Below are 72,089 nucleotides of genomic sequence, written 5' to 3'. Positions count from 1 at the left end.
AACGGTAAGAAAAAAAAAGTAAGAAAGCAAAGCAAGTTGCAACTATACTACCACGATGCATAAAAAGAAAATTAAGTTCTCATACTATTACACTATTAGAATAAAATATAATGCACCTTTTCAAACTTATGAATATTAACAGATATTCACTAAAAATTATATTAGTTATCCTTAATATACACAAATCTACTATGTAGTATGTAGGTTAATATTAAACAAGTTTTTTTTTAATATTTAAAATATTAACAATCATTTAATTATATATGATTATACTTATCATAATTATTATTTTTATTGATAAAAAATATTTTAAATGTGTGTTTTAATCAAACCCATGAAATGAAAGAAAAAAACAAATCCTCTATAAAAAAGAGTACTGCATTTTAATAAGCACTACTAAATTAAATTGAAAATCCGAATAAAAATTATTATATAAAAAAATTCAAAGCAAAATGAGTGGAGAAAAACCTCATAGAAAGAAAAAAAACCAAACCATAGACAAAAAAAATCGAGACTAATAAAATCGGGATAAAATTTCACCAAGTGAATAATTGATAAGAAACTTCAAGAGAACAAGAGGGAGGTAAGTAGATAAGTTATTTGACATCTTAAATTGTATAGAAGTGAGTAAGCAGTAACATTGCTATTTCATATGTAATTTTCAGAACACGAGATCACGTGATAAAAAATGTCAAAACCACCATCTTAGTTCAACGTTACTCATGAGCAATATTTTCACCAAGTATAAGTATGTATGACCTCCAACTCTTATTGAAAATAAATAAATAAGGGATACATTAAAAATAAATAAAAAAAAAAAACAAAGTGATTTGTGACTAAAATTGCAACTCATATAATGAAAACTAAGATTTTATACGATGACACAATTAAAATAAAATATGATATATCATTTCAATAAAAAATATTTTAATTCTGAACAACTTTTTTTGTTTTTACACATATATAATATTGAATATAACCATATCGTAAAATGCATTTAACAATGTATTTTAATCGAATGTGTGATTATACTTATCACAATTATTATTTTTAATTTATAAAAATATTTTAATTATATATTTTAATCGAACCCGTGTAACGCACGGGTTTACCCCTAGTAATTCATTAAAAGGATCATGTGAGCTTCTCCTATTCTCGTTGTAATTAACTTTATTTCCTATATTCTCTCATCTAATTATCATTCTTTCCCAAATTTCATATCTTTCTATAGATGACCTATATTCTTCTTCCAGCTATGTCCATCATCATATTTTATAAAAAGAATACTTTCATGACTCTTGTAAATTACCACGGTTTTAATTATGTAGTACTTAATCATAAGTAAAAATGTTTCGTTTTTCATTATTATGAAATACATTTGGTTGTTAAAGAACTATTTTAAGCTTATCTATTCACATGAATCAAGCATAGGTGTGAGGTTTTTGTATGATAAATCTTGAATCTGAGTTTGACACATGTAGTGCCACATTTCAGTATTCAAATGATAAAAAAGATTTAAGAAATAGATGGGTGTCAGGAAGATAAAAAAAGTTAGAAACGAGAGACTTGGGAAGAATAACTTGAGACGGGAGAGTATAAGAAATAGATTTAATTTTGTCAAAAAAAAAAAAAAGACTTAATAGATTTAATTCAAAGTGGCGCACATGATCTTTTAATGAATAATTAATGGCTTTTAGATCAAATGAAATGAACGCTTTAGATTTGGTGTTAAAGTTTGGTTTGACACTTGGTGTCAATGGATCCTAACTCACTATAGATATATTGTAGAAAATAATATCTCATCTTTTTCATGTATTAACATGATTCTTTGAGTCATGCATGTCATGTGAAAATGAATATGATATATGATAAAAATACAAAGTGATTATGAATTTTAACCATATTATTTTAATTTGTTGTTTTTTACTAATATTTTAATTTATTTTTATTAAACTTATATTACATTTATGTATATGTTATTTATCAAATGACTTTTAAAATTAAATAATCGCATAATATTTTGTAATTTTTTTTTTGAACGTATTTTGTAATATTCTATTATCTTATAAAAAATTAATTACTTATTTGTTAAGTGTTACCATTCCTTGTCTCTATTGCAATTTGAATAAAGTTTAGTCAACTGCCGGTAGGTTTCCCCTTATTTTTATAATATCCTTACCTTTAACGAATTCAACCTTTAAAAAGGCATCCTTACCCTTAACAAATTCAATGTTTAACAAGTTCTCACATGTTCTCATACCTTGTCTGATTAACCCTAAACATGCATAATTTAACTAAGTGTAAATCTTAATCCTACCCCTTCCTCGGGTACTGAATTTAATGGTCTCATGTTGGTCAGTTGAATTGACTTTAAGTTCGGGCTTATTAGTCTGTTGTCACGAGATCGGTTAATTCATATGGGTTCATTCTATAATGTGGTCAAGATTAAGAACGAAGAATTAAAGCAAGACAATTATAGAAAATAACTAAATAACAATCGAATATAAACTTGTTCGAACCAAATTACATGTCTCAAGCATTAAGGGAGTTCATCTACTCGACCTAACCTAAAAAAATAAATTACAAAGACAATAAAAGAAAAGAACCTTAGTGCCCTTGGAGTTCTTTAGCCTTTCTTGCCTCCTCCTTAGAGTTCTCATAACTCTCTTTGAATATTGGAATAACTCTCAATATTTCTGAATGAATAATTGTGAAGGAGTAGAGCTCTATTTATAGTTTTTCAGCTGGATTTGAGTTTTTTTCTGCGCTCCATCGTATCCATCGTAGCCACAATGACGTTCAGAATCGTCTCATCGTGGCCACGATGGATCATATCGTGGTACGATGAAGATTTGATTTAGATTTTCTTGTTTCCTTTGACCGCCTTCATTGTGTTGTGATGTATCTCATCGTGGGTACGATGATGCGCGCATTTTCTTCATTTTTTGCCCTTTTTTATGCTTTTTCAACTTTTCTTGTTTCTTGGCCAAGTAACTTTATTTCTCTAGCTTGCTTTTGGTCTTCAATTTCTACTAATACTAATAAAAACTACTCTAAAATAGTACTAAATAAAAACATCGTATAATTGACTGTCATCACAACCCCAAACTTAAATTGTTGCTCGTCCTCGAGTAACATGCCTGTCAAACAAAATCGTCAGTGAAACAACAAGTAACTTAGATGACATGAAATTCACAACCTTTGTTATTTGTCGGTAATGGTGCCACCGATCTCCAATGCAGCGATCATGCTCAATCAACACTTGGCCCAAAAGACTCAATATTAACAAGTACAATAGATGTCCATGAGAGTCCATAATTCAACTTTTTTTTTTCTCTCTCTCATAATTTCTCTCAATATTGAAAGGATGTCTCTCAATCAACGTGTGACATGCCATTTTACCATAGACTTGAAAAAATTCTAAGCAACTAATCAAAGTTAAAACAAATACGCATTAAAAGAGGTTTTTATGGGTTGTATCGTGGCTTAGGTAAACACCTACACTAAAGGTTGTCCGAGCTTAGACGACGATGAGCTTCGAACCTTGACAACGGATAGCGCCCGGGCACACGTGCTCATCCTAAACTCACACCAAAGGCACATCCTAGCTCTGAGACGAGCAAAGGAGCTGCCCGACGAGGACCACTCTCAAAACGAGCTCCATCGTCGTCGTGTCATGGCTTAACATCTAGCTCGCGATGGGAGGTTCAAGCCGCAGAGGCAGGCACACCGACGTGCGCGCGTCTGCGTTAGCCCAGAAACAACTCTAGGCGCTTAGGCAGTTCCCTAAACTGTTTAAGTTAACTCCGAGGACACCCTCCTCGAAGAAACCCGCTGGAAGGAAAAACTAGCGAATGAGGAAAATTGGTTAAAGTCGAGCAAACATACATAAATCTATTCAAATCCAAAAATTCGTTAAGTTATAAACCTATTGGTGAAGGAAAAAGTCGTTTTATTATTCATTTATAGAAATTCATGGTTTAGAGGTAGAGAGAATCATAATACTAAGATATAAGATCCATACTCGAATATTTTTACTAATAGCGTTCATCACAAGATTCTATTAGCTGAAAATCATATAAGCAAACAATCATGAGATTTTATTTCTAACTAGTATAAATAAACATGAACAACAGAACAAATGCAGCACTAGAGCCTAATTGTTCCGTTATTATTTTGATGTTGCACCTTCAAAATACTCCGCCGGTCTTTAATATAAGAGAAACTTTACTTTTAGATTTATTAAAAATCTAATGTATCTAGTCAATAATATGAACTCTTCCAATTCTCAGATAAATTGGAAACTTGGCAGTTTTGTAGCCATGATCTTCACCCCAAGCAACCTTAAATTTCTCAACAACATCCTCACTAAGAAGCTCAACACCTTTTTCCTTTGCTGTCTGATAAGCTGACCATGATCTTACATAAGTTAACAAACCATCAAAACTCATCAATGTTTCTGTAACAAACTCAAATGGTCCGGTATGATCAACTCCATCCACAACCTCAAATGGGAAATCAATGCTTCTATAATTTTCCTCGACCAATTTACGCGCTGAATCCCAATAAGGCTTTGAATCAGTATAATAGAATTGATCAAAGACAACATCTACTTCATTGCTAATTCTTGGCAAAAAATAACACCAAGCAGCAATGACTCCATGTGGTTTTTTGAGTACATATTTAACTTGTTCATAGAAATTTGGGAGGTTGAACCAATGAAGGCCTTGAGCAATAGTCACTAGGTCTATGGTTCCTTGTGGTGTTACAATTTGTTCAACCTCAGGAATGGACATTGTTGAAGGAGTGTGTTTGTATTGCACATTGGGGAGCTTTGTTGCAAATTCAAGTTGTTTCTCACTAACATCTGTGGCTATGACATTCTTGTATAGTGCAGCTAACTGAAATCATGAATTGGTTTATGTTAAGAGTTACAAAGGTAATTTTGTGATAAAAAATTGTATTTTATGTGTAGAATTTGACAAATTAAGAACTAAAAAGCATTCCTCGTAACTATGAAGAAGCTACCTAGCATACCCATCTAAATCCATTCTGTCCATCCATTTTACCACCCTAATAAGCTAACTAGTTCATAAAAAAATGGTTATAAGTTGGTAAAATATGCGATAAGTTTGTGAGAAAAACATGTTACCGAATATTTTGGTAACATTTTATTTTTCTCACAAGCTTATATGGTGTTTTTACCAAATTATTATAGCACATTTTGGTAAGTTATTTTAAACAATGTTTGAGCCTATTGCTGTTTATCACTTTTTCTTAAATTTGCAAATTATTTTCAAATGTGCTGCGGGTTTGGGTAGAAAAAATCCGAACCCAATGGGTGTGGGCGTGGGTGTTGTTTTGCCACCCGAATAGCCTTTGGGTTTGGGTTTGGGTGATGATTTCGGGTGTGGGTTTGGTAAGTGTCAAACCCGCACCCATGGGCGCCCGTTGCCATCCCTACTTTTTCTCTCAATTATACTCTATTATTTTAAGGGTCATACTAACTGGTGCCCCGGAGTATTGGTTAAGAAAACAAAAAAAAAGAAAGTTTTGAATAGAAAATAACACATTTTAAACTTTTGAGGAGTTGACTGCACAAACTCCAATGTCAAATTACTATTTTTGCTCCCTTAACCAGTGTCCGGGGACACTGTTTAGCATTTTTCTTATTCTAATTGATTTTTTTTCTTAAATATATCAATCAAAAATACATTTTAATTATATTTATGAGCTAATTCAACTATTAATTGATCAACCACTGCAAATTGAATTGACTATCAATATCTAATATAAATTCATCCACTATTCAAAATTTTATCGAACAGAGCCTTAATTTCTTTCATAATGATTGGGTAATAAAATACTACAATAATTGAAAGAGAAAAAACTAGTATTAAAAGAACATGAATAATAGCATAAAATATATTGAAACTATTGGAACCTGTAATATATTCCAAGATTTTTTTAAGATAAGTTAAGATGATGATAAATTGATAATACAATGAAGGGATAAAATTAACTTGAGGGAGGAAAGACTAACAGATTTGGCGGCTTGGCCACTTCCAGTAGCAACATCCCAAACGAGATTATGAGAGGGAGTTTTTGAAGCTATGAATTGAAAGAGTTGTGGTGGATAACTTGGTCTTGCATCTGCGTATTCCTTTCCCTGTTTCACAAAAAGTTCTGCCATCTCTCTCTTTGATGATTTCTCTAATCACCACGCTGCACTGCACTATTTATAAATCTAATACTATCGGATGAATTCGATTTTATTTTTTCTATTCAATAATTGACTTGACATTTCAGTTCAGTTTGGGTGGACAATACCAATTTCGATTTCGTTTCAATTATTCTCTTTTTTCAGGTTACATTACATCCTTTGTTTGGTCCCTCCACAATAAAATGGAGGTCGGCATCAGTCGATTTCGATTGGTTACGGGTTAAAAATGGTCAAATCGGACTCGTGAGCTTATCTCAGTCGGGGGCGTCTCCGAGTTTTTGAAGGCTGTGTGCAAAATATAAAAGTGGTCCTTTTAATAAAAAAAACGTAAATTTTTTTATAAAAAAAAAACCATCATTGATTTAAATTGCAAATAACATAAAATATAATCATTCTTGTAATTAACATAAAAAAGATTCATAGTATAACAATAGGGGCGTCTCCAAAAATTTGAAGACCACGTGAGATTATTAAAAATAGGCCATAACAAAAGAAACAATGCAAAATTAGCTATAAAGCGTCTAAAAAACAAGACAATCTCTATTACACGTCTTTTCATTTGATAAAACTATAGTATAACAATTAGCTATAAAGCGTCTAAAAAATTTATTCACAATAGAAAAATCTCTTTTAGGACATTTTCTAACTAATAAATCAATCATTTTAGCATAAAAAGAATCTCAAGTATTTGAACTCCACAAAATCTCATTTACTAATACTACTACCCTATAAAAAAAATTTAGAGGCCCCTATTTTTCTGAGGCCTTATGCCGTCGCACATGTCGCACACCCCGAAAAGACCCCTCTGATCTCAGTTGATAGGACATTATATTATATATATGTTGGGGTTGGAGTACGAATCACAATCATCTCATTTATCCACATTAAGGTGGAATTTTTAGTATGTACCAAATAAAAAAAAAGGTGGAATTTTTAGTCACAAAACTATTTGACAAAAAAATAATTTGGTCAAATCGATAATAATTGTACTTATTTAATTTGAACTCAAGTTTGACTCTCTAAGGGTTCGTTTGGTTGATTGGAAAAAAATAAGAAAGAAATAAAATTACGGAAACTAATTAATGAACTTGGGGCACTAGTTAAACATGTTAATTATTAAAAATGAAATTTCATCTTAGAACATGTGCATTCAATACCTTAAAAATGTAAAAAAGTTATATTTTCAATATTAATTTTGTTTTTTACTATTTTATTTTTTAGTATGTTTAACAAGTATCTCAACTTAAATAAATTGATCCTCACTAAAAGTAGAAAATCTCTCGTAGCAAACACTAGACTCATAGCCTTTGGCTAGATAAACTGTGGTTCAACCACCATAATATGATCAACTGTCTTAATGATCTAAATTGCATTAACCGCCCAATATTCCTTATGTGGAAAACTAAATGATCATCAAGATCCAAGCATAAACAATTTTTAAGTTCTTGTTCACTTTTAGTCCTAAACATAATCCTAATTATTGATTATAATATGTTAAAAACACGCTTAATAGTTAGAAATCATTATCGTACAAGTTAGGGATCAATTAGGCCTTAAAAATAGAGTTTTTCTTAGTTTAGCACTCCACCAATCGATTCACACAGGATCAGAGAAGAGTTGTCAATCGATTCGCAGATTCATTTTTTCACAAAACAATTGCATCAATCGATTCACTACATGGGTCAATCGATTGACAAATTGGTGCTACAAATTGATTCACAAGCTCACCCATCAATTGGTGTGATGCAGAAGTGAGTTCACAAATGGAGAAAACCAACTAATGGTCGAGTAAAGTGTAATATTGATGCCTCGTTCTCATCCAACCTTAATAGAGTAGGCATTGGTATCTGTATACTAGTGTGATGACAAAGTATGATCAACATATACCAATTTGTGATGTTTGGGTCGGAGAAACACCTGGTTTGCTACCAGCTCTCGATTGGGTCCATAATTTGAATCTTAGACCGATTGATTTTGAGTTAGACTCGAAGTTAGTCGTGGATAGTTTTCACTCACATAAGGTGGATGTTACCGAATTTGGCGTAATTATTGCTAATTGTAAAAGTTTGTTCTCTTCTTTTTATTTTAACTCTAGTGTTGAGTTTATTAGGCGATAATCAAATGATGTTGGTCATAGCTTAACTAAGGGGGCCATAATTGTAGCTAGTCCTCAATTCTTGATTGATATACCAAATTGTATTGAACACTTGTTGATTAATAAAATGAAATAGTTAACATTGTAATTTTTTTTGACATAATAGTTATCAAGTGTGCACCAACCAAATATATAATAGAATAACCATTATATCATATATTCTACATATTTTATTTTATATTTTTTCTCGAAATAAATCATTAAAGTTTTAAAACATACATAACAAGTCTTTACAAATTATGTCAAAAAAAAAAAAGCTTTACAAATTATAGTTCCAAATGCGACTATGTATGTAAGGTTTCCAACGACGCCATCCACCTCGTATTTCGAATCAAGTTCGAGAGTAAGTAATCGTTTGACTCAATTTTTTTTAGAACTTATATAAATTAGATTTTATGCAATTTTATAAGTTTACATTAGTGAAAATTATAATTTTATAAGCTATTTTATCGTAAAATACCTTGACAAACTTATAATAATATAATATAAAAATTGTATAAACTATTTAGATAAGCTCTAAAAAAGCCGGACCAAACGAGCCCTAACTCTTTGAATACACTTAACTCACTTAATCAATGATGTATTTTATTCTATTTTTAATGTTCAAGTACCATAAGTTTACTAAAAAAAGTGCCATAAGTTTCTCCTCGCATTTTCTAAGCAAAACAAAGCTTTAACATGTTGAATATGTTGATGATTTTTTATTTCTGCAATTGCCATAGGGACAAATTTAATGTATCGAAAGTTTTCTGGATGTTATCGAATTTTTATTTTTTTGGTTTTACTTTAAGCAATTCACAATCACACATCACACGTGTCTTTCCTCAATGAGTCAGTTTCAGCACATACTATTCACATGCCGACGATGAGTCATACAACCTTCTAGCCATTGATTGATCCACTTGTTCTCTTAACAGATGATCTTATTAATATATCATACTCCCTTCGGTTCTAAATATAGGAGAAAATTTACTTTTTAAATTCATTGAAAATATAATGTATTTAGTTCATAAAATGAGCCAGATACATTATATTTTCAATAATCTAAAACATAAATTTCTTTTATATTTAGGACTGGAGGAAGTATTATGTTGGTAAAATATAGTACTTCCCCTTCTAAATAGTAAATACAGAGAAAATTTATTTTTTTATTAATTGAAAATGTATTAAGTTCATATTATGAATTTATTTATTTATTTATTTATTTTTATAAAATTATGAAATTATTTTTTAGTTTTATAGAATAATTGATAATTTGTTCCATGAATTGAACTCATTTGATAAGAGACGTCGTATAATATACAATATACGTAGAGATTGAAGTTCGAATTCTAGACATCAAATTATCCTTTTTAAAGGTAGAATTTTCGGTCAGTAAAATATCTGATAAATTTTTTTTTTTTGAAGCAAATAATTAGATTCATTAATCATTCAAAAATCTAAAAATTAATTTATACAATGAATTAATTCAAGAAAATTTAGTTGGATGACAAAGATTAATCATCTAATGACTAATGGTGAAACTTTCTACCAATATAATGATAAAAAAAATCTAAAAATTAAACTTTGAATAAACAAACACTTATTATAAATAAAACAAAAGAAAAGAAAACTTCATCACGGAGCGGCAACTTCACTACTTCACCCAACAGACTGAAACACCAGCCTACCACCATTTCTGAATCAAAATATGGAAATCATCCCAATCCCCACCGATTCCTACACTCTCGGCTTCGTCGGCGCCGGTAAAATGGCCGAAAGCATTGCTAAAGGCGCAATCCGCTCCGGCGTCTTACCTCCTTCCCGCATCCGAACCGCCGCTCACTCCAACCTCTCTCGCCGAGACGCCTTCGAGTCCATCGGCGTAACCGTCCTTTCTTCAAACGAAGACGTATTCACTCTCTCTCAACTGTTTCACTCTTCGTTTTTCTTTTATCATTTTCTGATTAATTAATTCTTTTATCATTTTCTGATTAATTAATTCTTTATAGGTTGTTCGTGAAAGTAATGTCGTCGTTTTCTCGGTTAAACCTCAATTAGGTATTTCTTTGGTTTCAGTTTCGTTTGAGAACGAAACGTCGTCGTTTTATTGATGAGCTTTGTTGTTGTTGCAGTGAAAGACGTTGTGTTGAAATTGAAGACGCTTCTTACTAAGAACAAGCTTTTGGTTTCTGTTGCTGCTGGAATCAAGTTGAAAGATCTTCAGGTAACGGTGTATTCAATCATTTTTCTCCTTCATTTCTGCATCTAGTATATGAATTATTATTGAGTAAAATAATTATATAAATTGTTATTATTAATGATAATAACCATGGTAAGCTGTTTATACAAATTATCTGTAAGCTATTTGTGGAAAATTAGCTGAAAACAATTTATCAAAATATCATAAACTATTTTTGTAAGCTTTTCCATGCATCTACACAAGTGTTTATATGATAAAATAAGTTTAATTTAACTTCTAAACACCTTAATGTGTAATTTGGTTGCTTAAAGTGGTAATTTTGGTCAATTTGTATTCTGTTCTTGCTTAAAGGTGTCTGTATAAGTATAACCAAATTAGTTATTGAATATCTCAAATTTTTTGCAGATGTATTCTTTCAATAAGTGTTATTTGCGTGACTTTTATTATTAGATGAGTATGAATTTGTGAAGTCAGGGAGAATGTGTTTGTGAAAAAGTTAATATGTTTGAGGGTTAATTATGCATACAAACACTTGTTTCTACCAAAGTAATATAAATTGCCAACTGGAGGAAATGAATTATTTATCAACTGATATTTGTGTTCTTGTCAATAAAAACAATAGTTAATGGAAAATTGCTTTTTACACGCAGCTTAATATTGGGAAATTTATAAAACCGAACAAAGGTTTCTACTTTCTTGGTTTCTAAAAGCTAAATGAGTTAATGAATCGGTGGTGATATACTCCCTTCAACTGTAACTCATTTTTCGAACAGTGCAGATTGTTTGCATACTTCACAAGTTTGTGCACGTAGCTTTTGTCTTCGTGAACTTATTTCCTTTTCTTTAGCCTTACAGATTTAGTTAGGTTACATATTTTAATTGAATTAGTTGTTTCATAAAATGTAGGAATGGGCTGGCCACGAAAGATTTATAAGGGTAATGCCTAATACACCTGCTGCAGTTGGTGAGGCGGCGTCAGGTATTACCAAATTTTATTGCACTTAAAGAACATATTGTGTTTTCTTCTTCGGATACTTTCTTTATGCAGAGAGTTGAGACGGTGTGTTGTGTTATTTATTTCGGATTACTTGGTTCCCTAGTTTATGTTCTGAATTCTAAATTGTCAGTTATACTGTAATTCATATTATTGCTTTGTGTTCAAGAGTTTTTCTTGAAAAGTTCGGTGGTGGGAAACTAAAAGTGCAGATGGAATTGTTCATTGTAACTTTTTTGTTTAATCTTCAAAATACAAAAACCGTTTAACCAACAAAGACAAATATGATAAAATTTGTTTTCTTTTCCCCCTTGTTTGCCACTGTTCCTGTTTGCTATCTAGTTCATTCTTGACAGTTCACCTTTGGCATCAGTGGTTGTCTGATAGAAGACTTATTTAATTCTAAGGTAATCTAATGTCTAATGTGTTATGGAGTCTATCCCTGCATTTAGAAATAGATTGTGTTTGATATTTTTGGGAATACTATTATCAATAATTTTTTTTCTATGTATGACAACCTCAGAATTTTTTAAAATTGTATTTAGTTATATAAAATAAAATTTTAGAAAGAGGTTGAATGTGATAAAAGTGGATGTTATAGTTGGTTAGATTTTAAAATGGCTTTGCTTCCCTATGGAAATATATGATTCCACCCTTCATGATGGGAAAGTTAAAAAGAGAAAAATGAACAAAATATATTCCTGGTCCTGGGGATCCATCATACCCAGAATACTATATTTTTAAACCTTGAACCAAACATGTAAATGTTACATTCCCAATCTCACTTTCCTAGGAATAGATTTGCATACGTTGAAACAAACCCACTCTGAGATTTGGGTTTGATGAATGGAGCTTTTTCATACTTCAGAAGTTACTCTTGATTTGTTGACAATTGTCTGGGATAGACAGTGGTTTTGGTCTTCACTTTTATGAAAGGTGAAATGTTGTATTTGAGAGATGTAAATTTGTAGAAGTTTGATCTTGTAGTCTCGCCTTTTTTTTTTTTCTTCCTTTCTTTTGGATCCCCATATTACATGGGTAAATAATCTCAATTGTGAAGATAGCCTTTTTTCATAAACCACAAGATCAAGAGTGTTTTCTCTTATGCATTATGATAATGATAATTCTGTATACCGTGTTTTTCTAGAATACAATTCTTACCAGTTTACATAGTTAAAAATTACAAAGTTGCATGAATAAATTAACTTACGCCAAACTATGACAGTTATGAGCTTGGGGGGAGCTGCAACAGAAGAAGATGCAAATCTTATAACCCAATTATTTGGGTCAATTGGCAAAATATGGAAAGCTGATGATAAGTATTTTGATGCAATAACTGGCCTGAGGTATGTAAATCTTATTTTATAAAACGATAGAATAATATTTGGGTACTATGTCAAAATCCACAACAAATTTCATTTTATCTTTGATGGACGAAAATTCTAAGGTGTTGTAACTGTACAAGAACATAGGAGATGGAGGAGTTTGAGTCTAGTTTTGTCATGGCCATACAATTCTTATTCCTTTTACTCCCCCCCCCCCCCCCTTTTTTTTTTTTTTACAATTCTTATTTTTAGCTGTTCACATTTGAGAGACCTGATTAATAACATATTGGCGTTAAAAAGAAAAAATTGAGAGAATAAAAGAAGAGTGTCTGGGACCTGAAAATGTTCTGTTGGGTGATGATTGTCTTTTTTCTCTGTTTTGGTCATGTGTGAATTGGACTCAGGCCTACCTCTACCCAATTCTGCATTATTCTTGAAAACTCCCAAGTCAAAACACTTGTATTTACTAAAAAATGTTCTATTTTTGTGAATTGTTCAGTGGCAGTGGTCCTGCTTATATATATTTAGCAATAGAGGCTCTGGCTGATGGAGGAGTAGCAGCTGGTCTACCACGTGATCTTGCATTAAGTCTAGCTTCTCAGACTGTAAGTGAAGTGAAATACTATCCTTTTGACCATTTAACTGTGTTTAAAATTTGGGCATGCTTGCTTTGGACTTTTCTTATACTCTTATCCATTTTGTCAAAATCCCAGATTTAATGAATGAATAATTGAGATGCATTCAATAAAGATGTTGCAAATTGTCTTCTTTTTTTTTAACATTTTGAAGATTAAAATTATTTCAATATGGATGATATTCCCAGTTTGCCGAAGTGGTTATGCAAGCTGTAAAAGGAATCTAAACACAGTCTAGTTAATGAACTCATACCTGGAGATAGGCATATAGTAGTACTCAAGAAGTCCAATCAATAAAAAGATAAGGTTACTGTTAATGAAATTGCTGCTGCTTGAATATTATGTTGTAGGGGCTAAACATCTGCCCATCTTACCTATATTGGAACAGTTTTGGTCCTATATATAATTGTTCTCTAGACTAATGTGTGTGTGTTTTCCAGGTATTGGGAGCAGCATCAATGGCCACCCAAAGTGGGAAGCATCCAGGACAGCTCAAGGATGACGTTACTTCTCCCGGTGGGACCACTATTGCAGGTGTTCATGAATTGGAAAAAGCAGGTTTCCGTGGAACACTGATGAATGCTGTTGTTGCTGCTGCTAAACGCAGCCGAGAGCTTTCCTGAATCTATAGATGAGGATCTTATAATTTCTAATCGGAAATTTTATTTCAGTAGAATTTTCTGCTTATAGTATGTCGAATTAGGGTTATTCTTTGAGATGAGTAAAACTTGCGAGAATGTTTAGTCATAGCAACATTCTTCTTTTATAAATGCTACTAGTTATGGACGAGTTTGGCCAATTAGTACAGAATAACAGCCGGGTCCGCTAACATTATGGATGCGGACGTATGCCAGGGGTTGATGTTTCTTTATAGAAGATGATTAGTAAAGCATAAGAACTTGGCCATTAGAGTTGCATCCCCATGTGCATGCAATTATGTATTTTATTTCTAATCCTTCAAAGCTTATTGTATCCAAATCAGATATCATACTCTTAAATGTTTTGAAAGGGAGGTAAAATGGTGCAACATTAGCCATGAAGTTAATTTGCAATATGCTTCAAATTTTGGTGTTTTAGTTTGTTTATTCTGAGGTAAAAATAGTTTGTTTACCAAAACCATTCCATACACAAATACATATCAACCTTAGACCTTACCTTACAAAATTAAGGCCAGTGATTCAATTTTTTAAACACAACTAGCTTAAGTTCATTTTCCTAAGAATATAAGCATTTATAACTTAATTTCCAAAAAAAGAAACATTTATAACTTGGTGTGGGTTTGGAACTGCAATGGAACCGGATTCGGAGGCACTCTGTTGCAGAATCTAAGACTTAGAGAGTTGCGAAATGTGGTGGAATTCTTGTAAAATAAATTTTATTTCATGTAGAATATGGGGAAATTATGTAATTTATAGTTTGTCTGCTTGGCATAACAAGAAAATCATATAATGATAATCATAAAAAAATTGAAGGCTACTTTTTGAATTACCAATTAGCTTGAGGAAGGGGTTAGGACTTAAGGTGAAACTTAAATTGTATGACAGAGAGCTGTATATCACAATTTTCTGTGCAATCTCAAATTCAGGCATCAAACTAAATGGAAAATTTGAAAGAAAGTTGATTAACCAGCATGATCAACATTTGGAACACAAATCCTAGAATCAAACTGAATCTCGGTAATCCCACATTGAATTGAAGAACATTTCATTGATCACACTATTATAGTTCATGGAACCATTTTTAGAAATACAAATAAATTGTAATTTATCAGTGTTATTAACAGATTTCCCCCAAAGTTCCGTCAAAAAAAATAAATAAACAGATTTCCCCCAAAGCACTCTCTAAATGCAGCAGAAGAGTGAGTCAAAAAAAAAAAAATGCAGCAGAAGAGTGAGATTCTTTGTACATAGCAAATAGTGACTGGTATGTTTGATATTGCTACTTTTGCCACAAGAGGGAATCACCGCGAGGCGCGAGCAAAGGAATAAACAGGGATTAAAACCAATGCAATATACTTTATGGAAATCTATAATATCAGAAGTAAACTACAGGTGGAGCGCATACAAGTGGAAGCGCGCATAACATATGTAGCATACAACAGATTATTAGACAGTAATCTTATTCTTTATCTTTTATCAAGTTGTTGACCATATTTACCAAAGGAAGAGTTCCCTTTGCCATAATCTCTAGCCTAGATGTATTTGAGGCATAAGAAAATAGAGATAATCCAAAAGTAAACAGCTCAGGAAGATACAGTCTTGATGATAAGAATCCATGCCAATAATAAGGTTCCAGATTAAAAAACGCATTGAAAAATCTTCTTGTGCCAGGTAAATCAAGCTTGAGTAAGACGTCCATACCAAAACAGAAGAACTCCCTTTGTCGCCTTCTTTCGATCGGCCATAAGTCTTTCCATACTTGTGCAGATATTTCGTCTCCTAAAAGGCCTCTATCAGAACCAAGATACTGAACAATAGCATTAGCAACAATAGGAGCTGCAGCTAGGGTTCTTGCTACCATATACCCGGTAGAAGGATGCACCATCCCAGCTGTACCACCGATTCCAACAACTCTCTGAGGGAGAACCGGGAGAGGGCCACCCATTGGAATGACACACTGTTCATCTTCTTCAATGCTTTTCACATTGATACCCAAGTGTTTCAACCTAGCAACCATTCTATCTTGTATATCATCCATCCGTAACCCAGGGCGAGCAACAAGCGAGGTTTCTTCGAGAAATATCTTTGTGGATGAAAAGGGCATTGCATATAGAAAAGTAGGTATTTTACTATTTCTCTCCTTGAGCTTCATATCATTGTCTAGATGTGAATCTCTCCAGTCCATAAAAAGCATTTTATCAACATCAAACGGATGTTCATCAACCTCAGCCAAAATCCCATACGCAACTTGGTAACCCGGATTATACGGTTTATCATACTGGACCAGACATTTTGAAAAGCCAGTAGCATCAAGAACCACAGTAGCCTGAACCGTGACACCATCATTACAAATCAACAACGATTTCGATTCCTCGTGAATAACCTTGATAACTTTAGCTTGATGAAACTTCACACCATTTGATATGCATTTTTGTAGCATCTTTGACTTCAAAAGCTTCCTATTAACCCTACCATAAGGTCTATCAAGATCCTTTTTCGTTTTATCGTCGATGTAAACAACAGCACCAGACCAAGTTTTATCAAGGCAATCAAGTAAATCCATTGCCTCAAATTCATCCACCCAAACACCATAATTATTAGGCCAAATCAATCTAGGGTTCGGATCAATAGCGCAAACAGAAAGCCCTGCTTCGGAAACTTGCTGTGCTACTGCAAGCCCTGCAGGACCACCTCCCACAACTGCAAGATCCACAACAGTTCCCTTTGATGAATCATACAAAGGAAGTTCAAAATCCAAATTCTCTTTCTTAAATTCAGGAACAAGCTCCAAAAGGGCACTGCTACTAGCCCTCAAAACTGGTTTTTTCTTTGAACCAAATCTAAGTTCATGGTTTTGAAACTTATAGGAAAGTGAATAATTGCTCAATTTTTCTGAATAACCATGAAGTGGGTGCAAAAATTGAAGCTTGTTTGGTGTTTTGAGTAAAGTATCCATTTTTATCATATGATATTATAAATCCCTTAAATTTCTTAATGAAAAATTCAAAAGGGACTCAAAATACCATCTGGGTCACACTAAATAACATGCATCAAGAAGAATATTCCTAAAAAATGTCAAATTTGTATAGTTTATTGCACAAACTTGATGTAGCAATAAAGTGGAACCGATATAATCAGATTAATGAATAATTTTTGAAGTAGAATTTATGGCTTACCGTGGAGCAGGGAAAGAGGAGAAAACGAAGCATTGCAATGAGTTGCATATAGACATAGCCATAAGGGGTAATGGTAGAGCTCGTGTGGCCACTAGACACCACATGTCAACGACAATTTGAAGTGGATCATCTTTTATTTATTTATTTATTTATTTTAGATTTATAAAAACAAAATTGCAAATTGTTGGTGCGTCAAAAATAATATCCACCGTGCTTAAAAAAAAAAAAATATCCACCGTATTTTTATTTTTGTGTTTTCGGGAAAATAAAATCGGTAATTTGGATTGTCAAAAAAAAAAGAAAAAAAAAAGTAAATTGGAGTTTATTGAGTTTAGCTTAGTTGATAAGAACATTGCATTATATATACAAGGTGATCGGAGTTCGAATCTCGATCATCTCATTTATCCACCTTAAAGGTGAAATTTCTATACACTAAACTACTTGATCCATTTTTTTATATTTTTTTTTGGTAATTTGGAGTTGGATCAAGGCAAGTAAAATCTATTAATAATAATAAATGGGTGAAATGCCAAATATTTTATGAAATTGCAAGACTCGTCAAATATCTTCTAAAATTTAAAAATTGTCAAATAAACCATTGAATTTGCAAGACGTCTATCAAATACCATCTGTTTTGTTTACTCTCTATGTTGTGATATGATCGCTAACTGCATACGCGACACTTGTTAACGTGACGCCTCGTCACATGCAGTAATTAATCATGATACAATTCACATGGGGTAATTGACTAAAATTTGCAAAAGTATGGGATTAATTGACTGAAATTTAAATTTGCATACGCGACACTTGTTAACGCGATGTCTCGTCACATAGAGTAATTAATCATGATACACGTCACATGATATATAGAGGGAAAAGGAGAGGAACAATAATTGCAAATTATTCTTGGGGGGAGATAAAGAGAGACAACAAGGAAATCGAGAAACAGAGAGAGATAAGGGAGAGGGAAAATAGTTGTAGCACCAATAAAAATCACAGCAACAACAACCGTGATGATCTGTTCAATATAAGAGATAAAGATTTATCATAATTACAGAATTTTCAAATGTTTATTAAATTCAAAGATTGATTTGAAAATTTTACAAGATTGTTGTTGTTGCTAAAATTATTCTCTCTCTTTCCGTCTCTATAACTCTCCCCCCTCCCTCTCTTTAACCCCCTTTCTCTAACTCTCTAAACACACACACAACACACACACACCCCTCTCCTTTTAATCAATTATATATCTCCCTTTAATGTGTATTATGAATCTTGATCAATTATTTCCTGTGACATGGTGTCACGTTGACATGTCCACATATACAATTAACAACAATGTCATCACAACAGACAGGGTAGACAAAACATGTGAGTATTTAATAGACGTCTTGCAAATTCAGGAATGTATTTAACAATTTTCAAATTTTAAAAGGGATATTTGACGAATCTTGCAATTTTACGGGTGTCTATTTTATTGTAATTTATATGGGGTCTTTATTATATATATTTTTTAATTTATATAAACTATATTTTTACTCATATATATTAATAAATAACATATTATTCTAGTAATTTATACGAGGTGTACTATATAAATAGTATTTTTTTTGCCAAATATATAGTGTTTATTGTATGACGAACTCACGTTAACACATCAAACTTATAAAATTATGTGATTTTCCAACTCTTTTTGTCGTATTAAAATATTATTTAAATTTAACACAATTATGACATACTTCCTCCAATTTTTTGAAATTGTCCATATCAATTATCCATTTAATCGGTGGACCGGTCTAACTTTTAAAATATTAAATTATTATTATTAACTTCTGTTTTTATTTTGAGTTTATTCTAAATTTATACTAACTTATATGCCAAAATATGTAAATATATACTACTATAAATTAATCTTAAATTTTTTACATTCAATTTTTATTTAAATTTTATAGTTATTTCATTTCCCTACATACACTAGTTAAATAAAAAATGAATAGAAAAAGTTTGTAACTGGAATTTGTTACATTGATATTTTTTATTTTATTTTCTTTTTATATGGGATACATTGGAATTGAGTTCAGGATCAATTTTTCAAAGAACATGCACAGACAACCTCCAACACCCGTAGTTAGTTTCAAAAAAATGCCCGCATGTTCCGTCTTCCGCTTGAAATAATAACCCTATAATTGATTTGGCCATTAATTGCCTTAAGAATTCACACCAACTATGTCTATAAATACCACCCTCTAACTCAATACTATCACTTACTCAGCCTTCACACCTATTCTTCACATAGTTCTTCAACTTTTTTTCTTCTTTTCTTTAGCTCTTTCCTCTTTATCTTTTCCTTATTTTTAATTTTAATTGTTCAATCTATTATATTTCATTTCATTTCTATTGTTCAATCTATCATGTACCAATTGTTCAATCTATTTTTAATTTTAATTGTTCAATCTATTATGTACCAATGGTGGCTTACCAAGGATCAACACGCTCTGAGACCACGTGCTGAGAAAGTGAACGGGAGAAAATGCTCTGCCAGATTGTGAGGATCCATCGAAAACACGCCAATCCAAGACCTAATTGACGACCAAACAAAGCCAAAGGTACTACAGGAAACGGACAAGTGTTGAGCTGATTCCATCTTTTCGCAACCGGCAACACAAGACTGAACATCTGGAGTGATAAATATTCTTCACAAGATATTAAAAAGTAATAAGTTCATAGAAACAATTTATGATAAAATTAAATTAAACAATATTATAAAAAAAATGAGCTCTTCCTTTTCTCTATCTTTCCCAAAACTCATGAAAAATGAGTTCTCTCTCTAGCAAGCTTATATAGCGCCCCCCTCTCCTTTGTGCCAAGGCCCATTGGGCCAAAACCCAATAACTCGGCCCAACTAAAGCTCACGGACACTAACTCTCACAAATGAGATTTAACTCGCTCATTAACTAATTAAACACTTAAATAGCAAATAATAAAAATCGGGTCGTTACACCATCAACTCCATGCAACGAACGACATCAAGCATGCATTAACGACACTTTCGAGCCAAATAATCTAGAGTCAAAACATAATGGCTGACGAGGATATCACTACAGTCCGAATCAATCACAAGAATTTTGAGACATATAATAAGACAACACCAACACAAAACCTGCAAAGATATTATTATAATCATTATACTCATTATACTCTATTACACATTACTTTTACATTTTATTTCTACTATTTATATAAGACGCATATTTTTACTCATATTAATAAGGTTGTCTATCTTTTAATAATTTCTACGAGACCTATATTTATGTCCATGTATTAATATGAGGACCTAATAATTTTTTTTTTATTTCCATGAAACCTACTAAAGATACATGATTCAACATGCATTCTTATACTTGAATTAAAACCAAAATAAATTTATCTTACATAAAAATATATAACCAATTTAACTTACTAATAATACTATCCTATAATTTTTTTTGAAGCCCTCATTTTTATGAGGCCTTATGCCATTGCCCATGTTGAACATGGGCTTGGGCCAACCCTGACCTTGACCATCATGTCCATGCTCACCAGAGTAGTAGTTTTGTTTCATCATGTGTGCTAGTGGCGGCGGTAGTGGTGGGAGGGTCATGGGTTGTGGTGCCAGTATGCCTTTGGCATCCCTTGATCCACAACCATGCCACCACCTCGTGCTTGTTCAAAAGGAACACCTGCTGCATTTTAGGACCGGAGATAATTTCCTTGAAAATTTGGGCCATTCGGGACACCTTGAGGGAAACCCATTAATGAATTTGGGTCCCCAACTATATCAGAAGCTGAGTCCTGCCTAAGCATATTATCATAAGGAGCAGCATAAAATGCATGGCTGGGAACGGTCTTGCGGTAAGGGTGATAACCAAATGGCGCGGGTGGGTTCAACATTGGGTTTGAGTGTGGGGGGGGACATTGGCAGGTCGTGCAGGGTGCATTATTGGATACTCGGGAAGAAAACCACAAAAAATAGCTAAAAAGTTCAATTAGCTAACTATGCAATAGAATAATTTGTACTTCAATTTGTAACATTTTATCAAGTTAATTAATTTGTTCACTTTTATTGTATGTTTGTGAGTGAGAAGTGAAGTGTAAGATTGAGGGATAAAAATATAAAGGTTTGTAAAGTTAATATGGGATTAAGGACATTATGATAAAAATATTAATGAAATTTTGGGTGTAAGTAGATTTTATTTTATTTTTTGACGAGAACAAACTTATTTCATTTATAATAAGTACATGTTAAAAATGACGAAAAAATATTGATAAATGGAACTGATCAAGTAATATTAATAAGTTTAGAGCTTCATATTAAATAAAATTACATTCATATGCATTTAGGTAGTAATTATTTCACAATACATTTTGAAGATTTAAATAGCATACATGAAAATTTTAGAGATGGAAAACTATAGTGAACCATGGCCTTATTGAGGTAAACCAAACTTTGACAACACAAACTTGAAGAATGTATATCTATAACCCATTAATTAGTCATGCTTAGTTTGTGAGAATCTTTAGAGGTTGGAAACCATGACAAATACTTGCTTTCCATACTTTTTCATAATTGAGTATAGTGTCACCACACTCATGTTCATTCCATCCTTCTAAAGCATGAATTATTCCAGCAATACGCCATGCACTCATAACTCTTCTTGGAAGCCAATTCTGTTATAGATAAATACAATTAATCATGTATAGAATTGTATATACTGCAATTTCCTAAAACACACACTGCTTGTAAAACTTCTTATAAGGGTTAATTAATAGAACTTTTGTCCTATGTCATATGAGCAAAATTTGGTTTACTCGCTGTAATTTTTTTTTTATTTTGCAATTCTATCTATGTAATTTGAAGATTCTTTATTAGTCCCTCATGACATTTGATTTAGTAAAATGATGATGTGTCACGTTGACTTGGCATTTGACTATGTAAAAATAATGATTTGGCACATTGAGTTGGACTTTTTTCAAAAAAAAAAAAAAAAGATGAATTTTCATTTTTCTCAATTCAAAACCCATAATTTATTAGCTAAAAAACAGAGCTATAAAAAAATTTCAAAACCAAAAACTTATCTTCTTCGAAAATTCAAAACCCTTCTTATAACTATCTATTATATTTTAAAAAAGTTTAGATGCAAAATGTGATAAATATTTGGATAATATAGTTGAAATCATTTTACAATACTTATATAAAAGTCTTTTTGATATATACATATAATATTGAAGGCTATTTAAAACTATGTTATATGTCCCCGTGAGTTTAACTCAGTTGACATAAACATCGCACTATATGAGTAAGAGTCAGGGTTCGAACCTCAGACACTTCACCTATTAATCTTTAAATATTTAAGATGATGTTTTTAGCCAATAAACTATTTGACAAAAAAAAATGCTATATACACACCTCGCAAGAGTGCGAATTCACGAATGTAGTAGGAGTGATCATTGCTGGTGTATAGTGGTAGAAACAACATTCTCTCATTTTCTTTGGAGGGAAGTGTGAAAATGGAATGAATAATGATCCTTTTGATGCTTGCATTTGTTCATATTCATCCCATTCATCTCCAACTAACCATATCTGTTATTACAAAATGAAGTAATTATGTTAATGTTGATTCATCATTTAAAGGTTTTCATGTATACCCTATATTTAATTACTCTTAATTCAATTAACTTAGTAATTTTTAATATTCTCTCTCATAATAAATAAGAGCATAAGTGAAATTAAATATTTTAAACATTTGAAAATTGGTCAAAGTTAAGTTTCTTATAAAAATGACCAATTTTTTTTCCTAAAGTGTTCTTTATAAAAAGGACCGAAGGAAGTATATGATTATTTAGACAATTTCATATCTAAAAAATACTGAAAAAATGTTTTTTAATTCAATACAAAATAGAAAAACCTTCATAAATACTATTGAATCAACCTTTGGAATATTGATTGGTGAAAGAGCCAACTTTCCTTTTATGACGACCCTTTGTTCAAGCTCTTTAAATTCGTCCTTATATAATACAACCACCTGCTTGTAATTTATCAAAGTATCAGAATATATTTTTTTGGAGCAAATTATTGGAAACTTAACACATGTAATATATTTAAAAAAAAAGTTAAACTCCTTTCCATATATAAGCTTAACCTTAAATATTTCAAAGACATTAGTCAATTGTCACACGCGAGCGCTCACACACACGCGATTAAATATAGATAGATAGCGCGTTCACGTACCTGTATGTTTTTCTTGCATAAAGCATTAGCAATGACAAACGCAGTCTTATTAAACTTGCCTCGAAGAAGCACTTGATTTGTCCCTTTAGGAATGTTGTTCAACACAATAGCTGCAGCTAGGCTAGTGCCATCTACAACTTTTATCTTTAGTTGTGGGAATCTTCGAATATAAAGTTTAAAATGTGAACTAAGTTGTTGCTTCTGCTTACATCAAAGGTTATCCAAATAAAAAAAAATATTATTCAAAAAAATGATTAATTTTATTTATAAGGATCAAAGTAATTAATAAATTAATAAAAGAAGTGCATGTAAAATTACCTGATTTAAAAGTCCTAGACTAATCACCTTTGCTCCATTTAACTCAGCCTCCATAATTGTCTCTTCAATCAAGTTGTTCATTGTTTGGTTTTGTCTTTTTGAAAAATACTACAAATTAGTAAGAAATCAAACATGTGTTACGTACGTTGGTAATCACTAAATCATTTTAAATCTTAAGTCACAGATGAGAAAGAAATTAAAAAAAACATACTTGTGTATTAAATCTTGGTATAAGCCAACACTGTAACTTGAGATCATGAAATGTGTTGCTTTCTAAAACAAAAGCACTTCTACTAATCCATGTCATTAGCATATAGAACATTGTAAAGGGCCACATTAAATTGAGGTACCATTTAGATGTTTGAGGGTTGGAGGCTAAGGAAGAAAAGCCTAAGCGCAATTGGTAGATTGAATCAAGTGTGGTTAATTGTGTTAAGTGAACCACATCCGGTGACTCTTTTGGTCTTTTCAACGAGGCTTCATATGTAGTATTAGTAGATTTATCTACGGTACCAAAAATGTAGTCATAAATAGGCATGAAGAGTGAGTAGTTGGACCTAAATTTGGTGTGATGCAATGAGTGAGACCTGTGGAAATATATACGGAGAAAATAAATCGGTGAGCACTTTGGTACATATTTTATTTAGATAGGTATCGATATACTGTTCTTGTGGATAATTCGGATAGGTTCATAAATATCATTTAATATTAAAAAATTAATAAACACTATTAATGAACCTATCAAAATTGTCTACATCAACAAATATACCGGTATATATTCAAATAAAGTGTGTAACGAAGGATTTACCAAATAAATTAGCATAGAGTTTGATATTGTATAGAAATTATGAATTTCATTAGCAATAGTAACATATTGTGAACTTACGATGGTGTGTATGAGAGATACTTCAACAGGGGAAAGAAGGACAAAAGTTTCTTGGGAAAAAACTCAAAGTTGCAATGACCCATGTTGTTCATAAAATCAATGTAAAATATATAGCCATATAGTGCAGCAACAGAAGATTTGTGGATGAACAATGTTGTCAACATTGGAATAGCAAAAAGTGTAAAATATGCCAAGTGCTCAGCAAATGGGTGTGCAACAGCTGTCAACAAAACAAAAGAATTAGTGTTATTTTGACCCAAAATGGACTCTCAAATTTTTAATAGTTAATGCAATTTTTTTAATTATCTAATTTAGTAGTTAGAAATTTCACCCTTAAGATGAATAAGTAGGATGAACAGAGTTTGAACCCGACCTCTGCATATATAATGCAATTTCTCTGCCAACAGAGCTAAGCTCACGAGATATTAGTTAATATATACAAGTTAAATACAGTACATGATTAATTACGTCTGTTAGATAACAATGTGACACAACAACTCATGTGACATAACATATATGTCCTCGTGAACTTAACTCAGTTGGTAGTAACATCGTATTATATATGTATGGTCCGAAGTTCCCACTTATTCATTTTAATAGTGAAATTTTTATCCACTAAACTACTTAACTAAAAAATAATAATGTATATATAAAGAATAATTTGAAATTTATTTTTGGTTCTTTTTATAAATAAATTAAATGAAGGATAAAAGTTCATACAAGTGATAGGCTCAGTAACAATTGAAGAATGATGATGAGAATGATAACGAGAGTACAAATAATGATGATGAAGTGCTCTATGTAGCCAATAGTATAAGAACTCCACTGGTCCAGCATGTAATATTGTTGTAAGAATCACACCATCTATTCTCCACCATGGTAAGTTAGCAGCTATAGGAAATATTGTGTATCCTATATAATATAGGAGTGCGGTAAACAAAATTTGGTCATCCCTGCATATATATTATAAAAACAAAATATTAATTTGATTAATTATTTAACATAAATAATTATTTATTTTATTTTTTTCATCTAAATAGTCATAGAGCTATAAAAATTATTAGATTATATATATATTAATTAGTTAGTAAATCAGTGTCATCTAAAGTGAACAACTCACTAAAGTTAGTAAAATGAGTAATATCTAAATTTGATTAATATCAATGATTAAAATTATATACACAATAATTTAGAGATTAATTTTTAGAAAGAAAAATTAAAAAAACATAAAGCTATATTTTGTGTTTGTTTACTATATGATAAAAACGTATTTTAGAAAAACTATCATAATAATAAAGTTTTTGTGAAGAAAGACAAACATTTAAGGTGCATTTGATAAGTACTTGACAGAATAGTACAACACATGACAAAACAACACAAAACAAACTTTTATGATAGTGAACAATTTTTTGTCTTATACGATGTTTGGTGAACAAAATGATATTTTGGTATTTTAAATAACTTATACTTGGGACAAAAAGTTGTGATGTGATTTAGTGAGAGACAAAAATTTCTGTATTTATCATGTCTCTTGCCTCTCAGTTTGTGCAATCCCTGAAATAGTTTTATAATCAAACACAGTACAATTGAAGTTGTCATGTCCAGTCACTTATTTTTTAGCAGATCAAACACACTAATTATAAGAAAAAGCTACTTTGTAGCGCATGAGCACTAGTTAAAGAACCAAATCTAGTAAAAAAAGTTAGAACTTGCATAGTAACCTTTTAAAAATATAATAAAAAATAGGGAGCTGCTAACTTAGACCCAGTTGGGTCTAAGTTAGCAAGGTGCACCTTTTCAGTTGGACAAAAATACCCATTCTTTTTAATTAATTAACCAAATTACCATCAATGGACGCGGATCCAGTGTCGCGCGCGTACCGCAGGACCATGGTTACAAACCGTTGATTTCCATCAGACAGCCAAGATCTGATCTCATCAAGACTGTCTGATCAATCGGACAGCCCAGATCATCCGAATCCATCGGATTCCAGCGCGTGCACCACACTGGATTACACCCTGGAGAGAGAAGAATCTACTTTTTAAAAGCAGGACACGTATCGCTGTCTGATCGGCTGGGCGTGATTTTTTTCCATTTAATACTTTGAACTCAATTATTTCGTTGTAAATTAAATTTTTTTTTTTTATACCAAAATTCATAATTTTTTTTCTCTACAAATAGAGACTTGGTTCGTTTGATTTGGACACAGAAAAAAAAACCCAATTTTTCACTACCTTAATCTCATTTTTCACTACCTTACATCAACTCACTGAAACCATTCTACCAGCAAAATGGTTTCATATTACAACTCTCTGAAACCATTGTACCAGATAAATGGTTTCAGAAGCAAACACAATTAATAAATTACTCACTGAAACCATTCTACCAGTAAAATGGTTTCAGAATACAACTATGTGCAACCATTCTACAAGCTAAATGGTTTCAGAAGCAAATAACTAATAATCAACTTACTGAAACCATTCTACCAGCAAAATGGTTTCAGATTACAACTCTCTGAAACCATTGTACCAGATAAATGGTTTCAGAAGCAAACACAATTAATAAATTACTCATTGAAACCATTCTACCAGTAAAATGGTTTCAGAATACAACTATGTGCAACCATTCTACCAGTAAAATGGTTTCAGAAGCAAACACTAGTTTTTAATTACCGTTTTATCTCATTTAATTAACTAAAAATAGTTTCAGGTCTCCAAAAATTTCATAAAATATACCAAAAGTTCCAGAATATTATCTACTATTTTCCTGGTATAATGGTTTCAGTGAGTTGGTTGAGTGATGCGTGTTAAATTACAACACACAAGTAACGTATTTAGTAGACAAAAAATGAGATTAAGGTAGTGAAAAATTGCATTTTTTTTTCGGTGTCCAAATCAAACGAACCAAGTCTCTATTTGTAGAAAAAAATAATTATGAATTTTGGTATAAAAAAAAAATAAAAAATTAATTTACAACGAAATAATTGAGTTCAAAGTATTAAATGAACAAAAATCACGTCCAGCCAACCATTGTGTGACACGTGTCCTACTTTTAAAAAGCAAATTTTTCTCTCTCCAGGGTGTAATCCAGTGTCGCGCATGCGCTGGAATCTGATGGATCAGGATGATCTGGGCTGTCGGATTGATCAGACAGTCTTGATGAGATCAGATCTTGGCTGTCTGATGGAAATCAACGGTCTGTAACCATGGTCCTTCGGTACGCGCGCGACACTAGATCCGCGTCCATTGATGGGTATTTTGGTTAATTAATTAAAAAGAATGGGTATTTTGGTCCAATTGAAAAGGTGCACCTTGCTAACTTAGACCTAACTAGGGTCTAAGTTAGAAAACCCCTAAAAAATAATATTTTTAATACAAAATTTGCTTAATTAAATAAGTGTATATACTACTAGTATGATCTAACATTTAAATGACAAATTAAAATATAGGAATTAACCAATTGATTTCTCTGTCGACTTGTTGGAAATTGAGGTCTTTGTCAACAATTTTGCCTTTGCCCTTAGCTGTTTGGTAGCGTGAGATAGAAATCCAAATTTGGTTGTGTAACATTCTCACCAATATAAATGGAAATATGAGATAGTAAACTGGGTCTCTTTCAACCCATATGAATGAGTATATGCTATGTGCAATCCACGGGCTTAGAATCATGAACTTAATTAATGTCCATAAGCAGCAAGATACATAGAAGACAAAGACAAGAATAATATGTTAATTAGTGAATATGACAATATCAAGACACATTATTGTTAAGACAAAGACATGGAATAATATGTTAGTCAATATGACAACATCAAAACATTATTAAATCCTAATAATATCTATTTTAAATATAAAATATATTTAAATTTAAAATCTTCAAAAAATATTTAAGCATTATTCCCAACAATTTGTTCAGAATATACAATCCAAACGCATTGCATATATTAAGAAATAATGATGAGGACTTTTTATACATGTAGAAATATAAAAAATATTTGTGCATACACAAGTGACCAAAATTAATTAAAAGAGAAATAAATTTAATCACACTATTTAGTTACACACAAATGAATAATTTTACTTATTTGTATATGTGTCCAAATATTTTTTATTTGAGGTTATTCGCAGGTAAGTATTTCTCAAGGAAAATAAGAAGATCCAAATCATATTTTATCCATAGTGTTTAGTGATGTTTTTGCTAAAAGGTATATATTATTTGAGCAAAAAAAACGACAATGTGATTCGACAATGCGACATGTGTATATATATTTCATTTTTTTTTACACTACACATATTTCAAACACCTTATGTAAAGATCGTTCGTTATAGATGTTTTTTTTTTTTACATTTGTAGATAGTAATTAAGAAATAACACCTACAACACCATGATACCATAGATAAGTTTTGTTCTTTTAACTAAAAATTAATTAAGGTTGGAAATTAAGGGTGGAGGAGGATGAGGGTAAGGATCAAGAATGAGAAAATATACAACATATCATTTTTAGAAAGAAGAGATATGGTTGGAAATGAGAGTTAAGTACTAAAAGAACCTTGAAGCTCCCAAGAGGTTTCCAAGGCCAATTTGTAAGGATGCCAGGTTTGGAAGCCATATTATATATGAATTTGTGATGATCAATGATATCGTATAGCATATGCATGAAAAGCTATTTATATAGCTAGCTAGTGCTTGAATTTCTAAATTAATTGGTTCACCTAAGGTAATATATTGAGAGTGACATTCATAAATATGGACCTAATATTTGTTAATATTGCATGTGCTTGAGTGTGACTATACCATGTAACTCGGTAGATATTTTTTTGTTGTATTTACCTCACTGGATAGTTACTGCACTGGGTACGGTTAAGTATCTTTCATTTTTTTTACGCATTTTCATTTTATTTAATCGATGGATAAATTGATTTAATTTTTATTTTTAGTCTTCACAAAAAAATACAAAATTTTAATATAACATCCACAAAAATTCATAATTTTAATACTAATTAACATTAGGTATATTCGTTCAGTTGAATAATTGAGTACCTATGAAATATAATCTTGTTGAAAAGGGTATAATTTATTTTTATACGGTCATGTTTGGCCCTACTTTTTTTCTACTTTTTTTTTTCTTTTTCTTAAAAGTAGTAAACAAGTAAAAAATTGTGTTTGACCAAACTTCTTCTTATTTTCCACTTCTTTACTTTATTTCTCTAATTCTTTTAAGGAGAAATAGGGTCAGCTACAATTTTCTACTTCTCTATTTCTTTTAAGGAGAAGTAGAAAAATAGAAAAGAAGTAGGGTCAAACGGGGCCTAATACTTGTGTGAGGGTTGGATGACAGTATTCGATTAATTGGGTATGATCAGTGCTTTTGGAAATAATGTGTATTTTTATAAACAATTTTTTTTTAACAGCGAATATATTATTAACGAGGTCTCTGCACAAGACGAACAAAGAGCGGTAAAAAAGTAACTACATAACAAGGCGCCGTATATATGATTTTTATAAGCAAATTATCAAATTGTATTACAAAAATGAGTATAAGGAGCATTTTTTAAATTGCGATTGCGATCGTGGATGCGGTAATGGATGTAATTATTGCGTTTGAATTTCACAAATTATATACAATGATGTGACTATGTCACTACACTATTTATCCACTATTAAAGAGTCTTAGTTTATTCCATAAGCACCGATTCTAATGTACTTAAAATATACGGTTTAAATATTGTTAAAAGTAACAATAGTTTTTATTAGATTTGATGCAAATTAGGATTTGAGGTTCATAAATTTTATTTTTTTGGTGAGAAAATTTGAACGAACATGACTAAAATCATCTGATGCGACCATACACATGAATAAAAATCACACCGTAATTGCGATGTGATGCGATTATGAATGAGATTACCCTATCAGCGCAATACTACAACCGCAATTACTAATACAGTCATATGCTGAATTCAGACTGTTTTGTTTTTGAAATAGTTTGAATACTCCTATTTATAGTTTTAAATTACGAACTATATCAGCACAATACTGCGACCACAATTACTGATACAATCCGTAATTTAAAACTATAAATAGGAGTATTCAAACTCTTTCAAAGACAAAAGAATCTGGTGGATTCAGCATCATAGCAAAAGTACTCTATTCACGTTGAATGATGAGTTGCAAAACTCATACCAAATTCGAATAAAAACAAATGAATATACTAAGGCCCCTCCCCACCTATAGCTAAGACAATCGACCATACAGGACATGGGAGTTATGTGGTTACTCGTGTCGACAATTTTGTGGTTTGAGTCCGAATGGTAGGGTACTGCATGAGATGAGTAATTCTATTTATAGTTTTTTTGTTTTTAATCAAAATTCTATTTATAGTTGTGTTTCCTCTGTTTGGTTTGGAGTAATGTCATATTTCTAACACCAGCATTGAAATGCCAAACTATGTTGAAAGCATGCATAAGTCATTTCTTTGTTACATAAAAAAAAAAGGTCATTTTTTTTTGCGTTGGCTCAGATATTTTTATCCCTACAAAAATTTCTATTTTGTTTTTAAAATCTTTAATGGACAAAATTTTGGCATTTTCTAAACATGAACTTATATATGTTTAACATAATATATAAAGATAATATAGACATATCTTTAACATAAAAAATTATAATATTAACATTAAAATGAACATAAATTAGTAATTAGGGACTAAAAATAGAACAAGAAAATTTTTATGGATGAAAACATGTAATTTTTTTTATATGGACAAAAACTGCAAAACATTTAAGCCACTAGGTTTGATCTAGTGATGAGGGGTTTCGATAGTATGTTAGAGGTTCTGGGTTCGATTCTCAGCTCCATTGTAAACAAAAAAAAGAAACTGCAAAATTCGCTAATTTTATAAGAACAAAAAACATATTTTACTCTTTTAATTTTGACTAAATTTGTCTCCTTATATTCATTTTCATTTTTAATTTTGACTAAATTGTATGTTCGTCTCCTTACATTTATTTTAGTTTTTAATATGATTCTCTAGGTTTAAAATGTTTTCAGTTGGTTTTTATGTTAACAACAATATAATAAATTAGTCATTTTAGTCAAATTTATATTTAAATAGTTGAGACTAACAAGTCGTACATATAAATAACTTAGGGGTACTACATGAAAGTTTCATACAGAATTAGTATTAATGTAAGAGACTGACTTAAAATTTTTAAATCATAAAAGACCAAATTAAAACTTACGTACATGATCAAACATTAATTTCTATTCTTTATGCATTTTATGTCTGAATAATTTCTTAATATATTATTATGTGCATGGCTTTTATGAGATTTTAGTGGTCCAGGAACAAACTTATAATTTGGGTCAAACTTATAATTTGGGCCCTAACTCATAACTAGTATAAAAAATTTGAATTTAAAAAAGGAGTTGATTTTTTTTTTTTTTATTTAGTATTCAAATACTCATAGAAAACGATTCCATTTCCAAGAGCATTTTTTATATGCAAATTTACTATTTTTTTTTTTGTAAAAAAATAAATAAATTTACTAATAATTGTGTCTACATCATTATGTTATATCATATCTTTCTGAATACATAAAATTTATAGATCATTTAACATTCCTATGTCATTAACGATCTCAAGTAGTTTGTCAACACTTTTAATAAGAGGGAGAGGGAGGGAGAGAGAGAGAGAGAGAGAGAGAGAGAGAGGGAGGGAGGGAGGGAGAGAGAGAGAAAGAAAATAAAGAACCAAGATCTGGCTAAATACTTAGGAGAAAAGAATCAAAGAAAAGAGAGAAAAAAGAAAAGAAAAAAAAGCGTAACAGATGTAGGAAGAGAAAAGATAGAGCGGTTGTGCAAGTATGTTATGTAAGAGGAGTAATGAAATTTCAATTTTAGGGTTATAACTTTTATTTGGGCTTTTGGGTCAACAAAACTAGGTAAATTAATAGCCCAAAGTATTATAAAAAGGCTACTATTCTTTTTAACCAAATAAAAAAAAAAAGTATATTTGACATACAATTTTTTTTGGTAAGATATACAATTATTATTTATTCATTTAAAACCTATAAACATAATTTATTTATATCTGACATTCTTTATATAAATATTTTTTTTGGTACATTAAATTTATTTATTATTATTATTAGTGGCATATATGTCCTTGTTTTATAGATGAATTTATGACATTCTTTTTATGAAATTTTCAAATTTTTTATATTTTTTTGAAGACGGATTTATCCGATTCAACCGGTTTAATAACTATATAGTTTTATCATAGAGACTGGTTCATTCCACCGGTTTAATCCGGTTTGTCATGCGGTTTGACCCGTGACCCAGTGGTTCGACCAATGAACCAGTGACCCAGTGCCCTCGTCGGTTCGATGATCGGTCCGATTTTTAAAACACTGAGTGAGAGTCTTTAGAGGTTGGAAGCCATGGCGAATACTTGCTTCCCATACTTTCTCAAGGCTAAGTATAGTGTAACCACATTCATGGACTATTTATATAGCCTGGGCAAATTTCATATGTAACATAATATATAACTAGTCCAACAAAAAATCTCAATTTTGCCACTAACCCTTAAAAATATACCAATAATTTTGGTCAGATCCCGGTCAATTGCCCAGACATGCTGGGCCTTAGAGCCGCCCCTAAGTTTAACAAAATAAAGGAAGTTAACGGAAATGGTTAACGGTAGTGGCGAGTATGCCGCCGGGCATGCCTGACACGTGCCTGGGCTGCCCAATATATATATATATATATATATATATATATATATATATATATATATATATATATATATATATATATATATATATATATATATATATATATATATTTTCTTCTTTTTAATGAAAACAAAAACAGAAAAAGAAGGAAGAGATAGTACTTTGCTTCTTTGCTTTCTCGATCCCTCTCTCTCAAAATCGCTGCTCTCAATCCCTCTCTCACCCGCCGGCCGCCGCTCTCAATCCCTCTCTCACTGCTCTCAATCTCTCTCCCTCGCCTCGTCGTTCAATTTCCGCCGTAGCCGCACCACTGCTCACCGCGCCGCACCGTTCTCACTCTTTCTCCTCGTCTCGTCACAAAGGTTTTGAGGTAAGCAAACTACAAACCTAAAATCCAACATACTGCAATTAATTTTTAACAACCTAACCTTCTCAATCTAGAATCTTTGTTTGATGACTTGGTGTTGTTTTGAATTTTAAATTTATTAAGTAGTTTTGGTTGGTTCTGCAATAGGTAGTACTTTGGTATGCACAAAGAATCTCTTCTTTTTTTTTTTTGCAAACCACTTGAACTTGTAATACTGCAAAAGCAAACATATCCAATGGAGTTTCGTTTTCAATAATTAGTATTCAGTTAGTGAAAATATATTATACATCAATTTGTCTCTGTTTGTTATTTCTTAATTTTGCATAATTTAATTTCAGAGATGAGGAAGTTTTTTGTTCCTAGAGCAATTGAGAATGTGAATATTGTACAATAGGAAGCCGAACCAGAAGAACCACCACCTAATGTGGCCAATGAGGTCAATGAGTTTAATTCAAATGAGATTGTGCGTGATCCGGGTCTTAGGAAATAAATTCATGAGTATGCTCCGGATATTCAAGATCAAGTGAGGAGGGCATATATATTGAAGGGTCCAACGCAACCAATTTTGAAAAATTATCCTCAAACTCAATTTGGAAGAGAAAAATCAAAAAGAGCATTTTGTAAAACATGGTATGAGAAAAAATGGAGTATTTTAAATTTGATTTCATTTTGAAGTTAATGTTAAAGTTGTTTGGTATCACAAATGAGCTTTCAAAAATCTTGCAAAAAAAATATCTTAATATTGTGCTTGCCATGAAATTAGTTGATGATGTCAAAGCTCGGTTGACCACATTGAGAGGGAGTGGTTGTGATGATTTATTTGTTGATGTCCAAAATTTTTGTATTGCTAAAGGTATTCCGGTGCCAAGTATGGATGCAAAAATACCGGTTCGGGGTCGTTCAAGGCTAGATGGGATGACTGTCACTATTCTTCATCATTACCGTGCTGAGATTTTTTATGTTGCTATTGACAAAATATGTGTGGAGATGGATCACCGCTTTAGTGAAGGAAGTAACATTGTGCTTAATTGTTTCTCATGTCTTGACCCCAAGAATTCTTTCTCCAAGTTTGATGTTGATAAGCTTGCTCGTGTTGCTGATATTTATCATGCAGACTTTTCTGATGTAGACTGTGGAACAATAAGGGAGCAACTTGAGACTTATGTAGTTCATGTGAAAAGACATGTTTCATTTTCTACTTGTGTAGATGTTCAAAGTTTGGCTATGAAGATGGCTCAAACTGATAAACATTTTGTATTTCCATTGGTCTACAAACTTATTGAGTTGACTTTGATATTATCGGTGTCGACAGCATCCGTTGAAAGAGCTTTTTCCGCAATTAAGATTATTAAGACTAAATTGCGCAACAAGATCAACAATGAGTGGTTTAATGACTTGATGATATGTTACACCGAGCGGGAGATATTCAAGTCACTTGATGACGTTGATATTATAAGAACTTTCACCGCAAAGAGGTCTCGGAGAGGGAATTTGCCTCCTAGTTTTATGTAGTGGCTATTGGTATGTTATATTTCATCCCTCTTATTTGACTTTTTCTAGTTTGTGTAGCTCTTATTTTGTTAAGTCTTAATTATGTTGGAAACATAGCTATACTCTTGCTTGTTGTTTTTTGTTAAAAAATTCCTTCCAAAATTAAATATTGAAAAATAGGGTTTAAATATTTCTATATTCGAAATTTGTGTTGATAAAATTGTCTCCAAAAATTTGCCCAGGCTCTCTAACATTCTTGGAGTCGCCACTGGTTAACGGTACATCAAGTTAAAAATATAAAGAATTTATTTGTTACCTGTAATTATAAAACTTAAAAGACTTGACAATTATTAAAAAATTTATAAAATAAAACTTAAGTGGATATATCACGATAGAAATTTACTACAAGGGATGAACCCAAAATAAAAAATGATCCTCCTTTATTGAGTGAGTAAGACGTGCAACTCCAAACCATATTTAATTTCACCAACTTAATTCAGTCTGGGTCGGAGGTGGGAAACAGTTTGGTTATTTAATTTGAGTCATTTTTGTGGAGAAACCAACAGAAGATATCCACACACAAGGGAATCACACGCCCCACAAAAAGGAAAAAAAATACAACTAATTAACATGTAACAACAAAATATTTTATCATTTAATTTTACTTCCAATTTTACAAAGAAAAAATTGTAAACCCTCTAGTATAATTTTTTAACAGAAAAAAAAACTTCCAATTTTACAAAGAAAAAATTATAAACTCTTATAATTTTTGCACAGAAAAATAATAAATTAACATTCTCGAACATACGCAACAATTTTAAACCCTTATTAATAGGACACCTAACAAGGTAAAATTTTGTAGAATAAACTATCTCTTGATATTTATAATTTATAATAATTTATACATCTTTTTTCCTCCAAGTACCAAGCTTGACACATGTTATGAACTGGGCCTGAGCCCAATTCAGAATCAAACTCAGCCCACTTAGGTGTTGACTTCGGCCCAAAAGTATGTTGGCTCAAAGCCACGCAAATCCGCTCAACGACTACATAAAATGACACTTTTGTAATGACCGACACCGAAATGATTGACATTTACATTCGATCATGACTTCTTAGTTGTTATTCTCACAACCATTAGTGATGAGAATGCCGATTTCATCCTAATTCTTTTAAGATTATGATATAAGTGAGCTACGATATACTATTTATCCACTATGTTTATATTTTTGGCTTTTGAATATCCTTAAACTTTTTTATTTTGTTTTTGTTCCTATCATTTGGCTATATTTATTAAGAGAAATGATATTTGAACAACAAAAAATTGACAACTTAACACTCTCTCATACTCTCATTATATTCTTACCATCTCCTCTTCCCCTCTCACTTTATTGTTTTTGTTACAAACGAAGAAGAAAAAAAAGAGTTGTCCCAAAAAGTTGTTAAACTTTTGGTTGTTTAAATAACATCACTCATTCATTAACATTGGATGTTAATATGCTATGAGAGTGTCAACAAGACGACTTGACTCTTCATTTTTGAGTGAAGAGATGACGTCATAAACTAAACATGAAGGTATGAAATTTAAGGAATACTATCTACTTTTTTTTTTTTCTGCAGGAATTAAAACCAAATTTCATTCATTATATAGTTACCATAAAATTTGAAAGAAAAAATATTTATAGATCACATTGATGATGTAAAAGAAACCCTGAAAATTTAAATATTATTGAAATCTTAGAATTAAAAAATTAGGGTGAACATTTTCCTTGTGATGGTGTAAAACAAACTTTGATAACTCAATTAGAAGAAATTTTTTTTAAAATAAGAAAAAAATTGAATTATAAGGAGTACTAGGTGTACTCAACCCTTACAATTCTTAAAGATACCATTAGATGCTAAAAATGCAAGTTAATGGATCTTTACACCAATTTGAAAAAACAAGAGAGGACATACTTATTATCTACCTATAAAGCAAAACCAGGAAATATAGATATATAATCTGATCCATTAAGAATCGCAAGTTAACAACTTCTCCTCTAAACATAATGTTATTAGGGGCGCACCATAAACTCCAAGTGATTGTCAACCAAATTACATAATTAACTTTTGCATATTTTTATTCTTCGCCAAAGTCAAACTAGAAGAATGTATATCAATAATGTTATATGAACCCATTACTCATGATTGATGAGTGAGAGTCTTTAGAGGTTGGAAGCCATGGCGAATACTTGCTTCCCATACTTTCTCGAGGCTAAGTATAGTATAACCACATTCATGGACATTCCATCTCTCTAAGGCATGAATTATTCCAGCAATACGCCATGCACTCATAACTCTTCTTGGAAGCCAATTCTGTCGCATACAAATTTAAAAAAGACAAATAGGAATACCATTGTTAGTCTACTAACATTTAAAATAATAATTTATGCTATAAACGCATTATTTTAAAATAGTTAAATATATTTTTCTCCTTATACAATTACCAACTTTCACTTTTACCGATCTGAATTTGGTGCTGTCCAAAAAGCACGTTATACTGCATCTTGACCGTCCGATCACGATCAAACAGCTTGGATTAAATACAGTAAAAAGTAATCACTATAGATTTGATCCGTTGGATTGTGATCAGACGATCAAGATGCAGTACAACGTGAAACTGCGTGCTTTTTGGACAGCACCAAATCCAGATCCCACTTTTTACGTCTCTATAAAAAAGCGACACTTTTTTATTCATATAAAAAAATTGCATGCAATTTTAGTAAATATTGTTAAGTATGTCAACATGTATTTTTGAATGTCATTTTTGTTAACAGGTTCAAAACATTATAAAAAGTTCATTTGCAAATTATAAACTAAAATTTTGATGTATATTGGTCTAATTTACAACATGATAATGTATATTGAAGGCTATAAAACTCTATTATTTACTAACCTCGCAAGAGTGTGAATTCATGAATGTAATAGGTGTAATCATTGATGGTGTATAATGGTAGAAGCAATCTTCTCGCATTTTCTTTGGAGGAAAATGAGAAAATGGTATGAACAATGAACTTGTTGGTGCTTTCATTTGCTCGTATTCATCCCATTCATCTCCAACTAACCATATCTGTTAATTAAAATCAAAATATTACAAAATGAAGTATTCATTGCATTTAGTCAACAATATATCGGTTATTGATTTTTTTTTTTGGACACACGGTTATTGAATATTTTTTGTGCACATATATTTAGAACAAATATTGTAGGGAACATAAAATTTGTGAATGTTTGCATCACAACAATAACATGAGGCAGAGGCACCTGTTGCCTTTAACTTTGAAAATAGAACCTTATATTAGTAACTGAAGCATAAATTCTGTATTTTTTTTTTATATATAGAAATCTGTTAGAAGTTGAAATATATTCAAGGTGTTAATTTTTTTTTTCAAATAGTATCTAAAGTTAACATATAGTATTTTTTTACAAAAATATGTATTATTTAGATATTTTCATATCTAAAATTACACTAAAAAAGTTTTTTTAACACAAATAGACAAACTTTCATAGAAATAATTGAAGCTAGCAAGTTAATTTAAAATATTGTGATGATAAGAAAATGGATCAACCTTTGGAGTATTGATTGGTGAAAGAGCCAAACTTCCTTTTGACACTATGACCCTTTGTTCAAGCTCTTTAAACTCATCCTTATATAGTACAGCTACCTGCTTGCAATACATTAAACTTTAAAAAGAATAATACACTTGTAATACATTTCGAGGATACAGATTCATTGCTGTCAAATAATATCGCAGTTTGACGTAATAATTAATCACAGACATTGATTTGAGATTGGACGGTTCAGGTTGAAAATACAATTTTTATAACTCAAAACGATCTTAAAATATGAGAAATCCAATCCCCATTTTGAGTATATATGTTTGGATCTAAAAATGATTTTTTTTTTGTTGACGGTATCTAAAAATGAAATGAAATTGAACTTTATGTTTGATTCTGTTCAAGATATTTTTTAAGTCAATTCGTACATATGGATCCGGACTGTCTGTCACCATTTCACACAGTTTCACGTGGTAGACAATCTCGACCATTGGAAAATTATGAGACGATTTTGGTTCATCCACTGCAATTTCCCAAAGTTTTGATCCATTCATATATAGACATTCGAAAACAGTTACAGTGTTAACACAATTACCGCGTATAATCTGTTTCCTCATATATATAGACATTAAAAACACACATATAGCACTCTACCTTTATATTTTTCTTGCATAAAGCATTGACAATGGCAAGCGCAACCTTGTTAAACTTGCCTCGTAAAAGCACCTCATTTGTCCCTTTAGGAATGTTGTTCATCACAATAGCAGCGGCCAAACTACTGCCATCAACAACTTTTATCTTTAATCGTGGAAATTTTCGAATATAAAATTCACAGTGTGAATTAAGCTCTTGTTTCTGCATGCATCAAAGGTTATTCCAATCATAAACATTATTTTACTTCAAATTCGATAAAAAAAAAAAAAAAACAATATAGGGGTTAATAAATTAAGGCAATACAAAATTCTTAGAAAATTCACCACATGATGTCTAGCTAGCAAATATGCAGTAATAAAAGAAAATAATTAATCCTAATGATCAAAGTGATTAATAAAAAAAAATAGAGTAAATATTTGAAATTACCTGATTTAAAAGTCCTAGACTTATCACCTTTGCTCCATTTAACTCAGCCTCTACAATTGTCTCTTCAATCAAATTGTTCAATGAAATGCTCTGCCTTTTTGAGAAATACTATAAAAGAGAAAATTAAACAGGTATTAATGTTTGTAAATAATCACTAAATCATTTTCTATAGAGTATGCAAAATCTGAAGTCGCAAATAATTTTACACATACATCTAACAAATCACATCATATATTGCCACTTTTACAGATTTGTCCGTAAAATATCTCAACAAATATCTACATGTTAAGATTTAATTGAATGAACGTGTAAAAAAGTGTTACACTGTCATTCTTTACAAATTAAATTCATAATAATAATAATAATAATAATAATAATAATAATAATAATAATAATAATACTAATAATAATATAATAATAATAATAATAATAATAATAATAATAAAACATACTTGTGCTTTAAATCTTGGTATAAGCCAACATTGTAGCTTGAGATCATTGAAGGTGTTGCTTTCTAAAACAAAGGCACGTCCACTAATCCAAGTCATAAGCATATAGCACATTGTAAAGGGCCACATTAAATTGAGGTACCATTTAGATGTTTGAGGTTTGGAAGCTAAGGAAGCAAAACCTAATCGCAATTGATAGATGGAATTAAGTGTGGTTAAATGTGTTAAGTGCACCACATCTGGTGACTCTTTTGGTCTTTTCAATGAGGCTTCATATGTAACATGTGTTGATTTATCTACCGTACCATATATGTAGTCATATATAGGCATAAAAAGTGAGTAATTACACCTGAATTTTGTGTGATGTAGTGAGTGATACCTGTGGAAATATTTCAAAGAGAAAATATATTAGCATACAGTTTAATTGTGGCCAGAAATTATGAAATTCATTAGCTATAGTAACATATTGTAGTCCCATGTGTGAGCGTAGTTCAATGGTAGGGACATTGAATGTAATATACAAAAATTGGGATTTGAATTTTGGCAATTTTACTTATTCATTTTAAAAGGTGAAATTTTAATCACTAAACTACTTGATAAAAGAAATATCGTAAACTTACGATGGTGTGTATGAGAGATACTTCAAAAGGGGAAAGGTGGACATGATTTTCTTAGAGAAGAACTCAAAGTTGCAATGACCCATGTTGTTCATGAAATCAATGTAAAAGATATAGCCATATAGTGCAACCATAGATGATCTTTTGGTTACCAATGTTGTGAACATTGGTATAGCAAAAAGTGTGAAATATGTCAAGTGCTCAGCAAATGGGTGTGCTACAGCTGTAAGAAATAAAATTAAGGTAGTTAGAATCGAGTTTTTATTTTAACTCATTTTGTTAAAGTAAAATCATAACGTAAAATTGAAATGTAAAATCGTTGAATTTATATCATATTAAAAATAATACTCCATCCGTTTCAAATTATTTGACGTTTTAAAAAAAAGAAAAAAAAAACAAGAAATTAAGAAAGTGTATTTTTGCACCTTATTTCCCTATTATACCCTTATTCAAGTTATTTTAATTCACGAATAAATTTCTTTTATAAATAAATTAAATGAAGGATAAAAGTTCATACAAGTGATAGGCTCAGTGACAATTGAAGAATGATGATGAGAATGATAACGAGAGTACAAATAATGATGATGAAGTGCTCTATGTAACCAATAGTATAAGAACTCCACTGGTCCAGCATGTAATATTGTTGTAAGAATCACACCATCTGTTCTCCACCATGGTAAGTTTGAAGCCATAGGAAATATTTTGTGTCCTATACAAAGTAAGAGTGCAGTGAACAAAATTTGATCATCCCTGTAAATGTCACACAATCAAAATCTTAATAATTAGATTAAATCATTAATATAAATTAAGATATAATTTTCATCAAATTATCAATTAATTGGATTATGCCATATAAAGTGAACAACTCATGGGCAATTTTTTACGTTGATAAATAAATCAATATTTGATATTATATGTAACAAATCATAGATAGTTAAAATAATATTTCTATCTATGGTCTCTCTAATTTGGAACTAATTTGGTTTTAGTGATCTTACAACATTTTTTTTTTTTGTGATCGGATCTTCTCCTTCCCTACTTTTCTTTTTTGTGTTAACCTTTGATTTTCAGGAGAAGGGTGTCCGATAATTTAGAGTACGGTTGTGAAGTAAGTAAAGTCTGACCACAAAAAAATTCACAAGGAATTAATCGAACTCGGGTTATCCTGAACAATTTGACCTAAAGGGAGCTCATTAACCATTGGAAAAGGATCACCTCCCGTGACATTTTCACAGGAGGGAGAGTCCGGTGGGCTCATCCACCCTTCATTCTTTATCTTTTTCAATTTTAATATTACTTTTATTAATTTGAACGGACATGATCACACTGAACCTCTTTTTCACCGGAGAGGATCCAGTCTTTTAACCACTTGACTCGAATGTCTTGACTTAGTAACTTTTAAAAAATAATTGACCCGACAACTAATAAATTGTTTTAATTTTATCTTTTAAAATAAAAACTGCTGAGTCAAGTACTCCCTCCAGTTCTTTTTATAAGAGACACTTTACTCTTCTAGACCACATACATTAATTATTTAATGATCTTTCTAGGCTAGATTTTGAGCTTATAGCTTATAATAAAGGTTCATACGACTAAAAATATCAGTTTAGTAAACATTTTTCAAAAAGAGTTTATAGTTTATTTTTAAAAGTTATTTTAAGTAGTTTCTTAATTAGCTTATAATAGCTTACTCCCTCCAGACTCAAATATAAGTAACAAAACAAAAATATTGTTACTCTTAAATATAAGCAAAAGTCTACTGCAATCATTATGTTTAATGTCATTATTCCAATTTTACCCAAAAGAAGATGAAGTGTGTGCAATTAATTAATTTAATTTAATAAAAAGGAAGGGTAAAACTGGAATGGAATACCTTTTCAATCATTAAATACACTTTATCTACTTTTTTAAAGGAAGTTTTTTTTGCTTACATACAAGATTAGAGGGTGTCATTTTTTCTTCCAATTTTACCATGTCATCTGACTTGAAAAAAATTAAATATTAATTAAACATATCTTTTATGTAATTTCATACTTATAAGCTTTCTAATTTTACCAAATAGTACAAATTCAATCGACTAGCTTATTTGCTATAAGCTAAAAGCTAGTTTATAAACTATATAATAAAAAAAGCTTAAAAGTGAAAGAATTTCAAACATTATGCATGAAATAAAACAATAAGAAAGATTTTTTTTTTTGGTACATAGAAAGATAATTTATTTATTTTGAGAAATAAAGAGAAATATTGAAAATTTAGGAATTTACCAATCGGTCTCTCTGTCAACTTGTTCAAATTCAAGGCCTTTGTCAACAATTCTTCCTTTGCCTATTCCAGTTTGGTAACGTGAGACAGAAATCCAAATTTGATTGTGTAACATCCTGATTAATATAAAAGGGAATATGATATGGTACGCTGGGTCCCTTTCACCCCATATGAAAGTGTATATGCTATGCCCAATCCATGGACTTAGAATCACGAACTTAATTAGGTCCACATATATAGAAGACAAAGACAGAGAAAAATACTATGTTAGCCTTAGCCAATATCAAAACATTAAATGTTTCAAAAATAAATGCTAAATATAGTATAAAGTACTACACAATAATATAATTACATATAAAAAAAAATATAAAATGGACGACATATATGTGAGAAAAAAAAATTCCCAAGAAAATTGAGACGTTCAAAGTAATATTAATTATATATTTTCAATTGTGTAGTCTAATTAAAAATATAAAATGGATAACTTAAAATTCAACATCTTTCACTTTACAATAGCAATGATAAATCTTTCACATTGATGTATTTACAAGGAGAAAAAAATTATGGGAGTTGAATCCGCTCTTTTTTTTTTTCTCTTCTTTTCTTTCTCATATGCTAGTTGCTATAGAGAGATGGACAAAAAAAATAATTTTGATAAACCTTAGATATGAAAAATAAAATTGAGTAAATAATTATTTGTTGTGTCTATCTCAATCCTAAGTAACACAAGCAAGAAAAGGAGAGATAATATTGACCAAAAAAAAAAGGGAGAAAGTATTGTTTGTAAATTAAATGAGACTAAAGTATAAGAACCTTGGAGCTCCCAAGAGGTTTCCATGGCCAGTTTGTAAGGATGCCTGGTTTGGAAGCCATATTATGATTTGTGATGATGATATATCGTATGAAAAGCTATTTATTTATAAGCTGGTGCTAGAATTGGCAAATTAATGTTCACCTATAAGTGCTTTATAAAAAACAAAAATTGTCAGCAAAATTCATACACTAACGGACACTAAGTTGCACATGTGAGACAAGTGGATTCCTATTTAAATACTAATTTGAATAAAACATAACACTATACTCCCTAAATATAAAACTTTGTTGTAAATTATAGAAATTAAGAAATATGTTTTGCTTCTGATGAATTTCGAAATATTAGGATCTTCTACTCTTGAGGATTAACACACACAAAAAAGAAATATTGATAATTAGTATTTTTTTTGTTTAACATTTAGGTTAGAATATAAGTTTATTTTTTTCAACATAAATATACTTATATATATAGTAGAAAAATATGTAACAGTTGAAAAAAAAATCTTATAAAAAGGCGGACAAAAAAAAAATGAAGATGTCTATTTTTCATATAGCCCCTTGATTGAGGAGTGATCACTTTGCAACCTAGAGGTATTTGGTTCGAAACATAAAAAATGAAGGTAATATATTCTATATTTAGGGATAGAGGTAAGTAGATGTTAAATGAGTAAATCACCATTTTCAATCTTGAAATTGTAAATGTATTAGAAATTAGGAATTTAAACTTAAGAAATATAAAATTGCTCCCATAAATTGTATCTGACACCAAATGATATCTATCTCAAATAGCTTTGTTAAAGGGTGGCATTTAGAATGCACAAATTGTTAAATTTGTGCATGGATGCACAACTTTATAAGTTCATTTTTAACCATTAGATCAAATAAGGAATATAGTTTTCCAATAGTCTATCAGCACTAGATTTTTTCTCACACCCAGTCTAATCCCATTCTTAATGAATAATCTGGACATTACTTTTAATCAATTAGTTTTTAGGAATGGGTAAATCACCGAATAAATCAGTCCGAAGAACCAAAGCAACAACGCACCACTTCTAGAGAAAAGAACAAAGAGACAATAACGGTTGCCGGTGTAAACGTCGACCTTGACTCAAATGTTGAAAAAATTCAGATCTTGGAGAATCCGAATCCAAATCCAGATCTCAAAGACGAAAACTTTGATTAGGATTAGATCTTTTTTCGCAAGAATTAGGACTATATCTGATTCCGACAACCAATTTTTTTATAAACAATCGAATTACTGTGTCACCAAGTGGTGGTTGTGTTTCTTTTTTGTTTTTACGGTGGTGGTTCTGTTATGCATTTGTTTTGGGTTGTAAACATTAAATATGCGATTAGTTGTTAATAGTTTATTTGATTTTTGTTTTTTTTTTTCTTTAACATGATTGGGTGGCGTTGCTCGTAGTGTTCACCGGTTCTATAGTATGAGGAAATAGCAACGTGATGGGAAGGAAATGGAAAGACATAAAATCTAGTGTGGGAGGAGCAAGCTTAAGTTTGATTGAAAACTATAATCCCATTCCCACAGCAAGACAGTTTTTAGGAATGGGTGTAGTTTTTTTTTTGTCAGAAACTAGTGATGGTGAGGAGGGAGAAGGTGATAGAGAATGAGGTTAGATTTAATTTGAGTGTGAGATAAAATCTAGTGTTGATAGACTATAATAAAATTGTGTTCCTTATTAGATCTAATGGTCAAAAATGAACTTATAAAGTTGTGCATCCATGCACAAATTTAACAATTTGTGCATTCTAAATGCCACCTTGTTAAAGGGGTATTGTTGTGCCTATGTTTGGATTGGTGGTACAAAATGGAATGGAGCGGAATGAAACATAATGGAATGGAGTGGAACGGAGCGGAATGAAGTAAAGATATTATTCCATTGTTTGGATATATTATATAAATATTCATTCCATTGCATACACCCCAATTTGGAGGGGAAAGAAAATTAGAAGATTGGATGGTATGGAATGGAATGAGTTTCATTGTGTTCCATTCCACTCCATTCATTTTTTGCAAATCCAAACAATAGAACTTAGTTAGTTATCACTTCATTTCATTCCATTCCATCCTTTACCACCAATCCAAACATAGCCACTGTGAATTGTACAAGTTATGCCACACCGCACAAAACTAAATGCAAGTTTCATAAGAACCGGTGAAATATTTTTATGCGTGTAGAGTACATATATGCAAATTGGTTTTAAGGTTCCGATTATACAACAAATTCTTAGAAAAATGTCTTTTATATATTGGGACAGAGAAAATATTTTTAGAAAATATATTACACAAAGTTTCAATACTTTCATATCTTATTTAGTTCTTTAACTAATGTTCGGGAACACGAGTTAATATTTTCTTTTAATATTTCGTATATTTGTGGTCTAAAATTGTAAGACACTTAAAATTTCAAGATTCAAAATACTAGTGGTTTAAACAAGTTCGATAAAAGAAATATTATATATCAATTTTATCTCTAAATAGTCTAGTGATTAAAATTTTCACATTTTCATATGAATAAATGGGTGTATCAAAGATTGAATCACTAATCCTATATATTATATGTAATACTAATCCTATATATTATATGTAATGGGTCATGCTAAACAGTGTCCCTGGGCACTAGTTAAGCATATTAAAAAAGGAAACAAATGATAAAGTTAATGATGAGAGAGAATAACTTTTCACATCATTAAAACATTGAATGCACAATTTACGAGATAAAACTTCTATATTTGTATCCTTAACTAGTGCCCCGGGGACACTGTTTAGCATTTTCCATATGTAATATACCTATCTATCTATTGAGTTATGCTTACAAATACATTATTTATTAATTTAACTATGATAGAAACATTTTATTATTTTTGGAATAAAAAGGGGAAACCTAAGAAGAAAAACATGCATGTTTAACAGCGTGTGTGCTTTTATGGTGGTTGAAATGGTATAGTAAGTAGTTGAGTTGAGTGAATGATAAGACTTACATTGAGTTGAGTGAATGATAATTAAGATTTACAGTTTTAAGAAATTAACTGTGGAGAACAGTTTGCTGTACATATCATTCAATGCTTATTTATTGGTCTGGATTCAAGTTGTAGGATTAGTAAAGGTGAGAATAGGCTAGGTTGAGCTAGACTTTGTTAAACTTGAGTTTGGCCTGTTAAAAATTTGAAAGTCTGAGTTTGGCCTGTGGCCTTTTGAAAGCCTAATGTGGTCTGTTAGTCTGTTTAAAAGTCTATTTCACATGAATAAATTTAAATAAATAAATAATTTATTTTTAAATATAATTATGAACTTGTTTCAAAAAGAAATATATATGCTTATGAACTAATAAATCAATTTCTTTTTGATATTTTATAGACTTTGACTATATATGTCATCATATATTAATTCTAGTTTATAATAATACATTTATATACGTGAAAAACTAATGTCGATTAATAAACTTAAACTACTAAAAAGGTTAATGAATTTATAATTTAGTCAAAGTACAAATTTTAATATATAAATAAGAGGAATGTTAACTTGTGCCCTTAAGGCACATGTTAAGGAAGCAAAAATAGAAATTATTAAATGCTAATTTGTGCATTTTGACTTTTGAAACATTAAATTTCTTGTATCATTAAATGATGAATTTCTATTTTGGTATATCTTAACATGTGCCCTAAGGGCACGTGTTAACAAGACCCTATAAATAATAATAGTAGTAAACATAATATTCACTTTAATTTAAATAGGCCGGCCTAATAGGCTAAAAGACATTTTTAATAACCTGCAGTCTGGCCTATATAACTAAATAGACTTATAAAAAAACTTTGGTCTGCTCTATTTAAAGAATTAAGTTGATCTGATTTGAACCTATGTAGACTAGGCTTTAAAGTCCGACAGGCCGGCCTCGCCTATTCCCGAATTAGTAGAGTCCATGATAAGACTTCAATTTTCTTGTCAAAAAAAAAAAGACTTCAATTTACATTATCATAGGTGAAAGAATCAATAATTTTATGGATTAAGTGTCAAACTATCAATAGTAATTTAGATAATTTAATGTAAATTTTTTAATATTATCGTGTCTTAGGTTATCGAATTCAAGTATCACTAATGACTAATACGTAGAAGTGTATGAATTATTGTTTGTTGGTGCAACAGCATTATATTTTGGGGTGATTGTGTTAATATATCTTTTTTAATAAACTAAATTATTTATTTTTCTTGGTTTTGGTTTATGGACCGATTAGAAAGTAATGTTAATTTAGATTTCTTTGATTGGTGTAACAATCATTTAAATTGTTTTCAATGCATCTAAGTTGAATTCCTCTGAATTGTAAAGGTTGAGTATCCCTTGTACTCGTTATTAAAAAAATGAATAAATTCGTATGCTATTTCATTTTTACCCTAATTTCAGATTTTTGTCCAATTTTTTAAGACCAACTCTACTAAGCTCAAAACGGAGTGTTTTTGAAGCTTTTTCTTTTCCGCTTATGAATAACAAAATGTTTTCACGGACATGGTGAAACAATTCAGCGAATTCTTGTTTTATGGGTTTTAATTTTTACAAATTTAAGAACTTATTTTTATGATTTGCTGAAATAATTTACTTACTCCTTTCGTAATACTATATAAACAAAAATCATCTTTTTATATTTATTGCATAATCATTGTATTTGATCTATAATATAGACTAAACACATTAATTATGTAATAAATCTAAAAACGTGATTTTTGCTGATACTTCCTCCGGACACAGTTATAAGCAAAAAACACTTTTTAGATTCATTGAAAAAGTAATGTATCAAGTCTATATTGTTGACCAGATAGATTACTTTTTCAATGAATGTAAAAAGTGTTTTTTTGTTTATAATTATGTCTAGATGAAGTATAATATTAAGGAGGAAGTATGTTTTATGTTGAATCTATGTATTTATTCAAAATGAATATACTTACATAAAAACTTGAATTTGATAATTTTCACATTATTCAAAAGCTTACGTTCACACATAGCAACTTTCACTTTATTGACATTAACACAATGGTCTAGCCATTTTCTTGTAAGTGGCTTCCCTCACCTATCGGCTATTGAGTACTTCATCTGACCTTAATTATAAGTAAATTTTTATTTTTTAAATTTATTGAATAGTTAATGTATCTAGTTTATAATTAAGGTCATATACATTAATTATCCAATGAATCTAAAAAATGGAAATTTGCTTATAATTAAAGCCAGATGAAATATTTAGCGGTAGTACACTCAACACACACATATGCTATTCTGAGGTTCAACTCTCAACAAAAATACAACATTAAACTTTTTTTTTTAACACGTTAAATAATATTATTTATTTAATGTGAAACTCTTATCGATGGAAGAATATTTAAAGTTTCATCTAAAGGTCTTGCTAACAAATACCTCCAGTGTACTTTTTTACAAGGGTCTTGCTAACAAATACCTCCGGAATACGTACTCTTTAAGCATTTTATTTAAAAAAAAATTATTCCAAAAAATAAAAATATTTCAATTATCAATACGTTGATTTCACATATTTTTTATAAAAATCCAATACTATTTAAAATACTTAAAGAATACTCTGAAAGCACTCGTTAGCATTTAATTTCCACTTGAATGTTTTCATCAATGGTTTAGACGAGTCTTTTTAAACCAAATTCTACTTGAATATTTCATTAATGGAGAATGTTAACATGAGCCCTTAAGTCACATGTTAAGGAAGCAAGAATAGAAATTATTAAATGTTAATTTATGCATTTTAACTTTTTAAGCATTAAATTTCTTATAGTATTAAATATTAAATTTTTACATTGGGATATATTAACATGTGCCCTTAGAACAGCACATGTTAACAAGACCCTTCATTAATTTACTCTACAAACTCTGCTCATTTCATGCATCTCTGTCTTGTTATTTCAGTCTTAATTGTTGTACTTGCTTTGTTCATAATTGTAAATGACTTTATGGTGCTTTCTGTCTTCGTTACATTTACGTTTATTTGGCAGTGATCGGCTCTGTGCAGCTTCGGCTGCCTACCTCCCTATCCTCTCCACCCACTCATGGTTTCTCTTTAATTCAAATAGTTAAGAAAGACAAAAGTATTAAATTTTAGAGTAAAATATGTTTTTAGTCTCTGAACATTGACGGAAAAAATTTCAGGGATTAAAAAGTGTGAAAAAAATCTTCAAGTACTAAAATGAAAATTCTAAAAAACTATAGAGATCAAAAACATATTTTACTCTAAATTTTATATTGAAACAAGCAAGTATTTTTTTTTTATATTTTAAAAGTATACAGTAGTACATAAATTTAAAAAATTATTTATCATATTTAGCTTCATAACTAGTATTCTAACGACACTAGTTAACATTTTTCTTTCTAATATATGATCCTATAAATATTATAGGAATATGTATGTATGAATGAATGAATGGTTAGAGTTCTTTAATTTCCACATATTTGCACTTTGAAAAGCATTCGCGCTCTAGTTGATAACAACTTCAATATGCCTATTTATTACTATAGGCAATTTTTTAATGTAAAATAATTTAGTGGCTAGAAATTCAACATATCTATAAGGTATATAAATGGGATGTCCGTGGTTCGAACTTCGGTTCTTGACTTTTTTTATTAGTATAATTTCATTATAAAAAAATAATGTCATACTAAACAGTGTCTCTGAGACATTTATTAAACATACCAAAAATAGAAATAAAAGATAAAATTAATATTTGTAAAGTAAAATTTTATAAATATTGGTAGAGAATAACACGGTTTGATCCTGTGCAACTGCGATCGGCAGGGGATTGAAACCACTTGATGCCAGAATTGACCCGCGAACCAGATTAAACTGGTGATGAAAGCAAAAAAAAAAAGTGTTGAATGCACAAATTTCAAGATAAAATTTTCTTATTAATAAGTTTAACTAGTGTTCGAAACACTTTTTAGCATTCATTATTATTATAATTATTTTAAACTTCCATAAAATTGATTAAACCATTGACTTACACTTATATACTCCACTCAATTTCTACTTCTTGATTTTTTTAGGTCCTCCAACTCTCCAATCAAATCTTCCACACACTGTCTATCTCTTAACTTTGCACTCTTAAATTCTTTTGTAGAGTTTCCTAAGAGAGCATCACAAACCTTTTATTTTCTCTTCTTTTTGTTATTACTTCCCCTTCAATATTTAAAATTTAGATTTTTTACTTCAACAACTAATATGTATATTGCATAAATCATTAATCTTAATGAATCTAAAATTCATATAAAATGATTTTATATTTCTTTAAAAGTGAACATGAATTAATATTGATCTTATATGTGTGTGTTTAAGATCCTTATATTTATACAACCTTTCAAAATTAGTCCCAAATTTTATTATATTTTTAGTTCCCAACACTTTTAAAAAATAAATATAACTAAATATTATTTATTTTATTTTTAGTGGGTCATGCTAACTAATGCCCGAGGGAACTAGTTAAGGATACCAAAAAGAAAAAATTATACATAGAAAACAACATTTTTTACATTATTTAGAAGTTGACTACACATGTTTTAAAAATACTTTACCATATATACTTTCTTAACTAGTGCCGAGTTCCAACACTCTAATTCCTTCATATCTCCAACACCCTACTCATAAACTCATATTCTCAAACAACTCAAGACAAGTTTAAGAGTGCAACCTAAGAGTGGATGAATTAGGTTTTATGACTATTTAGTTATTTTTAGAGATGTTATGATAATTTTATTTTTCTTGAAGGTTTGTGATGAATATATGAATAAAGTGCAGAAAAATAAAGAGTGTAGGGAATTCCCTATTGGTACATCCACTCCCTTCACACCCTATGAAGGAACTCACTATGTTATAATCTTTGTTACAAGAAAATGGACACAAGAAAATTATAGTGATTCCTCTATTGGTACATCCACTCCCTTCACACCTTATGAAGGAACTCACTATGTTATAATCTTTGTTACAAGCAATCTTACCCCAAGACTCCCCAACAATCTTTCTAACAAAAACTACAAAGAAGCACACCACTTCCTTGATTTCACAAGCACCAAACCTATGGTGGACTTTGAATCTCCCCGATTCAAAGAACTTTTTTCCCAAATACAACACAAAGAGAAATCACCCACTTTCTCTCAAACACACTTGTTTCCACAAACTTAGAAAACAAATAACAATACAAAGTTACAAGAATTAATGAAGAAAACTAAGTATGACCGTTATCAAATCAATATCACTTTCAAATGAATATAACTTAATGCTCATAAACTTTTTTGGATATGAAATATAATTAAGGTTTCATAAATGATGTTTGAAAGTTTAAGTGAGAAATTGATATTTTTATCTTAGTATATTGAAATGTGAAAGTTGTTATTAATTATAATGATTACAAATATATTTACCGAGGCTTTAGAAAATGTCCATGAAGCAAGATAACTCTTCAATAAATCTTATAATAAAAAGTTATGTTTAAAAATCACCATGGTTCATAAAATATGCATTATGTTCATGACATATTAAATCGGTTATTACGGACAGGAAATTTAAAAAGATCTGTTTTCAAAGTTCAAAACGTTGTACTGTTTTGAATTACAACCAGCAACAGATCCTTTTAAATCGGTTCAACATAATAAGCGATTTAAAAATCGGAGACAACATTTCTTAAAATCAACTTTTTATATTTTTAAAAGTTCACTTCATATGGACTTTTATATTTAACTTAAAAACTTATTTGTAATTAATTTTAAAATAATTTCTGAGCATTCTAAGTTATATATTTATTAAAAATGATAAATCAAAGATAAAGACCATACTTACAAATAATTTAAATACTAAGTCTAATACTTGGTTTTCATTTTGCTTTCTCATCTTGAGCTTCAAAAAACTTTCTTCTTTTAATGTGAGTTTGTTATCATCAAAACTCAGTCAAATTCAAAAGGAAATCTTCTTCACAAAAGCTACATACTCCCCCCGGCCTCTCATATATAAGGAAAAAAATAGTTTTTTTAGATTCATTGGAAAATGAATGTATTTAGTCTAAAATATAGACTAAATACATCACTTTTTCAATGAATCTTAAAAAACTACTTTTACTTATATATGAGGCCGGAGAGAGTAGATCGAAATGTATAAAACACCACTGCACAAAGAAAAACACAGAAACCAACTAATTAAAACACCAACACACTAGGCATACAAACAAGAGTTTAGGATTCTTTCCATTTATTCACTCCATTACTATTGTTTTGAAGAATTTAAAAAAAGTCTCATGAACATAGCTCAGTTGGTAGCCTGATAGAAACATTGCATGTAAATCCTAATATATAGGATCAGGGTCTCACTTATTAACTTTAAAAAATAAAATTTTAATTACTATACTATTTAAAAAATAATAATTTAAAAAAGAAATATCTCTTATATTCTAAGCTTGTTCTGCCAAGCTAGCCCTAAACCTATTTTTTTCCCGCTCTTATTAATGCAACTTTATATTAAAAAAATACAAATTTGTCAAACATGGGAATCTAACCCACCACCCTTGCTTACAACAAAGTCTTTTAACCACTAAAGCATCTGCTTCGATTGTGATTAAATTTATGAACCTCATCTCTTAACTCTCTTAACCACTAGACCTAATAAGAAATTACTATTAAAAATAAAGATTAATAATATATATAGTAACGTTACTATAAGAGATACTATTTGTATTAGAATATATAGATAGATTAATAATATATAGTAACGTTACACGTTGATATATATACTATTAGAATAGATGAGAAATCATAAAAGTTATTTTTTTTAACCGGATATATTAATTCTTACTATATATTGTTAATTCTTATTATCTCTTATATTCTATGTTTGTTCCGAAATGCTAACCATAAACCTAATTCTTTTCTCTCTCTTTTTAGAGCAGATTTATATTAAAAAAAAAATACAAATTTGTCTAACATGAGAATCAAACCTGCCTCCCTTGCATACAAGTCTTTCAACCACTAAAACATGTTCTTCAACGGTGATTAACGTTAGGAATCTCATCTCTTAACCCACGCATGACATAAATTTATTTCACATCATTATCATTTTTTCTCTCTTTTATTGAGTGATCCACATTCTTAATTTTGCTATCAATTAACTTTAATCAATGCGTATCAATTAATGTTTGGTTGCTAATTTTTTTTTATTTGCGTCTATAATAAGCCAACCCACATTATTAATTTATGCGTGTAAATCAACGTTTGGCTGCTAAAAAAAAATTGTTTTGCGCCTATAATAAGCATAATTTTTGCATCGCACATGTTGGAAAATTTTACATTAGAAAATTCTTAGTTTTGTAATTTTTTTATAATATTTTTTTCAACCGGTTACCTAATTTTCAACCCTAATTTTTTGGGACGCCTTTCATTTTTCACATTAAACTAAATAAATTTTCACTAGAAACTTCCACTATTTAATTCAATTCCAAATATTTCAAATATACAATTCCAAAATAAATTTAAAAAGATACGAATAAAACTTTCAATGTAATCTATAAAAAAGTATTTCGTAATATAACATAATTTCGGTTGTATGAATTTTATTCAAGTATTTTTTATTATTACATATTACAACTGATTAGAGCCGTATTCATGAGTGCCATACTTCAAATGCCACAATTTTCTGCATGACTTGATGTCCACCAATTCGCTATAGTCAACAATGATAAAGGAATTAAATAAGGAACTCGACTAATTGTTCACCAAATTAAAGCACACATAATAAAGGCCAAACATCTGTCTAAATAATCTCCCGTTAAAATAAAATAAATTATCATAATAACGGGATATGTTTTAGTCAAAAAAATAACGTGATATGTTGGCACCAATTTTGGAAAATAAAATAACACCTCAGCTATAATCAAATGAATACCAAATTCAAGATTTGAATTTCACAGAGAATAATGATTTTAAGGAAATTAACAGACAAAAGTGAATAAAATATTGTCCGATCTGTCCATCTTTTCCTCCTATACTTAATGAAGTCAACGCTGCTACCACCCAGCTGTTACAACCACATTATGCAATAGTATCGACACTTCTGATTAAAAACATATTATATAATCGACATTTGTCTTGTGACACCGACACGCATAATTTAATTACATTGAAGTTGATTATTTTTATAAAATTAATATTAGTCTCGATGTATCAATGTGTCATATGGTCTCATTGTATGTGTTGGTGCTTCATACTCTGCCACCGCCGCCCAGATGTAATCTCACTCCACCTGATCTCTCCTCTACATGGTGCGATCTCTTCTCTTTGCCGACTCTCGGATTTCTAGGGGATTTGGTAATTCATAATTCTATAGCGAGGTAAGTAAAATTTAGTAAAAAATTATTTTTTCCAAGAAACGAACTCAGTTCTTTTGAAAGATTCATTTGAAAGAGAGTTCATTAACCACTTGAATCTAATTATTTTGTAATGTTTTCCATTCTCCCGTTTCTTATATTTATTTCTTTTGTTTTGCATTTTCATCTATTTTTTTCCTTCTATATTTCCTTCTTTATATGCTCTATTTCTTTCTCCAGTTTTTACTCTTTTATTTTTTATATTACCATTTTCAGCTCTACTTATACATATTTTAGTGTTCATCCATTTTGTGTATCAGATTTATTTTTAAACTTAGTTTTCTGTTTAAATTTCTGCTTTGTTTATATGCATATTCTGTTTTTTAATTTATTTTTTTGTTTATGCTATGTTCAACTTTTTGTTTTCTTCTGTTTTTTACTTTTTTCAATTCTGTTTAAATTGGTTTTAAATTATGTTGGATCTAATCTAACCCTCTCCTTTCAAAACTTCTACATCGGTCTCTCAACCATGTGTACAGGCAATTAGATAGATCTGATGATTACTAGAGGAAAGCAATAAAAGTGCTGGTAAATTTGTATAACAATAAACACCAAATCACACATATATTTTACTTTTTCCGGCTTATTTAGCACATCCCAACATTTGTTTTTTTTCTTTTTCTATCATATTGAAATTCAACTGACGCCCTCATCAGCAACTTTTAGTACTAATTTTTAAACTTACAATTTAATGATATATATATATATATATATATATATATATATATATATATATATATATATATATATATATATATATATATATATATAATTTTTTTAGTAAAAGAAAGAAGGAAATAATAAAAAAAAATATAAGCAAAGGTTGTTTTCGTTTTGTCTATTTTAACTATTGGTATTAGATTATATCCTGAGTAAGCATTCATAAACGATGTAGCATCTTTAGGGAAAATCATATTAAGATCGGTATAATCATCACACATACACCATTTTTTATTTATTTTCTTAACTAGTACAACATTGGACAACCATGTAGTATATTTGACTTCCGAAATAAAATTTGCCTCTAAGAGATCTTTTGCGGTTTTTTCAACAGCCCTTGATTTTTTGGGAGATTGCTTCCTACGACGATGAACTATAGCTTTAGCATTATAGAATCTATGGTCAATTGGTGACAGACGATCTCAAGATCGATTAGGGGCATCTCTGCAGCACTCCAAGCAAAAAGATAAGAAATTTCCTTTAATCAGGCGCAAAGTTGCATTTATACCAGTTCGGGAAGGCCGGCTCTGATCTTGACGCCTTTGGGTGTTTACTCACCAAAGCATACAATCTTAAATTCACCATCGGGGATGGGGTGATTCGGCTTTTTTTTTTCTTTCCTCTACTCTTTGAGTTCCTTCTTAATAAAGCGAGCATCCAATTTGACAGTGTCTTTGAGCTTAATGGTAGCTCTCTTGTCTTTGTGCACATTTGTTAAGGATCTTTGATTCTTAACAGCATACTCAAAACATTTGTCTGTCTTTTGTGTAGTACTTCATCTTGAGATAGATATTTGACGATACCGCGAACAATTCAACTAATGTGGGTCTCCCTATGATTCAGTTGTAGAGGGAAGGGATTGGGCTTTGATAGAATATATTGATTTTCCTTCCCCGAAGTTGACGATTAAGTCGATATATCCCCAGAGTTTGGTCGTGAATCTGTTGAAGCCTTGCAGATCAACTCCAACGTAAATGACCAAATTTTTCTCCGTGATTTTGAGTGTTTTAAAAGAGCTCGGTGCACATGACGTCGCATGAGCTTCCCTGGTTGACCAGAATTTTGTGAACATCAAAGTTTGCCGTGAAATCTCTTACTAGTAGAGGGATTTTGTAGTTCGGGGATCCTCTTGGTACTTCTTCCTTGTAGAAAGACAAAGGGAGATATCCTTTCTTTTCTTTAGAAAACAATATGTGCTGAGTCGAGCACACACTTAGTAGTTAGTAGCTCATCAAATTTTCTTTTTACGAATTCAATGGTGACTCTATTGAATCCGCATTCATTTATGATTGACTTTTGGGAAATCTTCCCATGTGCCCATATGCATAGTAAAGTGTTTCATTGAACCATCCTCGTCTTCCACGGGGGTAGAGAGGAAGCCTTCTAGTAATGAGATAACCCTAACAACAGGGGTACTGACGTTGTTCTCTTCCTCGGAAGTTAGATCTTCAATGACTTTCTTTGCCTCCATGGTTTCTATCCTCGGGTTGTCATTATTTCCCTTTAATTGTCGTAGCTACCTTCATAGGATGAAGATTTCTATTACGTCTTTTAAGTGAACACAATCTTCTGTAACGTTTCTGTGACTTCGGTGAAATCGAAAATACTGAGAAGGGTAAGTATTTTCAATTTCACCTAAGTCACAAAAGATCGTGTTCACTTAAAAGATACCATAGAAATCTTCATCCAACGAGGGTACCCACGACAATACACAGAATCAAATGACAATCCGAGGAATGAAACCAAGGAGGCAAGGTAAGACACTGAAGATCTGACCTCCGAGGAAGAAAACAACATCAATATCCTTGTTGCTATGGTCATGTCACGACCAGAAGACTTCCTCTCTACTCCATGTGGAAGACGAGCATGATTTATGAAACACTATGATGCACATATGGGCACATAGGAAGACTTCCCAATAACATCAATCATATCTAGAGGCAGATTCAATAGTGTCTTCATACGATCCGTAAAAAGGAAATACAAGGAGCTATTAAGCATGTGCTTGCCTCAGCACGTAATGTTTCTTAAGAAAAAGAAAGGATATCTCCCTTTGGCTTGCTGCAAGGAAGAAGTACTAGGAGAACCCTCAAACTATTGAATCCCTCTGCTAGTAAGAGATTTCATGGCAAACTTTGACGGTCGACGAATAATGGTCAATTGAGGAACCTCATGCGACGTCATGTACACCAAGCTCTTTAAAACACTCAAACTCGCGGAGAAAAATCTGGTTCCATATGTTCAAGCTGACCGATAAAGCTTCAACGAATCGCCGACCAACCTAGGGATATGTCAACTTAATCGTCACCTTCGTGGAAGGAAAATCGGTAAAATTTGTCAAAAGTCCAATTCCTAGTCGTTGACTACCCTTCCCTCTACAACCGAATCATAGAGAGGCCCACATTAGCTGAATTGTTCATAGTATCTTCGATTGTCCATCTCAAGATGTACTACATAAAAGACAGACAAGTCACAACTTTACATGGCAACATAGCCGCATCGAGGAAATGTTTTGAGACTGATGCTAAGAATCAAAGCTCTATACCAAATGTGGTCGAAGTCAAATGGAGTCAAAATTGAATTCTCGATTAAGCAAGAAAGAACTTAAAGATCCAAAGAAAGAAAAGAAAGAGCCACTGAGAAAAGAAATATTTCTCCTCATCCCCGATGGTGAATTTGAGAACTTACCATTTGGCGAGGACACATCCAAGAGCGTCAAGATCTGAGCTGACCTTCCCGAACTGGTCAAAATGCAACTCTATTATGCTCCTGCTTAAAGAAAATTGCTGATCTTTTTTCTTGGAGTGTTGTAGAGATGCCCGAGATCATTCCTAAGGTCGCTTGTCACCAACTGACCATATATCCTAGTGCTAAAGTTGCAGTTCAACGACATTGGAAGCAATCTCTTGAAAAAGCGGAGGCTTTCAAAAAGTTGTAAAAGATCTCATAGAGGCAAATTTCATTTCGGAAGCTAAATATACTACATTGTTGTCTAATGTTGTACTCGTTAAGAAAAATAATGGAAAATGACATATGTGTGTTGATTATATCAATCTTAATAAGGATTGCCCTAAAGTTGTTTATCTATTACCTAGCATAGATAAACTAGTAGATAATTTCATCAAGATTCAAAATATTATCATTTAGGGAAGCTTACTCAAGATACAATCAAATACCAATGACTGGAATTGACAAAACGAAAACAACTTTTATGACTAAATTCAAATTTTTTACTATAATGTAATAATGTAATTCCTTTCGGCTTAAAAAACACAGGTGCCACTTACCAATGAAATGGTGATATGCTCCAAGTGTACATAGAAGATATGACCGTTAAATTCGAACTGGAAATCGATCATACTCTCCACGTAAAGAAAGTATTTAAGCAAGCGAGGAAATACAACATGAGATTCAACCCGGAAAAATGCACATTTGGGGTATGAGCTGGAAAATTCCTAGGATTCTACTTAAGCAGAATTGAAGCTAACCCTAATAAATGTCTAGCATTTTTCGAATTGCCTACACTTGATTTGAAAAGGTCAATACAAATTGTGAACGACAAGTTAACCTTGTTATCCCGGTTTGTGGCAAAGTTTTCCCAACACGCGGAACTTCTTTTCAAACTCCTTCGAAAAGAATCAGCGTTCGAATGGACAAATGAGTGTGAAACAACACTTCAACACTTTAAATGAGCACTATCAGAACGACCCATACTATCTCGACCTAAACAAGGCGAAAAGCTACATTTATACTTGGTTGTGTCATCCGAGGCCATAAGCACCATTCTCATAAGAGAAACCAACATGACCTTCTAAATGGTGAGAAGAATGCTCAAATGGTCACTCAAATTATCTGAGTTCGACATAACCTTCAAACATTAGAAAGTGCTAAAAGGCAGGATAAACATCTTTGTATACTGAACTGGATTTACAAATATATAAATAATCAGCACCTATGATGAGGATAAACAATTATGAAATATACAATACATTTAAATAAAACAACGTACTGCAACAAGATTTAATAGGCTCAACTCAACTCAATATACAATTCATGATGTACTGGAAATCAGAAACAAGGTCTATATACCTCACTGTATCAACAACTAAGCTTTTATACAAACAGATACAATACAACCTTCAAGGAAATAACTTGTATTGCCAACATTTTTTTAATACAAATACAGTTTTTTTTTTTAATGTCTATGTATCGCCAACACTTTTATTTTACTGTCTATTAGCTACAACTATTTGACTTTTGCCTAGAGAGCTGTTTGCTATTTCTACAACAATGCCAATTTCTGATACTTACATAAATCCATATATGCGAGGCAAGCCCTTGAACCGCTTTCTCCCTTTGACCCTTAACGCTCCACGCACATTGTTGCCTTGTAAAGCAAAAACCATCACCTAAATTCATATGGTTTGCTTTTAACAAAACTCTGTGTAAGCTTGAATAAGTACATTTTGCTGTTTGTGCATAGCACTTGTCTTTAGTATAATCATATTCTAAATCTGTTATGCGAAATTGTGTACTCCCAAATTCAATTATTTCTGGTTTCCACGTATTCTCTCCCCTTTATGCTCATGGCACCTTTTTCTTCCTTTAACTGGTTGTCTTGTACAAGTAGATCCATCATCCAAGATGATTCCGCATATAAGGGTTTTGGTGAAACTCTCCTGAACATGACTCTCGACCTTTCTTTGTGGAGGCTCTTCTACATCTTGGCTAACATTTTGGTACCTATAGGCATTACCTACAATAGTTTCTAATTCTAACTTGGGTGCTCTGATTGCTTTGGCAGTGGACACCTTTATCCTCATTCCTTTGTGTTCAGCACACCTCACTCTTTTTTCAACTGGTGGCCTCTGACAAATAGAACCGTCAGCCAATATTACTCCGCAAATTTTTGCATTCTCATGAATGGCCCTACTAGTGGTATCCTGAACTATCCTAGGACGTGACCTGTTGAATTTGAACACACGGGAGAGGATATTATAGCTACCATTGTCAGCTTCATCTAATTTGTCATCTGTCAGAGGCAGTTTACTCGATTTAATTGGTATCCCCACTTTCCTCTGAGTGAAGGGAAGAAGCAATTTAGTCACATCTGAAAATGTTCTAGTGCCTGAAGCAAGTTTGTTGAGCATTTGAAGAATATCATCAGGCCGCCGTGTACCATTACTGATTGTGTTCCATGCATAATCAAATGTACTAAGCAGCTGAGCTTCTGTTCTTAGGGCATCTCCCTCGTTTTGCATCTGTTCAACAAACAGTATTGCACAAATAAAACATTTTAGTTAAAAATATTGCACTTAACTATACAAATGTGCATTTGTTCTATTCAATATTCTGTGCCAAATTTCATAAGATGCAACACTTCGCATCAACTAGATTTTGAATTCTGTCAAAGATATTTAGGTATAAGCATAACAATGAATTCTCATAATAGACTACGGGTGGGCAAGACACAAGTTGGGACAGGTTCTAGATGTCCCCAACCCTGTCCTAAATGTTGATTGCATCATTTTTTAATTTTAACCGGTCTCTAGATCTGAAGAAAGCTGATGCGTTGCGGGCCAAAGTTAGCCTGAAGGACAATTGAAATAAAATTCTAAAGTGATCATTCAATTATGACTAAAAATTATATCAGATATTTTTAGTATTTTACCATATACTCAAACTCAAACATAACTCTAACAGTAGTACTTCACTACAAGATTACTACCCAAATTACATAGATTTCAGCTTGAATATTTCATTTACAAGAGTCTCATCACAGATGGAATAGAGCTAACAATTAGGGCTGTGTTAGAGATAGGTTCAGAGTGGTTATATCCGACACTAAACCCGTCTCTAGGTTCAGTGTGGTTATGTCCGACCCATCTTGATATCAAAATTAAAAATGCAAATGAAATAACTGATATGTACTTACAGGAGCCCATCTATAAACAATTGGGAAACCTTGAGAAAATATGTCCTGAAACAATGACCTTCCGGTCTGAAGAGATGAATCATCCGATGAAGAGATATTACTCAAATGAGCTCCAGTCCTTCCATAACGCTGGAGTTTTGCTCTCACATTGTCAGCTTTACCAAGGTGACCAAATTTTATCCGATTTATCCAAAACCTTTCTATGGGTTATACCTTATACTATCATACAATAATAATATGTATATTCAAAACCTAAGATGCTGAAGCTAATTAATAGTCATCTAGCTTAACTTCTGAACCCATGTTGATATCAAAATTAAAAATGCAAATGAAATAACTGATATGTACTTACAGGAGCCCATCTATAAACAATTGGGAAGCCTTGCGAAAATATCTCCTGAAACAATGACCTTCCGGTCTGAAGAGATGAATCATCCGATGAACAGATATTACTCAAATGAGCTCCAGTCCTTCCATAACGCTGGAGTCTTGCTCTCACATTGTCAGCTTTACCAAGGTAAACCACAACTACGCGGCGAGGGTCAGTGGTAAGCTTGTAAATTTGTCTCCCCAAACCATTATGTGACACAGCTACACCAAGCTCGTACACTCCCGGACACAATTTCTGAGGAAGGTTGTGAATCCTGTATCTGGCAGATCCTTCATTTCCTTTGGAATGGTCTTCCCAATCAGAAGGACCAATAAGAATCTGAAAGCAATTTATAACATCAGTAACTAAACCAAACAAGATAACCAAATTGAACAGTTGGATGAATTAGTAAGCAATCAGTTATAGCCATTCTGTTACGGCTTCAGTTGCTTAGTTAAAAACTATACTATGGAGTATATAAACTCAGTTTCATGTAAATATAAATACTGATTGAAATGTGGTTGAATTGAAATACACATTTGAGAGATTATTGGGTAAGATTTTTCATTATTAGATCTGATGACACAAATGGAGATTTAGTATTTGCAACAGATTGATTTAATTAAAAAAGCATTAAAATCAAACACATTACACATAATTAATTAATAAGACAATAATAGAGAGATATAGAACCTTCCAGCGAGAGAAACTAGAATCATGCTTTGTTCGGTCACATTGCTCCCTCTTCAATCTATTAACGACCATTATTCAGTTAGTTTAGTTGCGCCGTCTCGGGGAAGTTAGAGATGAAACCACCGTTATTCCGATGACAGTTTCGATAAAGGACTCGAGGGAGAAGAAAGATAAGAAACAAACAACGGTTAGATCTTCATTTATTTTATTATTATTTTGAAAAAGCCAAATAAATTATTTATTTATTTTTTGAATAAATTCTTTTGTTTTTCTTTTGTTTGTTAGAATTTTTATTTTTTGACTATATTCTTTCGTTTATGTTTCGCTAATTTAAATTAAAATTAAATAATGTGATAAAAAAAGTAATTGATAAAGCTTGAATTGTTCCATATATTGTCAAAAAGAAAATATCTTGTTAAAAAAAAAAAGCTCCAATTGTTCATTGACTTCATTCATACTATCTTAAAGATAGGTGAAATCAATAGTTCAACTAGTTGAACTAATGGTTAAAAAGAGTCGGAGAATCATGGTTCAGATCTTGATTAAAAAAAAAAAAAACTAATGTGCAACTATGTAGAGTCTTTGAAAAAGTCGTAACTGCAGGTTGTGGGAAGACGTGGATGATGTTTGTTATAACTATTGTCTAACATGCAACATCATTTTCAAATCAATGGCAAAAATAGGTGGCTAAGTTGATTGAACACGAATTTTATAAAATTTACCGTTAAATTGAAATTTTATATCATATAGATCATCCATATAAAAATTAAAAATTATTTGATATGTTATCAAGACCATCAAGTTAACGAATAAGCTTGATACTTTGACCAACTTGTGCTAAGTAGGTAAAACCACCTGTCGGTAAAACGTAATGTGGATGCAGTCTTTGCCGTAAAGTGGGTATCGGAATGTGTGTAAAAGACCACAATGACGGTTTTGTTCAAGATAAAATAGTATGATATTCTCCTTTGCTCTTCGTTTGGTTATGGGGCGCTATCATAATTTTTCTCACAAACTGATTTGTCTTCTATATTTACTTCACATCATGGTCTAAAACTGGAGAAACCAAATATAGCAATGCTTGTGCAAAACCTCACAAATATCACAGAATTGTTTCTAGATAGTGTTGCAATAACTTCTAGCGGAGAGGAATGGGGTCGTGCTTTATCTTCTTTGAAGGGGCTTCATGTTTTGAGCATGACATCATGCAATCTCTCTGGACATATTGATCCTTCACTAGCTAAGCTTCATTCACTATCTGTCCTAAAATTGAGCAAAAACAAATTGTCAAAGCATAGTGTCATCTTCCTTTGCAAATATTTCTCCAATTTAACTGTCCTACAACTTAGTAGTTGTGGCTTGAATTACAACAGACCATCAATATCTTCATGGTTCTTTGCCAAATTTCCCACCATTTGCATCTCTTCAATACTTGAATCTCCGCAATACAAATTTCTTAGGACCGATTCCAAATACCATTTCCAATCTGAAGCAGTTGACTACCATTGATCTATCTTACTGCCAATTCAATGGAAAACTTCCAAGTTCAATGTCAGAACTCGGCCAACTTGTTTATCTAGACATGTCTTCCAATAACCTCACAGGTCAACTCCCTTCATTCAATGTGTCCAAGAACATCACATATCTATACCTATTTCTCAACCATTTGAGCGGGGATTTACCATCCAGCCATTACGATGGCCTTACAAAAGTTGTAAGCATCGACTTAGGGTTCAATTATTTCACTGGGACTGTGCCATCATCTCTGCTTAAGCTCCCATATTTGCTAGAACTAAAGCTTCCGTACAATTAACTCAATGGTATCTTGGGTGAGTTTGACAACACATCTTTACCTGTTTTGGAGATGCTTGACTTCACCAGTAATAATTTACATGGGCTTATTCCTTTGTCTGTCTTTACCCTTTGAACACTTCGTTTCATTAGCCTTTCTTACAACAACTTTAGTGGCACGATAAAGTTGGACGTCATACGAAGGTTAAGTAATTTAACTGTATTAGGGCAGTATAATGATCTTTTGGTTGATGTCAACTTCAAAGATCATCATGACATGTCATCCTTTCCGAAGTTGAGAATTCTACGGTTGGAGTTCTGCAAGCTATCAGGAATCCCTAGTTTCTTGAAAAACCAGTCAACAATAATCTCTCTTCGCCTATCTAACAACCAGATTGAAGGACCAATACCTAATTGGATTTGGCATCTTGATTCTCTCATGAACTTGAATCTTTCCCATAACTTTTTTACTGATTTGGAAGGGAGTTTCTCGAACTTCAGTTCTAACATTTTTGTGATTGATCTTAGCTTTAACCAATTGCAAGGCCCTATTTTTTTCATTCCAAAGTACACAAATTATTTTTTTCAGACATCGGAAACCAGCTACCTTACATACAAATCTTGTTTCTTTCAAATAATAGTTTTCAGGGAAAAATCCATGAATCTTTCTGTAAGATTCATCGGAAACCAGCTACCTTAACAAGTATCCTAATGGCAATCTTTATAATTTTCCAATAAGAAATACTAGGAATTTGGATAATTGTTTGAGTGAAGGTTTTTTTTTTTAAACGGTTTGAATGGAGAATTGAACAATGAATGGTAATTAATACAATGGCATAGGAAGGTGTAGTAGTACTCTGGAAATAGAGAAATTTATCAACAAAAAAACAAAGAGATGGTTGATATTTCAATTTCTGATAATGTATTAAAAATCTAATAGTAGTAAATAAATCACATAAAATAATCCATTCCATTTCAATTCTCTGACTTCTGAGTTATATACAACAACGTGCTGCCATTGCTTCTGAACAACCTCAAGAAGATACAAAAACAATTCCCCTGAAAATCTTAATGCACGAACAAAGCAACAAAGTTGTATTTGTGGAAGCAACCAAAGACTTTGTTGGCACTCTTTTCAGCTTCTTATCTTTTCCACTTGGCACCATTGTTCGCCTTTTATCCACCAACCACAACTCTCAGAATCATCACCATTATATTCCTTGGCAGTATCAACAACCTCTACCAAACTGTCCAAAACCTCGACTCAAACGATGTTTGGAACAATGCTAATGTTACTGCATCCCAGGAATCCCTGTGAAGCATTGTGCATGAAGCTGTTCTTGAATGTTAATGACACTGAGCCATCAAGTAAGATTTTTGTGTGTGATTCTTGTAAGACGTTTACTACTTTTAAAAACCTTGAATGCACTTGTGGAAAACCAATAAATACACAACCTCAAAATTTGGATTCTAAGGGTCAGGAGAAAGGTACTATTGTGGATGCCCAAAATGGAGTCTTTGTTAGAGAAAATGGACCAACTTTTTTGGTGTTCGACGATTTGAAGATTGTGCCAAGTTCCACTATGACTTGTACTTTTTGAAGGAATTGGGGTATTCAGACTTGACTCAGCTAGAGGAAATCACACATAACATTGGCAAGCAGGAGGTAATCGTATCTATCTCACATTGCAGATTTATTTTTTACTTGCATAGGATCTTAGGAACGTCTAAATGATGAACCTTAACATGATGATTTTATGTTGCAGTATGCTTCACCCTTTAGAATATATCAGTTAGTCCTAGGAACTCTAATTATTCACTAGGTCTTAAATTTCAAATTTGCTACACAGGTAGCTTGTGCCAAGTTTAATTGGTATACAGTGACTCTGTGAGGGCCATGAAGGCACAACATGAATTAATATTCAGAAGCTTAAGATTTTAGTTTTGACAAGCAAATGATAATAGAAGAAAGATGCTAAGAGGCACATTTAGGGGTATGAGAATTTCGACCCAATACAAGAAAAAACACCAAGAAATAGAAGAAACATGTTGTGAGGCACATTTAGGGTCCGTTTGATCCGCAAAATATAAGTACCGAACAGAATAACACAAGACAAATGTTTAAGGTATTGAACAAATTTTGTGTTGTACGATGTTTGATGGACATAAGGTTATTTTGGTATTTTAGACAACTTGTGCAGAGGACAAAAGGTTGTCCCGTGGTTTTATGGGGACAAGAATTTCAGTTTTTGTCTTATCCCTTGATCCCCAATTTCTCCAGTACCAAGAACAGTTTTAAAATCAAACACAGTGTAACAAAAGTTGTCATATCTAGTCCATATTTTTTAACAGGGATATTAATGCATTATAGGAGTATATCATGCATACTCAGAGGAAATAGGAGACATCTTGTACATTTTACTAGCTTCCATGTGAACGAAAAAACATGAAATCATTTGGGAAACGATCTTGTCTATTGTCATTTAGTAAAATTACTCTTTTTTCATCTATTTCTTTTTATCAATGTTACAGTTACCCCCTATTTTGATGTATAGATATAATTGATTACTTCCATTCTGATGTATAGATATTGAACATACTCAAGTATAGCTTGACCTCTCATGAACCGCTAACAAATGCAATTCTGAAAAGTTGCTCCTGGAACCAAGACAACCCGCCTAACCAATCTTCATCAGCAGTTAGAGTAAGGCCTTGCACTACTGACAACAATAGAACATATATTAAGGTAGAGCAAAGTAAATCTCAGAAAAAGATAATCTTCGCAGAAGCGGTGGAGAATTTCTTCATTTTTAGCTTCCTTACCATGCCATTAGGGTCCACTGTAAAGGTTTTGGTAGCTAACTCTTTTGCTGGATGTGTTGGTAATTTGTACAAGAGTGTAGAGAACTTGGTCCCCACTTCTGTGTTACTCAATCCTGGTGTAGCACCACATTTTGGTTGTCCAAACCAACACCTCAACATTCCAGATATACAACCACCACTCACGACATATTATTATGGTACTGGGCTTCCATTGCAAGTGTATAATTCTATTCTTAAATCTTATGTAAACACAGAAACAAAGATAGCGGGCGGATGTCATCAATTTTTAATGGAAAAGTCTTGACTTAACTGGATCCAAGATCCCCCAACAAGTCAAGAGAAGGTGTTGTAGGATTTGTGAAGAAAGCAGCATTATATGGTGTAGGAGATGATCTAACAGTAAAACCACTTTCTGCTAATTCTTGCCTTTCATATTTTAAAGAATCTAGCATTCCCCTTGATGATCTAGAAGTGAAGGTGATTAGCATTGGTGAAGTTGAGGTAAGGTGACTCTTATTTATTACGGAAATTTGTCTTCTTCCTTTTTTGCTGTTATCTTAACCTCTTTTATACTCTCTTTACTTGTGGAGGCTTTGAGCCTCCTTAGAGCTTCCTTGACATCAAAGTTTACCTTAACTAGTGGACTAGGAGACCTGCATTATCAATCAGCTGAAGTTCGGAGCTTTTGTTTTGAACAATAGCTAGAAGATCTTTTCTGTTGCTACTGCTTAATTGGATTGTGGTTTTTCTATTGCATAGATTATTATATACTAGCCCTGTTACTCTATAGTTTGGTCATGGTGTTTTATCTTGTTCTATATGTATCAACTGTCTCCCTGCTCTGCACTCTCATTGATCAAATTTTGTTCTTAGTAATTGAGCAGTGCTTTGAGGAATAATAGTTATAATCTTCTTTAATATTATTATTCCTTACCTTGCTGTGTTGAGATGCACTACACTGCTGTTATAACCTCTTTTGAACGTTCCAGAATAAAGAAAACTTCAAAATAGAGAAGCTGATCAATAACTATTATTCCTTTCTTCCTCAATTTTTGCTTCTACTCAATTAAAAAAACTTGGTTGGAGCGAAGCACCTTATTCTTTTGCTTACAAAACACAACAGAAAACGAATCAGGCATTTGACATTGACACTATTTAACGAAATATATGTTATATATTTCTGTTGAAAATTAATTCTCAGATCAACATAACCAGTTTTTGCACCTTATCAGAGGAAACTATATCCTCAAAAAAAAAAAAAGAAATGACATGATTTTGGCTTCTTCCAAATACACGGGTCCTTTGGCCACTATAATAAAGAGGGTATCATTTTAGGATTATCATCATCATAAATCACAATAAAAACAATGAAGATTTAGAAAACCTCCCCAAGAAAGTTAAGTTATCACAAACAAACAAATCACCAGAATCAAGTTTATATCCAGTTGTCCCAAATTCCTCATCTTGGGAAGGCCAAAAAGTCATTCCAAACTCTAGTAATATATGTTAGAGGAGTGCGAAGGTTCTGGATACACAATCAACACCATCTTGAACATGATCAAAGAATAATTATTCAGGAAAGAAATACATATGCATATAATAAAGACCAATTATATCCCAGGGATGAATCACCATTATCGGATAATCTCAGCCAAGATAGCAGGGAATAATGAATAAACAAGAATCGTGTATGCAGAGATATTAAAATCTAAATTCACATCACCAAATTAATCCCAGCAATAGTTGAAAATATATACCGCAGCCAACAAAACATGACAAGGTGATTGGGGCACTCATCTGTAATTTATCCACTTCAGACAGAAAAGTTAACAAGGTGATAAAGAAAGAAGACTTCTGTGGCACCCTGTGAACACCATATGATACATCATACATGTTCAATAAAATCACGTTGCCACAAATAGTTGTAGAAAAAGCTAAGAATAAATGAAGAGAGTTCCAAACCAAGTCCATGATCAAAAGTTCATAGTTAGGAAGAGAGCTCCACAAAGCTGTTCACTCCAAATTTATCCAGAATTTTGTAACTTTCACACTGTCAGATTGATTACAAGACAAAAACTTAAATGTATTAATGGCATAAGGAAACCCTACAACTGAACTTTTCAATACCAACATTCACCACGCCTCAATAAACTTGTCATCAAAATAGACTTGTCGAGAAGATTGCACAATAAAACTCCACGGAGAATAAATGTCTTGAAAATAATTCACAATCCAAGAAGTGTGTATGAAAATAAACTTGATTGCTTCATCATAACTGAAGTTCATTGTTTCGAAACATGCGCGTACAGTACTTTTGTGTTTACAAGCTAAAGTTTTAATACAAGAAAGCCGAAGTATATATTTTATTCGATACAAACTTTTTTTTTTTTAGGATCCACTGTACAGTCAAAATAATTCACATTGTTTTCAATTCACAATTCAACAAGAGGTGATAATCATGCATCTGCTTCACAAGAAAATGACAAAAGAAACTTAATAATAGTAGCAGATCAAGAAAAATAGCACAACAAACTTTAAGATCAACACCAACAACCAAATAAAACCTAAGATTACATAACATGAAGATCAAACCGTTAAAATATCAAAAAAAATATTTAGTACCTTTAGAATATCTTTAAAGATTAGATTTTATATTACTTATTACTATTTAATTTTTCTTCATGATTGCATCTATGTAAATAGTTATTAGTGTTTGTTATTGACAATTTACAAAACGAGAAACCATATTATTTTGTTCATATACACAAAACCATGCTGTAAAGAAGGTTGATACTTAATAGAGATCACCAAATCATAATTCTAGGCTCCACTCCATGCTATGACAAACCACACTGCAGAAAAGCATGTTCTTAATTCAATTCGGCGTCTTAAAATCAAATCCGAAAAATAAATAAAAGTAGTAAAAAAAAATTCATTGAAGAAATTTGATTTATCTATCCATGACTGTTCTCCGAAAATCAAGAAACGTGAAAAATCAACTTTTAGAATCAAGAAACAAGAATCCAAGAGGAAATCAAGAAATGCCCTTCAGATCAACAAAGCAAAGCCAGAAATCCAAACATGACGAATCAAACAAGTCTGAGCAACGGATCTTACGAACAAACAAAACTAAACTTTAGAATCAAGAATTCAGAATCATGTTCACGGTTCAATTCAATTTATCTAGAACCGTTCTCTGCAAAACGAATCATAGTCAAAGTAGAGATCGCCAAATGAAAGCATAACAACAATGAGAACATTTCACAACCAATTTGTAGATTCCGTTCCTCCAAGTGAAACAATATAAAATTTAGGGGCTACACCTACCTATACCAGATGGATGAAGTAAAGCGCCAAAGCAGCGTAAGTAAATTTAGTCCAGAATTCCTAATTCAGAGAAAAGATATACTTTAGAATCTTGAATGCTTCAGTTCTCATGTTCCTGATGCAGAAACATAAAATCACCAAGACTAGCAGGACACAACACATATAAGTAGAAACATGACAGATCCCAAGGCTGTGAATTGAACGGATAGTATGTTAACCTCAGCCTGCCACGGGCTCCACAACACAGCACATATTCATAAGAAATCAAACACCCCACAGATAACTCAAAGAAAATGCGAAAAGTAGATGCCGAGTAGAAATGACCATATTTAAGTCTTTTAACAGTGGGAAGTATAAGTATTCAACACACCCAATGTTTCATTGCAACAATTTTCCTTCTGATTTGCAAGATCTTGTGATCAATATGAAATGACACAATTTAGGCTGCCCCATTATACTGACGAGTCCTTGGAACACTGCACAAAATTGAAACATCCCCAAACATACACAGATTCTCTGGAATGATACAAACAAATAACAAATCTAGGACAAGCATCTGTAAGAAAGCATAGTATTAAGGGTATGTAAACACCCAACTGATTATAATCTCCACCATAGTCGCACATTGATATATTTATCTTTCCTGTAAATCAAGAAGCATAAACAATAAGAATTCAATACATAAACAATGATCAATAACTTATACTCGAGGCTTGACACTATAGAGACTTAATTGTTTCAACACAGAAAGCCAGATCAAAGCCTAAAAAAAAAAAAAAAA

General features: G+C 31.5%; 7 protein-coding genes and 1 pseudogene across 7 annotated transcripts; 3 read left to right on the top strand and 5 right to left on the bottom strand.

Moving 5' to 3' along the window:
* Positions 1 to 4,041: 4,041 nt before the first annotated feature.
* Positions 4,042 to 6,430, bottom strand: LOC123890539 (putative methyltransferase DDB_G0268948). Its single transcript, XM_045940177.1, has 2 exons — positions 6,044 to 6,430; positions 4,042 to 4,901 (listed from the first exon to the last, which is right to left on the bottom strand). The coding sequence occupies exons 1-2, from the start codon at positions 6,191 to 6,193 to the stop codon at positions 4,260 to 4,262; spliced, it is 792 nt and encodes a 263-aa protein (XP_045796133.1). The 5' UTR covers positions 6,194 to 6,430; the 3' UTR covers positions 4,042 to 4,259.
* A 3,509-nt stretch (positions 6,431 to 9,939) lies between these two features.
* Positions 9,940 to 14,554, top strand: LOC123890668 (pyrroline-5-carboxylate reductase). Its single transcript, XM_045940323.1, has 7 exons — positions 9,940 to 10,269; positions 10,370 to 10,418; positions 10,493 to 10,584; positions 11,467 to 11,539; positions 12,780 to 12,900; positions 13,379 to 13,484; positions 13,955 to 14,554. Exons 1-7 carry the CDS (start codon positions 10,069 to 10,071, stop codon positions 14,135 to 14,137), a joined length of 825 nt encoding a protein of 274 aa, XP_045796279.1. The 5' UTR covers positions 9,940 to 10,068; the 3' UTR covers positions 14,138 to 14,554.
* Positions 14,555 to 15,509: 955 nt separating this feature from the next.
* On the bottom strand, positions 15,510 to 17,483 carry LOC123889896 (lycopene beta cyclase, chloroplastic/chromoplastic). Its single transcript, XM_045939405.1, has one exon. The coding sequence runs from the start codon at positions 17,136 to 17,138 to the stop codon at positions 15,633 to 15,635; it is 1,506 nt and encodes a 501-aa protein (XP_045795361.1). The 5' UTR covers positions 17,139 to 17,483; the 3' UTR covers positions 15,510 to 15,632.
* Positions 17,484 to 21,647: 4,164 nt separating this feature from the next.
* Positions 21,648 to 29,514, bottom strand: LOC123888819 (very-long-chain aldehyde decarbonylase CER1-like). The gene is made up of 10 exons (XM_045938009.1): positions 29,368 to 29,514; positions 28,275 to 28,489; positions 25,539 to 25,771; positions 24,819 to 25,038; positions 24,144 to 24,519; positions 23,933 to 24,040; positions 23,615 to 23,815; positions 23,316 to 23,408; positions 22,793 to 22,966; positions 21,648 to 22,053 (listed from the first exon to the last, which is right to left on the bottom strand). Exons 1-10 carry the CDS (start codon positions 29,473 to 29,475, stop codon positions 21,886 to 21,888), a joined length of 1,896 nt encoding a protein of 631 aa, XP_045793965.1. The 5' UTR covers positions 29,476 to 29,514; the 3' UTR covers positions 21,648 to 21,885.
* A 4,213-nt stretch (positions 29,515 to 33,727) lies between these two features.
* LOC123888820 lies at positions 33,728 to 35,444 on the top strand. Its single transcript, XM_045938010.1, has 2 exons — positions 33,728 to 33,918; positions 34,254 to 35,444. Exon 2 carries the CDS (start codon positions 34,558 to 34,560, stop codon positions 35,425 to 35,427), a length of 870 nt encoding a protein of 289 aa, XP_045793966.1. The 5' UTR covers positions 33,728 to 33,918; positions 34,254 to 34,557; the 3' UTR covers positions 35,428 to 35,444.
* A 1,624-nt stretch (positions 35,445 to 37,068) lies between these two features.
* Positions 37,069 to 44,296, bottom strand: LOC123888818 (very-long-chain aldehyde decarbonylase CER1-like). Its single transcript, XM_045938008.1, has 10 exons — positions 44,225 to 44,296; positions 43,414 to 43,628; positions 41,667 to 41,899; positions 41,153 to 41,372; positions 40,536 to 40,911; positions 40,084 to 40,191; positions 39,658 to 39,858; positions 39,015 to 39,110; positions 38,342 to 38,515; positions 37,069 to 37,761 (listed from the first exon to the last, which is right to left on the bottom strand). Exons 1-10 carry the CDS (start codon positions 44,282 to 44,284, stop codon positions 37,588 to 37,590), a joined length of 1,857 nt encoding a protein of 618 aa, XP_045793964.1. The 5' UTR covers positions 44,285 to 44,296; the 3' UTR covers positions 37,069 to 37,587.
* Positions 44,297 to 60,388: 16,092 nt separating this feature from the next.
* Positions 60,389 to 63,557, bottom strand: LOC123893186 (protein EFFECTOR OF TRANSCRIPTION 2-like). Its single transcript, XM_045943115.1, has 3 exons — positions 63,368 to 63,557; positions 62,657 to 63,013; positions 60,389 to 61,630 (listed from the first exon to the last, which is right to left on the bottom strand). Exons 1-3 carry the CDS (start codon positions 63,437 to 63,439, stop codon positions 60,917 to 60,919), a joined length of 1,143 nt encoding a protein of 380 aa, XP_045799071.1. The 5' UTR covers positions 63,440 to 63,557; the 3' UTR covers positions 60,389 to 60,916.
* Positions 63,558 to 64,378: 821 nt separating this feature from the next.
* Positions 64,379 to 72,089, top strand: part of LOC123891794 — a 12,663-nt pseudogene continuing 4,952 nt past the window's right edge.

Source organism: Trifolium pratense, linkage group LG6, assembly GCF_020283565.1.
Source record: "Trifolium pratense cultivar HEN17-A07 linkage group LG6, ARS_RC_1.1, whole genome shotgun sequence".
NCBI classification, from domain to species: Eukaryota; Viridiplantae; Streptophyta; class Magnoliopsida; order Fabales; family Fabaceae; genus Trifolium; species Trifolium pratense.
Note: the sequence above shows the minus strand (reverse complement) of the source record. Positions and strands in the feature narration are given on the sequence as shown.

Coding starts and splice junctions, on each gene's coding strand:
- LOC123890539 (XM_045940177.1), bottom strand. CDS start 6,193: ATGGCAGAACTTTTTGTGAAACAGGGAAAGGAATACGCAGATGCAAGA. Junction 4,902..6,043: donor GTGGCCAAGCCGCCAAATCT/GTTAGTCTTTCC, acceptor TCATGATTTCAG/TTAGCTGCACTATACAAGAA.
- LOC123890668 (XM_045940323.1), top strand. CDS start 10,069: ATGGAAATCATCCCAATCCCCACCGATTCCTACACTCTCGGCTTCGTC. Junction 10,270..10,369: donor TCCTTTCTTCAAACGAAGAC/GTATTCACTCTC, acceptor AATTCTTTATAG/GTTGTTCGTGAAAGTAATGT. Junction 10,585..11,466: donor TCAAGTTGAAAGATCTTCAG/GTAACGGTGTAT, acceptor CATAAAATGTAG/GAATGGGCTGGCCACGAAAG.
- LOC123889896 (XM_045939405.1), bottom strand. CDS start 17,138: ATGATAAAAATGGATACTTTACTCAAAACACCAAACAAGCTTCAATTT.
- LOC123888819 (XM_045938009.1), bottom strand. CDS start 29,475: ATGCATATGCTATACGATATCATTGATCATCACAAATTCATATATAAT. Junction 25,039..25,538: donor TGTTACTGAGCCTATCACTT/GTATGAACTTTT, acceptor TTTTGTTGACAG/CTGTTGCACACCCATTTGCT. Junction 23,409..23,614: donor TATGCAAGAAAAACATACAG/GTACGTGAACGC, acceptor AATTACAAGCAG/GTGGTTGTATTATATAAGGA.
- LOC123888820 (XM_045938010.1), top strand. CDS start 34,558: ATGGAGTATTTTAAATTTGATTTCATTTTGAAGTTAATGTTAAAGTTG.
- LOC123888818 (XM_045938008.1), bottom strand. CDS start 44,284: ATGGCTTCCAAACCAGGCATCCTTACAAACTGGCCATGGAAACCTCTT. Junction 40,192..40,535: donor TACCAAGATTTAAAGCACAA/GTATGTTTTATT, acceptor TCTCTTTTATAG/TATTTCTCAAAAAGGCAGAG. Junction 38,516..39,014: donor CACCAATCAATACTCCAAAG/GTTGATCCATTT, acceptor TTTAATTAACAG/ATATGGTTAGTTGGAGATGA.
- LOC123893186 (XM_045943115.1), bottom strand. CDS start 63,439: ATGGTCGTTAATAGATTGAAGAGGGAGCAATGTGACCGAACAAAGCAT. Junction 63,014..63,367: donor CTAGTTTCTCTCGCTGGAAG/GTTCTATATCTC, acceptor AATTGCTTTCAG/ATTCTTATTGGTCCTTCTGA. Junction 61,631..62,656: donor TTGTTTATAGATGGGCTCCT/GTAAGTACATAT, acceptor TTTGTTGAACAG/ATGCAAAACGAGGGAGATGC.